This window comes from Camelus dromedarius, chromosome 17, assembly GCF_036321535.1.
Source record: "Camelus dromedarius isolate mCamDro1 chromosome 17, mCamDro1.pat, whole genome shotgun sequence".
NCBI lineage: Eukaryota > Metazoa > Chordata > Mammalia > Artiodactyla > Camelidae > Camelus > Camelus dromedarius.
The window spans coordinates 26,826,211-26,882,783 of record NC_087452.1 but is presented as its reverse complement, the minus strand read 5'-3'; the positions used below and the strand labels follow the sequence as shown (position 1 = coordinate 26,882,783).

Sequence of the window (56,573 nt, the reverse complement as noted above, 5' to 3'; positions counted from 1 at the left end):
CTCAGCATCCGACACAACAGCTTGTACAACTCAACCATGAAAAGGCAAAAACCCCATAAAAAACCGGGCGCAAGACCTAAACAGACATTTTTTCCTCCAAGATGACACACAGGTGGTCAATATCGCTAATCATCAAGGAAATGCAAACCAAAACCACAAATGAGACCACCCCGCACCTGCCAGAACGGACAAATGGCCGTCATCAAAAAGTCAGCAAATAGCAAACGCTGGAGAGGGCGTGGTGAAAAGGGAACCCTCGTGCCCTGTTGTTGGGAACGTAAGTTGGTTCAGCCACTACGGAAAACTGTATGGAGGGTCCTCAAAACTAAAAACAGAACTACTGTATGATTAAGCAACTACACCGCTGGGTGTATCTCTGGCAAAAAAAAAGAAAAGAAAAGAAAAGAAAAGACCAATTTGAAAAGATGCACATTCACGCCCATATTCAAAGGAGCACCATTTACAATAGCCAGTGCCTGGGAGCAACGCAAGTGCTCATCAACAGACAAGTGGATTAAGATGTGACATATATACACGCAATGAACTACTACTCAGCCATAAAAAGAACGAAATTCAGCCCAGAGAACGTCACCCTCAGTGAAATAAGTCAGACAGACACTGGGTGATATCACTTACGTGTGGAATCCAAAAAAAAATAAACGTTATAGCAAAACGGAAACAGACTCACAGATACAGAAAACAAACTAGTGGTTCCCGGCAGGTAGATGGAAGCGGGGAGGGTGTTGGGCCGCACCCGGCAGGCCTGCAAGCCTGCTAGCTGCCCAGCCTCGAGACTGAAGAAAGAGCCCGGAGACAGTGACAGACACACCAAGGGCGTCTTACACATCTCAAGCAAAGGGTCTTGGAGCGACACCCTACCTTGTAAGGCAGGTGGGCAGGTGGGCAAGCAGGCAGGCGGGCAACGGGCAGACAAGCCACGGCAGCCATCTTTGCACTCAGGGCAGGAGGAGGCTGACGGGTATAAGGGTAGCTGACCTCACGTTGGGTCATCGGTTACCAGGGAAACCAGTAGCTGGCGCATGCCCTTCACGGCCCCTCAGGTTACCGAGCATCAGGAGCGCAGAGGCGTCCCTATAATTAACTAGCAGGTGAAACCATTCTGGCCTAAGGACTAGAACAATCACTAGCTGGGGCAGGGGGCAAGCACATTCAGGTGAGTAGGGTGTAGGTGAAGCACGGACTGGCTGAGCAGGAGATGCGCAGAGAGCAAGAGAACAGCTACCCTGAGTGGCCTGACCATTCGCTGCACCCATCCACACCCTGCACCACCCTTGCAATCTTGGTCTGCCTCTCTGCCTCCATACCTGGGGTCAGGTATGTCGAGGTGGGCTGCAACCAAGAACAATAAAATCCAAAACAAATGCAATGCAGAGTACAAGAGGTGGGCAAACCTTGGAGCCAGGCGCTTATCGAGTCAATTTTTCATGGAAGTCCAGATGTGGATGACAACCCCATCTTGCTGTAGACCCAGCAATCAAATGCACTTAGCACTGAGGCCACCACTGTCACCCAGTCACTCAGACTAGAGATGAAATGTAAGGTGTTTAACAGGCACGACCCAGGAAAGATTGAGACCATTAAGCAAATCACACGCAGTAACAGCATTTTGAGATAATACCGCCCCTGCCTGTGGTTTTGTCCTTGCCTAGGGTACCCTCCTGCCTGTCCACCCTCAGTTCCCACAGCTGCTACCGAATACTGGAGAGACCACAGAGTTAATACACTGGTGCCTTTCTCCAGTAGGGGACTTGGATTAATTACCTTAGTAGTCGTAGGTGGGGCCGGGGTAGAATACAAGTGGAATCTGCAAGTCCCTTATTCCCCATGGGGCAGCAAACTCAAATCACAGGGCGTACCTGTCAGTCCCACGGCTGTTTTATGTGTTGCCTGGGGGGGTAGATCCTGTGGCAAGGGCAAAAACAGTTGAACTTGAGTTGTGTTGACTAGTTGCTTCTGGGTTAACATGGAGAGCGAGTTTCTCTCCTCAACTGTTTAAGCAGTCCGTTCATCCTTCTACTTGGCCCTGCAGCAGTGGGGTGCAGGGTGGGTGGGTGGAAATGCCAGTGCATGTCCCTTTTATCGGCCCATCCTGAACTTTGTGGCCGGTAAAGTGGGTTCCTTGATCTTCTTTAAAGGACCAACTTTCGGTTACGACGATCTTCCTTATCATACATTTGTTTTCCACTTCTTTAGTTTCTGCTCTGATTTTTATTTTCTCGTTACGTCTACGTTTCGGGGGGTTGGTTCCGTTGCTCTGTCACCAACTTCTTAACTTGGAGAAGTTAATTAGTTTAGCTAATTAACTCTCAGGCTTCTTTTCTGTCTGCACTCAAGGCTTTAAACTGCTCCTTAAATACTGTTTTAATCTGCCTCCCACAAATTTTGATAGACAGTATTTTCATTATTGTTCAGGTCTAAAGATGTCCTTGAAATCTTCCTTGGTCAATTTAGAAGTGGTTTTTTTTTTATTTTTTAAATATCTTCCAAATATATTTTAGTTTCTTTTTGCTTTGTTTATTATTGTCTTTCAATTATGTTGTAGACATACATTATGATGTGTATGAGTGACCTTTTGGTATCGGACTTGTTTTGTAACTTAGAATGTGGTCAACATTTGTAAATGCTCATGAGTGCTTGAAAACAATGTATAGCTTTCTAAACATATCTTTTAAGTCAAGCTTGCTATTTTTTAAAAAGAACGCAATAATGAGATACCAGTATACATCCACGAGGTTCACAAAAAAAAAAGCCTGAAAAATAGAAAATGTTGGTAAAAATGGGGTGGGGGGGAGCAGTCAGCTGAACACTTCTATACTGCCAGTGGGAGTGTAATTTGCTATAACCAGTTTGGCTTTATTTCATAAACATGGGAGAGGTGGAAGATTATGCCCCTCAAAATATGCTACTTTGGCATAAGGATTATTTTGAATTAAAGACACTTGAAAAACAGCAGATGTGAGAAGGACCCTCTGATCATCTCTTTGCTTCCTGAAAACAGGAGATAAAACTCCCACATGAAAGATGCCCTCCTTACACCAGGAGGAAAGAAACATTCTTGTCATCAGGGACAGGGAACTGAGGCTGAGAGAAATCTGTACAAACAGACCTTGTTAAAGTAACTTTTATTTTCCTTTAGTCCCTCCATATAGTTCAGTTACTTTCCACACTTGCTATTCTTTGGTCAACCTGGAATATAAGCACTTGGACCTATGCACTTTGGGAGTCTTCCTTTTCCTACGGGGTCTCCCGTGCACATGTGGAAATCTGTCAGCTTTTCTCCTGTTTATCTGTTTTAGGCTGATTTATTCCTCAGGCCCAGCAGAGACCCTGAGGGTGGAGGTAGGGGGTCTGCCTCCCCTCCAGGTGAGAGCGCACGTGCCCTCAGGCTCAGTGGTCCTCCTTCCAGACCAGCACCTGAGAGACTCGTGGGCAGTCTGGGATGTGCAAGGAAGTTCACAGGAACGTTCTCGTAGCGGCAAACGTTCTGGGAACAAGCCAAGTGTCCACGAACAGCAGTGTGGACAGATGATCATGGCATATTTATACAACAGCACAGTATTCAACCTGGCAGGTACCTCACAGATGCACACAACGAGGTGTGTGCATGAATCGCAGGAACATAGAGGAAATGAAAAAAGCAGTTTGTAGACAAATACACACACCCATCCCATTTATGCAAAGTTGGATCTCAACAGCCTAGAACTGAGGGATGCGGTGACGATGTCCAGGAGGGAGAGTGGTAACCTCTGAGGGAGGAGGGCGGGGGAACACGGGCAGGGGCCCAGGGCCTCCCCAGGTGACAACGGCCGGGCGCCTTTTTCTGTAGCTAGTAGCTACATACCCTGGTGTTTGTGGGCTGTGCTTTGTTACACATTATATGTGCACATTCTTTTGCATGTATAAGTAGTCCTTTGCAACTACTTAATATTTAATTGAAATGATTTTAAAAATTTAACAATTACAATAAAAAATTTTATCTATCCAAAAATCACCTCTGAGGAAGAATGTGACAGATATTAAGCAAGGACCAGTTTACTCTGTACTGGAAAACCCGAATCCAGTTATGTAAAAGGACCCAAGTGGGCATTTTGGAAGAAAGAAAAGAACTGACTTCAGGTGTGACCTCACCTGGGGCCCCCTTGGGGGAAGAGTGGAGGTTGGGTGTTCTTGGGAAGGTCCTGCCTGAATGAACTCTCAGGTCTGAGGATTTACAGCATAAGAGTGTGTTTCCCCAAAGAGGGGCTTCAAAGATGGGAAGGCTGTGGCTCCCAGATAAGGCACAGCTGGACCACCCTGACGAGATGGGCTGAGATGGTCCAGGTCATGCATCAGACTTGCTCTTCTTAGTGATGCTCCTGTGGGCGGAGCTCCTGGGACACCCTCTCTGCAGGCCCGAGAGTTTCTTCGTGGTCACTTCATGGAGTTTGGGTGCCAGGGCAAATCTTGGACCTGCTAGTTGGCAGAAACTACATCTCCATCTTCGTTTTGAGATCTTGCTCCTTCTCCCTTTGTTCCAGGGCTGCTGGGGGTAGAGGGCTTATGGTGATGGGGGTGGCGGGGGGAGGGGTGCTAAGACATCGGGAAGAGGCAGCGGGTCCTTGGGGACATATCCATGTCGACATCCACGCATTGTCACGGTAGACACTACAATTTGAATTTTCGATTTTCTGGTAGTTGATGGTGAAGGCCTATGTGAAGGGCTCCTTTTTCTAATTCCTGTCAGTCAGCCATTTATTGTGGCCTGTACTCTCTGTCTCCTGGGCTGACTTCGACTGTCCAGCGGCCCTGAGACTGGGCTGGGCTCTCTTCCATACCCTGGGCCTGAGGCAGCATCAGGCTCAGAGTGGATGCTCAGGGAATATTTGTGGAATGAAGGAGTGAGTTCCCTGGATGGTAGCTATGGATTCATTCATTCATTCGCTCCTCCTAGTCTGGGTCACCTAGAATCCAGAGTGAGTGACAGGTAAGGTCCCTGCCCTCATGGAGCCCATGTGCTGCTTGAGAAAGCCAGATGGGACATAGGTAAAGAAATAACCAAAGAAGGTCATCTGGACAGTGGCAAGGTCTGTGAAGCACCTGCAGGACTGGGGACCAGGATGGGAGTCCCTTAGCCGGAGGGTCAGGGATGGTCTCTCTGAGCTGAGAGCTGAAGGAGCCGGGTCACAGGAAGAGCCAGGGAAGAGGGCACCAGGCGGAGGGAACAGCAGAGACAAAGGCTCTGGGGTGGGGAAGAGCTTGGCTTGCTGGAGGAACATGTGGAGTCCAGGGTGGCTGGAGCAGAGAGTGAGAGTGAGTGTCTCCTGAGGCCAGGCCGGAGCGAGGTCACGAGGGCCTGGTGGTTGTGGATTTCCTTGTAACTGCTCTTGCAGGGTTTTACTCAGGGGATAGAGGATCCGATTCAGAATCAAAGCAGCTCGCTCTGGCTCTGCCATGTGGGAAGCCACTGCAGTGAACAGGAGCTGAAATGAACTGCAGGCCCCCGGAGGGCAGCCGGCTCCAGCTAGAGTCACGCAGAACCTCAGGTGGCTGGTCCATCAGGGTGAGGGTCACGGTTATGTGTCCTCTCAAAAGACATGTTGAAATCCTAGCCCCTGTGCCTGTGAACGTCACCTTATTTGGAAACAAGGTCTTTGAAGGTGAAATCAAGTTAAAATGAGGTCGTTAGGGTGGGCCCTAAGCTAATAGGACTGGTGTCCTTTCAAGAAGAGATGAGACACAGACAGACACACAGGGAGAAGGCCATGTGACCGGCGGCAGCATCTACAAGCGACGGAATGACAAGGATTACCGGCAACATCAGAGGCTGAGAAGGCAGAGAACATTCCTCAGAGCCTTCAGAGGGAGCGTGGTTCTGCTGTCGCCTCGATTTCAGGCTTCTAGCCTCCCAAACTGTGAGGGAACACATCTCTGCTGTTTTCAGCTACCCAGTTTGTGACAGTTGGTTCCAGGCAGCCCTGGGGAACCAACACATCACTTCCCAGTGCCCGGTTGTGATCACAGTGTCCCCATGGGGCCTTCACAAAGGCTGACCACTTCAGGGCCCGCAGGTCCCGATGGCAGGACTCCCCAGGAACATTTGCCACCTCGTACACTCCCAGATGACCCCCAGACACCGCTGGTTTTCGGCTGAGTTCCGTAGGTTCTATGTGTGACAGCCCTTGTGGGACGCCCCAGCCTCCATCCTGAGTTGTCTTGGGAGCAAGATGTCACCAAGACCAGCCAGCCTCTCCCAGCTTCCCTGGGGCAGCCTCGCTGGTTGTTTTTGGCTCCTCTTAGATTTTAGATGAAGAAGAAAAGTTCCTGCCCTCACCCCTTCCCTCTGCCCCCGGGGCACTGAGATCTGATCTCTCACTGAAACAATGCCCCTCATTCATGTTGGCTTAGGAGACACAGTGTTCTGAAAGCAGATGCTGGGCCCCAGCGAGGGAACTGCTTTTGGGTTTCTGCCTTCTCAAAAGCCGGCTTTGGATATGGCCCCTCCTGCCCCACCTCCAAACCCTTTCATGATGGAAATGAAATTCTTTTGAACTTTAAGGCCCTTCTTCAGCGCTGCTCCCAGCGGGACTGCAGCCACCACTGGCCAGTAACTCTACCCAGCAGGGTGAAGATTTGTTCTGGCTGGAGATGCACAGTTTCATCCTGATGCTCAAAAAACAAGTCAGTGAGGAGAGGACGGCAGGTAGGGAGCCAGGTGGGTCTGCGTTCAACTCCCGGCTCTGGCACTTGCTGGCGGTGTGACCTTGGGCAGTGAATGCACGCCCCCTGCGTCTGGGGCTTTGCCTTGGCAAAGTGGGGGTGTTGATACCTTCGTGTGGGAGTTCAGTTATTGGAATGCTTTCTTCTTTTTCTTCAGGAAGCGCCCATTTTGCAGATGAGACAGAAGAAGGCCTGAGAGGATCTGTGACTCCTTAAGCTTCTGAACCACTTGGGGTGGTTTCAGTCCTTCTTGCAGGCGTAGGACAAAGTCTGGCCGTGAGGTGCGAGGTCCAAGCAAGCCCTTGGCTTCGGTGCATCGGTGGGGGATCTGAAGGCCACTTTGTGTGAACTCAGGGATCTCACCCAACCCTTTTGTGGCTGCAAAATGGAGGACACAACCCAAGCCTGCAGAAAGGGGCTAATGACATTGCCTGCGTGAGGTTCTGGCACAACATCCTTTGCAGGATGACTGTCTGCACCTCCCTTCTCTCCATCTCATTTTACCCTAAACCGGTGGATAGCACAGCCACCAGCTCTGCTTTGACAGGGGAGGAAACTCAGAGCCCAGAGAGAGAGACGGTCTTGTCCAGGGTCACTTAGGGCCTCTGAGGTCACGACTTTTTCATGTTAGTGAATGGGGAAGCTGGGACCAAGAGGAGGTGGCTGAAGAAAGGAAAAGGAACTGAAATAATGTCCTTCTCACTACTGTCCATGAAAGACTTGCCCCCAGCGGCCGTTTTGGCTCCTTCTCCCCTTTTCCTGTGTAGAGGCACTAGAACACCTGGGAGTGGAAAGGAGGCCAGGTGGGCACCAAAGGGTGGGGGGGCAGAGGGTCGGGTCAAGGGGACAGGCTTGGGGTGGCCTCATTTTGCTCCCAGGGGACTTTCTCTTTTCTTCTGTCTCTTGTGTCTCTGTCTCTGTGTCTCCTTCCCTGCCTTGATCTCTCTCACTTTCTTTTTCTCTCAGCTCTATTTTGCATAACTGAGCAAAAGAAAGAGCAAAAGAGGAGAATGTTCTCCTTGATCAGAGAGTCTGACGCAGTCCTCAGGTGGGATTTTTCGGAGGAGGGGGTGTGACAGGGCAAGGCAGCGCTGGGTGGGTGGGGAGGGGAAGACGAGGCCATTCGCACCTGCCCTCTGACAGTGCCAACCCCAGAACAGGGAGCTGGGAGGCCGTGTCAGGCTCGGGAAGAGTGGCTGGCAAACCCAGAGGGTCTTTCAGTTCCTGGGACGTGCCAGGGCCCCTCTGACCTCTAAGCCTTGGCAGAGGCTGTGCGCCCCCTGGAAACTTCTCCCAGCCCCCTGAGCTGGTTAACCCTCCTCAGTCTTCAGATCACAGCTGGGGCATCCCGGAGCCCTTCTGAGTGCTTCTCTCTTTGTGGCCCCCTCTGTGCCCTGGTTTCCTCTGCTTCCCCGCGTCAGAGCACCCAGCACCTGCTCGGTCATCGCTGGTGACATTTCTCTCCTGCGGGGCTGTGCACCCTGAGGGCAGCGCCGGAGTCCTGTGCACTGGTCTGTCTCTGGTGCCAGGGACCCTGGGACTCAGTAGGTGCCCAGCCAACATTTGTTGTGTGAATGATGAATAATCAGTGAGGAATCTTGTATTTGGCCAGGACATTGTGCAGGTGGAAAGTCTGTGCCTGTGTGCGTGTGTGTGTGCGTGTGTGTGTGTGTGTGTGTGTACATGTGTGTTGCGCAGGTGGAGGCTGGGTGAGGAATGCGCAAATTTGGATCAGAGCCGTAAAGTTATTGGAAAGAGAGGAGGGGACCCAGCCCGTGTCCTTCCCACCAGCCCGAGCTTCTGTGAGGATCCTCCATGAGCTTGGCCTTCAACTCCTCCACCCTCAAGTCACTTTCATGAGGACCCAGCCTCCCTTTCTCCCTCCTTTCCTTCCTCAATTTACTGAGCATCTGCTATGTGCTAGATAATGGCAACCCAGTGGGGAGTCAAACACCAAACCCTTCCCTCGTGGATAAATCACAGAAGTAAATATGAAATTACGACTCCTGTCAGTGTGGTGGAGAGAGCTTGGAGAGAGTAAAGGGGTTTGTCCTAGTCTGCAGGACGGCGGTAGTGCCACCAGGTCCCTGAGGGAGCTTTACTCCCTTCTGACCTCCCTGGCTCCTTCCCAGCTATCCCTGCTAATCCTCCAGCTTCAGTAAAACGTGCGGGCTTAGTTGTGCAAACTCAGCTCTGAGACAATCTTGCCCTGCCCCCTGCTTATCTAAGCTTCTCGTCCTGTGTAGACATTTGAGGTCCACCCAGGGAATGGTTCTTAGAAGTGTCAGCTGAGCTGGCATCTTTCTTTCTTTCTCCTTCAATTTCTTTCCCTCCCAAGCTGGGCTTCCTGTAAAGATGGACAGGAACTTTTAGTCTTAGAAAAGGTGACTGAAGGGCTTTAAGTAATGGCACTGTATAATTATAAAACAACACCCCTGCATCTGGGTGGACCTAATCAGCACCTGGGCACAAGCCTCCACTGGCAGAGGAGGGGGTGGATTTCCACCCCTACTAACCCAAACACTCATTGCTTTTGTGCAGTGCCCAACCTGTACATCTGTTCGAGGCAGCCCTGGGTACTCAAATCCTGAACCCAGCTTGGGGAAATCAAGGGCAGAGGAGAACTAAAGCTCCACTTGGTGGCCTTGGGGAACAGGAAAACTGTGCCCTTTCCCTTCTCCCAAAGTTCACTCTGCCTGCCTTCAAATGCCTCATTCAGCAGCTGCCAGTTCACTCCCCCTCAACTCCTCCGCCCACCCTCTGTCTCTGGGCTTCCCCAGGGAAGAAGATTCAACTCTAGCTTTTTCAAGGGTTTCAGGCGAGGCCATTCTCAGGGTGGGGTGAATGAAGTAGGGAGGACAGTGTGTTTATGAATTTGCTCATGCTAGTGAGGAAAACATTCAGGGGCTTTCAAATCCGGTGGTGAATAGATGGAATAAAAGAGGGGCCTGGGACTGAGTGACAAAGTGCAGTGTTTGGAAAGCCGTGTTTACAATGCCAGCGTGTGTGCTGTGCCTAATCCCAGAATGCCCAAGAATGTGGCCCTCCATGGGTGTCCCCTGGCTGCCGCTAATGAATGGGGCTGGCTTTTTGGGCACGTGACCTCTGCAGTCACACAGGGTCTGTGTGCTTGGCTTAATGCTCTGCTATTGTCTTAGGATTCTTAATAATTTTTGAACAAGGGGCCTGCCATTTTCATTTTGCACTGGGTCCTGCTAAAGACAACGTGACGAGGTCAGTGCCCTGAACTTCATCTCTGGGCTTCAGCTGAAAGATCTGGAAAGGTGCCCACATCCTCCCAAAGATAATTGGAATTTGTATTTTTACCATGGTTGGAGCGGGTATTGAGACACATTTAATCCAACCCCCTCAGTTCCCAGATGGGGAAACAGATTCAAAGAGGAAGGAATGTGCCCAGGGTTCTTCAAGTGTTTCCCGTTTAATCCTTACACCAGTAACACCAAAATGGGTAGTATTTTCACCCCCATTTTACAGATGAGGAAACAGATTTGGATGTCACCCAGTGAGTGCCAGAGCCTCAACTTAACCCTATAAGGCCTCTTGTCCCCTGGTGTCAGGGTCTCAGTGCTTTCTAAAGAACCCTGACCCTGACACATGGGTCTCAGTTTCCCCAGCTGTGTAAAGGGGGTCACAGGGTGGTGGGGTGGATTTGAGATAAGGATACAACCGCTGGCCCAAGTGAGGGATGTCAATGCAACCCCTCAGCCCTGCCACTTCCTCGCTGGTGACCTCTGAGCCTCAGTGTCCTGATCTGTAAAATGGGGATGAGAACACGGGTCACTACTGAGGATTACATGAGAATAAGCAAGGAGCATGCCTAGCTGAGTGTCAGGCAGGGCATGGGGCAGAGCCTGCCCCGAGGCCCAGAGATGCATCTCCAATACTGTGGCTCATCCAAGACTTGGGGCAACAGCCCCCGCCCTTCTGGGCTGGGAGGGTTGGAGGGAGCAGGTGAAAGCACGTCAGCCGCCCGGCGGCTGGCAAGGGTCGGTGCTCAGACACCAATATCCCTCCGCCCCCTCATCCTCCCGCACGCTTTGTGACAGGCTATCTGTCAGGTGTGCGGTCAGAACTTAATAGACACCTGGTCTGAGAACAATTACAGGAGCTGGTGTGCAGGTTCGGAGCCTGGAGCTCAGAGAAGGGCTGCACGTGTAGACAGCAGCCAGGACGGCCTGCCAGGCAGCCGAGGGGTGAGAGTGAAGGCTGAGAGGCTGAGAGGCCGGAGTGATGCTGGGAGACCAGGGCTCAGCAAGGAGCCTGCTGGCAGGACCAGATCTCTGCTTTTGTTGGGGGTGAGGAGGCGTGTCCTCTCCCTCACTCCCCACGGGCTCCTAACAGCCTTCTCCACTTGTCCATAAGCCTTCCCTTCTGGGCCCAGGAGTCCCGGGGGAACCCAGTGGCAGATGCCCCATGGCACTGAGGAGTAGGGTGCTTGGCCTCATTCTCTTCAGAGGACCAGTCTGAGGTGGTGGGCCAAGTGGGGCCGATGTGTTGGCACATGTGGTCCTCATGCCCCTCGGCTGGGGCCCAGGGAGCAGCAACCCTCCCTTGGGCCTGGGCTAGGGGAACCCACCCAACATTGGTGGGAATAATGGTTCAGGGAGCCAGCTGGGCCCAGCCAGATGTGTTCCTTTTGGGTTCTGTCAGAATGAACACTTACTTTCAGAGCTATTTATCAAAATTTGCCATATTTCCTGTATTTTTTCCCTTTTGTTTCAGCCAAGGAAACTTTCCTCTAATGAAGAGGGATGCAAAGCAATGAGCCTCTTGGCAGACATCACCAGAGTCTGTTCAGGGAAGTGAAAAACCCAGGGGTGCCAAGCTTGGAGAAATGTTTTAGAGAGCACTCGGTGCCCAAGCCTTCCAGGGGTTAGGCTGACGATTTGGGGATGCGGCCAGCCCCTCTCTGCTGAAGCCCTGCCTGCAGCTTCTAGAGCAGCAGTAACAATACCACCCACCATCCCCTGAGCACCTACTATGTTCCACACCTCACTGCATCCTAGCGAGGAAGGTGGAACCATTCCCCCACTGGACAGCTGAGGAAACCTGAGGCTCAGAGAGGTGGGATTTAAGCAGCGTTCTGCCCGCCCAGGAGCCTACCTTCTTAAGCAGCGGCAGTGGAGTTCAGTGGCTGAGAGGTCAGGCTCTTTCAACTGCCTGCTTCAAGTCTCGGCGCCACTGCTTACTAGCTGGGTGGCCTGGAGCCTCTTGTTACATTTCTCCATGCCTCTGATTGTTTGGGTAATAAAATACCCGCCTCCAAGAGCTGTTGGAAGAGTCAATGAGAAAATTGGTGCAAAAGCTGTAATGCACGTAAGCTGTTATAGGCAATATTTTCTTTTAAGTATCAGCGTATCGTTTAGTATCTTTTTTGTAGCATCAGCCCCTTGAAGGGTAGAATTAAGATCGTGGCCTGGGGTACTAGGCTTGTGTAGGAACAGCCCACGGAAGCTTGCGGACTTGGAGGAGGGACACTGACTGCTGACCGGGGCTGAGGACTGAGTGCCAGGACCCTATTCGTCTCTGTCAATCTTCAGCTGGTGTCGGAGGCCCGTGGGAGTTGCTTTTCCTGGACCCTTTGCTGCCCAAGGACCTGTGACCTCCCTGTCACAAGGATTTAAAACAAGGCCCCATCCAGGACATGGTGCCTGCACTCATCCTATAGAATCAACGCATGCCCAACTGGCCAATGTCTGTAGCTTCTGGAATGTTACAGACAGTTAGGGACATTGCCTTCATGTATTGAAAATACCTTCATTTGATCCTTGCAAAAATCCTGAGAGTGGCCTGAGTGCCCACTTTGCAGATTAAGAAATGTAGAGTTCAAGGGAAGTTCATAACTTGCTTAGGACAAACAGAAGCAACAATGTCTGTGTTTTGACTCTTGGTCCAGTACTCTTTCTGCTACACCCTTGAACTTTTCAGTTTCCTTCCGTTCTTTCTGTTCACACCATGGTCACAGGCACCAACACCTCTCCTTCAGGGTGGGGCGTTATGATTAAATGCCCAGCATTCATCTTACCCTCTCTCTCGTTGAGTTTTGGGGGGATGACATTGGGGGATTGATCTCCTGCCCCAAGCGTCAATCACACGGTCCCACGTCCATCCTTTGCCAGGAAAAGCTTCAGGATTCCAGGCAAAGCCAATGTCTTTGGCATTTCCCAGGGGACAAGGGTGATTTAGTTTGAGCCATGGAATTCAAGGGAACCTTGGCTGCCAGTTTCTAGGAAAAGTCCTGGAGACATTACTGAGCCACTGGACTTCCATTTAGGGAACCCAATACATTTCCTTATTGTTGAGACCAGCTGGGGTTGGGTTTTCCTTGCAGCAGACAGCATTTTAAGTAAAATCCAAGTTATGGGGATTTCAGCAGCTGTCTCCAACCTGGAGTCCTCATTCACAGTCCCCACGCTGCAGCTGGAGATGGTCCTGACACTCGTCTGATCAGTCAGCGCTTCTCTACTGTCACATGGGCTATTCCCACCTACCATTATTTGCTTGTCTATCTGTCACCCCAACTCACAGAGAAGGCCATGAGGGCAGGGACCATGCCTTTCTGTCCTTGGCCTAGCTCCCAGCACAGGGCAGGGGTACCCAGTTAATATTTTTCTGGGGGAAGCTGGGGCGGGAGTGAATGAAGACACAGTGGACAGAGTTAGGTACCAGGAGACAGTGCACTTAGTGGGCAGGAGCCACCTCCAAGGGGCAGCTCATGGTGGAAATGCCCTGGTCCTGGCTGCATGGCCCTGTGCAACACCTTCCCCTCTCTGGCCTCAGTCTCCCCAGCTGTACAGTGGGAAGGGGACTGGACAACAGCACCAAGGGTTTTCCAGGGCTGTTATTTTATGATGATGATTAATCCATAACTGTGGTATGGGGTCTAGGAAGCCCCTGAGGACGGTAGGGTGAATGTTCTGGGACAAACCAGTGAGAGAATAAATGTGTGGGTGATTGGAATTATGTTCCACACAGCAGGCTTGTTACACACAGAGGTCAGTGGGGCTGTCACCTCCAGGAAGAGAGAGAGGTGGGTATGTGGGGGTTAGGTGGGGTGGTCCACAGATGGAGGACCCTCTAGAGGGGGCCTGGCCTGGGCTTGCTCACGGCCTTTGCTCCAGGCCCACTCGCCATTGACCAGCTGAGGAAAGCACATTTGCTGGGCCTCGGCTCCTTCATCTGCCATTGGGTGTGATGCTGATGTCCTCATTGGCTCAAAGAAAGGGTTGTGAGGCTCAGAAGAGGATGCAGGTACAAGAGCATCCATTTCAGGGGGAGACGGTATTGACGGAGTGCCTCTTTTACTCCAGGCCTGATATCATTTAGATTTTACAACAACAACAACCTGATGAGGATTACTGTTGTTTATTGAGGTAGAATCTGAGACTCAGAGAGGTGTGGTGGCTTGTCCAAGGTCACAGAGAATGTGGAGGAACTGACTCAGGCCTGTTTGGCTCTAAAGCACATGTTCCCAATCACTGTGCCTTGCTGCCTTCTCCCTGGGGCAGGGCTTTTCCCTGAAGGGAGGGGAAGGGGCTGGGCCCAGGGATAGGCAAAGCTTTCAACCTGGGGGCTAGTTCTGACTGGCTAGTTGGGGAGTCCTGGGATGCTGTGTTGAGGAGGATTGCGAGGCTGTCTAGACTTAGTGGGAAAGTGTGCAGGGATTGATTTGTGATGTCTGACATGGGTGAGGGAATAGGGAGAGGCAACACACAAGCTATATTTTGCCATTCCTGGGCTAGACCTTGCTAGGGTCTTTTCTAGGCTTGGGAAGCTGGCCTCCAAGATGAACTCCCACATTCATGTTCAGCAAAGACAGGACCTAGAGGCTGAGCCAATCATCCTCTGAGGGAGGGAAGAGGAAGGAAGAGTGCTCCCCAAAGAGGGGATTGGTTGGGGCCAGGGCTTAAGGCTTGGCTGGGAAGGTGGCTCTAGGACTCCTAGTGGCTGTGTCAGATCATCCAGCTGCAGGGACTGCAGGTGACCCACACTGACCCCTGCAGGCAGGAGGAAGCACTGCAGGAGGAAGTGACAGCGCCAGGAATCCAAGCTTTTAGGGCCATGCTCTTGGGGGTGCTGAAGGGAGACAGGAGCTTCCAGGCCTGACCCTGCCTATGAAACAAAGGGAGATGGGAAGCAGACCCTAGGGGTTATTCAGCCCAACACTCCCATTTTGCAGATGGGGGAACTGAGGTCCAGAGCACTTTCTCCATGGGATCCATGATGTGTTTTTCTTTACATTTGAAAAATATGGGATGGGCTAGGTTGGCAGGAAGTTTGGAGTCAAGCAGAAGGGGGTCAAAATTCTTCCCTTTTCTTCACTAGCTGCATGACCTTGGCTAGGAAATCACATCTTGCCTCTGAGTCTCAGGTCCTTGCCTTTAATGTAATAGGTCAGCACAGGTTGTTTGAGGATTACAGCCTCCGTGTATTGGGGCCCTCTGGGTGTCAGGCAGCGTGCTAAGCACTTTACTGGCATCATCTCACAGAACCTCCCACGAGATGGGTACCAGCCCTACTTTACAGATGAGGAGCTGGGATTCAGAGGGGCCAAGTTCCCCACCACAGTAAGTAGGCGGAGGAGCTGGGACTTGGGCAGCCTGACCACACTGCTGGGATCACAGTCCTGGCCAACGTGGGCTGTAACCACGGATGAGAATCACCCGAGAGCTGGTGAATAGAGTCCCGATCCCTCTCCAGAGACTCTGACCCAGGAGGCCTGGGTGGGCCCTGAGAGGGTGACTGTTCAACAAGCCCCCTCTCACCCTCCATCTCTAATGCTGACACAGGGGGTCTACAGACCTCATTTTCAATGCCACACTGGCTGTGCTGCCTGTAACATCCCCCAAATGAGATCCCAGACTTAGAAGGTGGTGGACAGCAATATGAAGAGAAGTCTATCAACAACAGATCATAGCTTGCATATAGCCCACTATGTGCCGGGCACTCTATCAAACGCTTTACATCTTTAAATTCTTTTCATTCTCACTACAGACTTCTGAGGTAGTGACCACACTATTGTCCCCATTTCACAGGTGAGGAAATGAGTTACAGAAAACATCGGCAACTTGCCCGTCACCCTACATCTGGTAACAACTGGTTAGCCAACTTAATTACAATGATCACCATTCCTTTTCTTGCTGTTGCATCCACCTGTGCCGAGGTTCCCTGGTGCGTGAGGTGGGCGGGGGCAGGGGTGGTGGTCAGGGAGCCTGTATGCAGGGAAGTAAAGAGGCGGGTGTATAAGACCAGGGAGCCTGAGAGATTGGGCAACTCCAGGTCTGTTTCAAAGAGGGAGAGATCAGACACTGTCCAGGCCCTAGACCCAGCCAGGTTTCTAGATCCAAATTTTGCTGTGGGCTCAGGGAGGAAGGCTGGTGGGCAGTGACCGGGGAGAGGGCTCTGAGGAGCTGGCGGTGGGTGAGGGCTTCCCCCTGGTAGATCCAGGCTCCCTCCCTGTGTCCAGGGCCCCAACAGGACCCTTGGGGCACCTACCTTCTTCCCTTGGGCAGCTCCCATGGCATGAAGCAGGCACCAGGCCTGGGTGGGCCTTGGGAGCCAGGCTGGGGGGTCCTCCCTGCGGTGCTGGTCTCAGGAGCTGGGGCCCGAGGGGTTCCCTGGGCCAGGGCCCCCCCGTCCTTTGGTGGCTCATTCTCCGCAGGCACAAAGGCGGCTTTCACAGCTGCTCCTAAGCTGGGCTCTCCTCAAACAGGCTTAGGGTGATTAAGCCTGACAGAGGGGCCCAGTGTCCCCAGGCGGCCACATGCCCTCCTGGGGTCCCTTGTGGCTCCTCACGTCTTGACCCCTGCCTCTCTCAGGAAGGGAAACTGAGGCAGCCGGGGTCGAGGAGAAGCAAAGCAGTCCTCTCACCCCGCGGCCAGCAGCTCCGTGTGGTGGTTGACCTCTGGCTGACCCGGCAGGCAGGCCCAGGCCTTCTCGCCAGCTGACAGGCCCGGACACTGGAGGCTGGTGGGGTGGCCCGGGTTGGGGAATCAGACCGGCTTGCGTGGAGACGGAAACCTCAGGCTGCACAGCCCCATGAATAATAGATCCTAGAAGGCACTCGGGGTTGGCGTTCTCCCGGAGCAGAGACGCTGAGAGCAGAACACTTCATTCCATGGGGCAGCAGTCCAGGCAGGGAGGCTGGAGGGCGGCTGGTCTGGGCTCAGACCAGGAAAATATCTGGGGGCCAGATTCCAGGCAGGGGGCCAAGTTCTCAGCATCCCCCAGCAGTCACCCTCCTCCTCATTTCCATCCCCTTTCTGCTGCTTGTCACCAGCAAGGAGCAAGATTAAGGCTGGAATCACCTTGGGCTGGAGTCGTAGCTCTGTTCCTCACAGCTGTGTGATCTGGGGATGTGATTTGCCCTCTCTGAGCCTCAGGTTCTTCATCTGTATGTGTGGGGTCAGATAAGCATACCACACAGGGCTGCTGTGAGGCCTGAGAGGGAAGGTGTGTGCAGCTGAAGCCATCATCTTGTTAAAGCACAAATCAGATCATGTCATTCCATGTTTTATAATCTTTCTCTTGATCAATGCAGGATGGCAGTGGCCCCACCCCATGGGGCTGGAAGGATGAAATGAGGTGATTCACATAAAGCTCTGAGCAAAGGAACTGGACAACAGCAATTCTCCACCGAGTTTAGATGATGCTGTTATGCTAATAATACTGATGGTTAACCCACTGCCCACTGGCAAGTCCCAGGTAAACACTTTGATTAAGCACAACACCCTTTCCCAAGAGCTGGGTGGGTGGGCAGACCTTGGCACCCTTCCCTTTCCTCCAGCACAGTGATGATTTATAACACAGATGGTTTATGAAATGGCAGTTGGTGGTGAAGAGTGAAGGATTAGGTGTTCTAGATCTGATTCTCCATAGAATTAAAACCCCAAGGTTCACAAGGTCTGATCAGCCAAGTCTTGCTTGTTTCTTGGACCTCATTTCTCACACCCTTCTCTCCCAAACAGCTTCTGGTCCTACCTCTCTCCCCCTCACCTCAGAACATTGGCACTTGCACCTCTCTCTGCCTGAAATCTCTCTCCCTTGACTCCATTTTTTGATCTTTTCATGATTATTTTCTCTTTATCTTTTAGGCTCGATTATCACTTCCTCAGAGAAGCCTTCCCTGACTTCCTATGCAGAGGACCCTCTAGGCTCTCTGTTTATTATGTTTTCCGGGCACTTATCAGAAACTGAAACTATACTGTTTCTGTGTTTATTGTTTGTCTTCTCACCAGGCTCCACAAAGGCTGGGGCCTGGTCTATCTTATTCATCAGTTTCCCCTTGAGTCTAGGATCGTGCTTGGCACGTTGCAGTCACTCAGTAAATATTGGTGGAGTGGCTAGATCAATGATGCAGGGTTAGATGAAACAGTCTAAGTATGCAGAGTGCATAACACGCCCTGAGTCATCGCAAGTGCTCCCTGCGTGGCAGTGATCAATACTGCTGTTATTGTTGTTACTGTATTTTCTCCAACGCCCTTACCCCCTCTAGCCAAGCAAAAGTGTGACTTCTTCCTTCTGTTGTTTCTCCTGGGTCCAGCCCCTGCCTCAGCTGCTCCCTGTTCCAATCATGGCAGGGGTACAGCTTCTGATTTCCTGCAGCAAGGAGAGTGTCCACAAAATTGGAAAGAGCACTGACTAAACTGGCAGTCAGCCAGAGCAGTAAAAATGCCTTAAGTCAACCCTGAAGATCAAACTTCTTTGGCAGCCGTCCCATCATTATCCACTGGTTGGCTTTTGGTGGGATAGGAAGAGAGAAAAGGAATTTTACACATTTGTTAATTTTTCCCCATCTGCTTGGAATCCTGCTGAAATAAGGCTTAAGGCTGCACTGAAAGGCCTTAATTGGCTAAAGGGCTGAACCTGGCTCCCGGCAGGATGTGGGTCTGACATTTCAGACCCCGTACCACGGGCAGAAGGAACGGGGTGGTGGCCCCGGAGCCTAGCACAGGGCCTGGCACAGGGGAGATACCTGGAACACAGACACAGATGATTTACAAAACGATAGTTGGTGGTGAAGGGTCAGGACCAGCTGTTCCAGATGCAGCTTTGCCCAGTCTCACTGTGTGGCCTTGACACAGTGCTTAGCCTCTCTCTCCATCTGCAAAATGGGGATAAACATCTGCATCTTCTTGGCCCACAACCTTGTAGAAAAAAAAGAAAGACTATGAAATATGGGAGGGTTTTGAAAAGAGGAGTTCTAAATCTCTCAAACCCACCCCTCTCCAGCTCTTCGAAATAATGAAGGTAGATGGTGAGAATGTTGACACAGAGGGTCTGAGCAATTTTCAAATGTCTTCAGAGATATTCAGGAAGAGGAGGAAGGGGAGGGAGAGGAGAAGGGGGAGGGTAGAGGGTGCTGGAAAACACCGTTTACCTAGAGTAGTTTTAAGGCAAGTGTTTCTGATGAAGAATCTGTTTCCTATAGTGATGAAGTTAGACTGGGATTCCAGCCCTTATTCTGAGTTTCCTTAACTGTGTGACTTTGGACAAGACACTTGACCTCTCTGAGCCTCATTTTCCTTATGTGTAAAAGGGGTAACAGTGATTCCTCACCTCAAGGGGCTGTGAGGATGAAATGAGGTAATTCGTGTAAAGCTCTGTGCAGAGCATTTTTGGACAACATATTTGGACAACTTCCATAAAAGTTAGGTACTGCTGTTATGATGCTGTTAATAATAGTAGTGGTAAGTCAACTGCCCACTGGCAAGTCCCAGGTAACCAGTCCATTTAGCATAACACTTTTCCCAAGAATAGGGTGGATGGGAAAAACCTTACCACTATTCCCTTTCTAGCTTGGGCTGCCACCTACTGGCGAAGGTCAGAATTACACTACTGGAAAGACCTCGCTGTGGCTGAGGGAACAGATACATCCCTTCCCCTCATCACCGCATCTTGCTCCAGGGAGAGAGGAGTGGCATGTTGATGGGCAGTAGGTAGGGAAATACAGCCCCAAGTTCTGCGGTCACGAGTACCCTGCAGAGATTTCTGAAGGCTTGTCCGCTCCAATGATGTGAAAATCAGTCCCCAATCTTGTCCGTTCTACTTCCTGAATATCTCTGAGACTGGTCTCCTTTATCCACCCCCATGCCATCCCCTGGCCAGGCCACCACCCTCTCTCCCTGGATGACACAGCAGCTTCCTCACTGGCCGCCCTTCCTCCACTCCCTTCTCTACACAGCAGTCAGGAGGAATTTTTTAAAAACTGCAAATCCGATCATGTCAATCCCAGCTTAAATGTCTCAGTTTGCCCCAGGACAAAGTCCAAGCTGCTTTACCCAGCCCACAAGGCCCTTCAGGCTCTCATCCCTGCCCTCTCAGCCCTTGGCACTGACCCTCTACCCCTTCCAGGCCTCATTCATACTGTTGCCTTGCCTGCCACAATCCTCCCTCCCATCTTAGCCTGGTGAACTCCTACACATTCCCAAGGCTTAGTGTGGATGCTGCTTCCTCCAGGAAGCCTTCCCTGATCCTGCAGTCTTTCCCCCAACAAAGTCCTCATCAAGTCTTATTGCCTCTTGATCTGAGTCCCCGCAGACTATGAGCAGGAACTGGTCTGGTTTTCTTCCCTGAGGTACCCCCAGTAAGTAACCAGTTCCTGACACACAGCAGGTGAGGAATGACTGCTGAGTGTAGAAACAGACTCTTAGTGGGTAACAGACTCAATGATATAGACTCAACTCTCTACAGCCATTTTTTTGGACTCTCTGTCCTGCCCCGATCCTGGGCTGACCTGGGGGTCCCTATAGTGGCCACAATTCTCTGAAGATGATGTTGAGAGTCTGGTGGGGTGTTTGCCACTTTGTGATACCCACCCCAGTGAGGCCCAGGGTGGCTGGCTTTCTTTTGACTGTCATCTCTGTGGTGGGTTTTGGTGGTACAAATGATGGTCTATTGGGCTCGTCTTCCCATAACCTTATTTGGAGGATGTGCCCACTGAGCCCTGTCCCTGGTCGAGGAAGGGGAGGCAGGACGGGGCACGACCCACACTCAGCCTGGTGTTCCCCAGCGTGCTGCAGCACACGGCCTCCCCCGCAGGCTCCACGTGGCAGCAGCAAGTGCAGCTCGTGCAGCTCCCTCACTCTGACCTTTAAGGACAATTCCTGCAGACAGGGTGGTCTTGTCTCCCAGCCCAGGCCCACGCTCAGGCCCATCCACCTGGCCACGCCCAATGCCTCTCCTAGGATGGGTCCTCCAGAAGCCGACTTTGGGACGAGGATCTCGTGTAGGTGATTTATTAAGGACTGGCCCCTGGGTGACACAGGTAAGGGAGTCGGGGAGCAGGACTGGGAATGGGGAGCAACCAAGCAAAGGAAAGCTTTCAGGTGAAGTCTCAAAGGGACAGGGAACTCTGGAGTGTAAATCACCTCTCACGGCTGCCCTGCCCCAGGACAGACAGCTGGGCTTTTTCACAGTCCCAGCCAGGCAGCCATCATCTATGGACCATCCTGGGCTGATGTGAACTCTGGCACTTCCTGGCCTCTCTGTACCTGGACACAGAGAAGGTTCGAGTAGCCCAAGGGCAGTTCTCCAGAGAAGCGTGCAGACTGACCAGTCTCAGCACAAGCTGGGAGAGGGGACGCGGCTGGGGCACCAACGGTCTCACTGCGCTGCCTTTGCAAGCTTCCCGTCTCCAGGAGACGCTTCTTCAATTCTCTGATTCAGCCTTTTGACATTTTCCTCAGCCAAGCTGGCTCAAGTCGTCTGTCCTGTCAGGCTTTCAGTGTTGATCTTGACCCGCTGCAACTGCAGCCCCTGCAGCAGCCCCCGCCCCCCCCGGGCCCTGTTGAAGGTTCCCACTCTCTGCGCTTCTCTACCCCAGGTCCTCCTGGCCCAGTGGAAGCCCTGCCTGTCCCCAGGGCTTGGGAATGGACTTCAGCTGCTGCTGTTCCACTGCTCAGGGCATCTGCACCAGCAGCACGGGCGTCTTCTCCACGAGAACTGCAGAAGCCCCAGCACTGGTGCCTTCTGCTCCCAAGCCCCCTTCCAGGATTTGGTCTGCTCCCTGGCCCCAGCCCTTCTCAGAGAGTCTAGGCAGCTTCTTACCACCACATCCCTTGGGCCACACCACTTCAGTGGCCTCCAGTGGCTGGTACTGACATCTCTTGGCTAAGGACCCTTTCCCACTACAGGGCAGATGAAAAGCACCTAGGAATTCACAGCAGTCCCAACCCCAGCAGCCCCTCAACAATGGGAGTTGGTGTATAAGTACCCCAGCTCCCTCACCTCTAAGAGCTCTCTGAGGGGCATGTTCTACACTGATTCCTAGGGGTTCTCCCTGGGATTAAGTTCCACTCACCCACAGCAGTAGCTGAGGTGACAACGCACCACTTACTGGGATGTCTCACTTCCCTGTCTCACTTCCCCACTCGCTAAGGGTGTTTTCTAGAATCACCTCCCAAATAAATGACCTGCATTCAAATCCTTATCTCGGGGGCTGCTCCAGGGAGAACCCACATGGAGACAGCCAGTATGTTCTCCCCGAAGCCCTTCTGTCTGGCTGTTCCTTCTAGCCTTTCTCAGATCTCACTTCCTTCCCTTCTCCAACTCTGGAATTTCTCCAGCTCTCCTTCAAACAGCAGGTGAAGACAGTGTTCTCTGTGTCTGGTCCTCTGGCTCTCTCTGTTTCTGTGAGTCTTACACCTCATGCTGGGAACCAAGGATTTTTCACACCTAAATGAAATCCCTATGAAGTCGACCTCCTTTCCTGCTGCCTAACCAGGTGCTTGAAGCTGTCACCATCCTGTCGGAACTCGCGGCCAGAGCAAACCCAGTCTAGACCATTCCCATCCAGGGGAAACACTGCACATCGAGGGGTGGGAGAGATCGTTCAAAATCAGCAAAAATAACATTTAATTGTGCTCAGGTTGGGGAATTCTGTCCTGTCCTTCCTCGGGAGCAATCCAGCCGTCCCTGAGGGAAAGCACACCTGTTCTCTCCACAGACAGCCGGCTCCGGGAGGACCCTCTGAGGCTGGCCACCTCTAGGGGTGATTTCTTCACCCAGGGAGGGTTTTGTTTCCAAGGGAGGAAGCCCGCATAGTGTTCAAGGACCGTTGGCACCTTTGACATTGCTGCTCCCACTTCTCCTCCACTGTCCTTGCTCCTGCCAGTCCAGCTCGCAGTGACTCCGGGCTCTGACTCCTAAGTCAGGCAGGAGCATCCTTGGGCCCTGGCCCAGGAAGAGCCGCAGCTGCCCTAGTATACCTTCTGGGGCACACAGCCCTCCAGCTCCAGCAGCTCTGGCCAGCCGTCATATTTGTTCGTGTCTGGGCTGTTCTTTAAGAACTAGAGAGAGAAGAGAGACACTGACAATGGGGGAGCCTGTTTGGGACTCACATCTGCATTTGCATTGTGGAGGAGGAGGAGGAGGAGAGGGTTGGTTATTTCTAGCCCATTTCACAGATGGGGAAACTGAGGCTGAGGGGCCCTGCCACTTACCCAACATTTCAGAGGTGGGATCAGAACCTAGTCACTGCCTGCTATGCCCTGGCTGGGCGGGGGTGGGGGGGCACCAAGCATGGGTAGGGAGCTTAGGGAGCTTTAGCCTCTCTCCCAAATTCTCCACCAGCCCCTCTAGGACATCCCAAATGATAATCATAACAATAACAATGACGAACATAAAAAGAAGCATCCTAGCAACTCATGAGTGCTTGCTGTATGTCAGGCATCAAGTGCCTTATGTATTTAACCCTCACAAGAGTCCTAAGAAGTGCATACTATTATCATCCCACCTTACAGATGCGGAAACTGAGGCACCGAGGGCCAAAGTAACTGTTTATGGCCACCCAGTTGGCTAGTGGCAGAACCCCTGTGTAATATTAATTACTATATAAACATATAAAGAGAATAAAAATCAGTTAAGATTGTGTTTCAAATGCTCAGGCTTAGTTTATGGAAGAAAGAATGTAAGTGGCAAAATCTGCTGCTGGAATAATTGTGGCTAACCCTTAGGCAGAAAAAATAAATTCTAGATGCTGCTTCTCTCAAACCCAGTTTCCCACGTGTGGGAACAAAAGACAGGATGGTTTTAATCACGTTGTGGCCTTTGGGTCATTTTCGGGTGATGGGTTGCAGCCAGCAGATCATAGGAATCAGGTAGAAGGTGGTGCTGACTTTCCTCTACTCACGTGCTCCCTCTTTGCCATCTTGGCTCTGTTCATGGGTCTGGAAACTGCACTTTGAGGAAGAACAGTGCCTGTGCTGCCAGTGCGGCCTCAGGCCTCTTCCTGGAGAAAGCTGTCCCCTGGCCCTGTGCCTCCGTCTTCCACCCAGAGAGGGTCCTCTCCTTTCCTCCTCTAGTGCAAACTAGTCCTTATTTTTTAAAAGTAATTTCTAATTACCTGAAGACATTGTCTTGGAAACACCCACCTACAAACTAGGCCAACATTTTCCAGACAAGGCAATAACCCTTGCAGCCCACCGTGGCCCCCGCCCCTGGAGTTCTGCATGAGGCTCCCTCCTGCTGTCCCGCTCTGTCTCCCACAGCCCCTCCTGCCCAGGCTGCGCTGTCTCTGGTCTGATTATTGCAGTGGCCTCCTCCCTGCCTCCTGCCTCCTGCCCCATGCCCTCCCAGTGCTCTCCATGCACAGCCAGGGACTCTGTTCTAAAGTAGGATGACAGGAGATCTTAGGGGAGGCTGCAGACCTGGGTGAGAAATGCATCATATCACTGAGCAAGCTGGTTACAGCTTCTCCAAGACTCTGGGCTCTTGTCTGTGAGCTGGGCCGGATAATCAGCATACCAACTCACTGTGGGTGTTAAATAGGACCCTGCACATAACTCTCCCCACTGTGCCTGCACACAGCAAGCACTTGCTGAATACTAGTCTTTCTTGTTATGAATCTGATCTTGTCACTCTCCCACTTAAGCTGGCCATGGCTCTCCATTGCCTTCAGGACAGAGTCTACTTTCCTAAGTGGTCCTATGTGTCAGAATCATTGACCCTTAGCTCCTCGTCTTGGATCTGGGCAGAGCTGAATATTCTAACCAGCAGAGACTGGCCCACTTCATGCTGGGGAGGCCTGGCCAGTTCTCCCGGGTTTTGGAATTGCTCTGAGCTGGGGATGCAGAGGTGGGGACTGCTCTGCACAGGAGGAGAAGGCGTAGCATTTCCTGGGGGGGGGGTCCCCCAACCCCCCACTGACTCCCGCTTCCTCCTGTGGGCGCCCCTCCAGCCCCGCCTACGGGTGCCTCCCAGATGCCCTCTGCTCAGGCCACCCCTGGGGACCATGGAGCCCCACATCAGGGACCCCTCCTGACTCCTTCCACATACTCAAGGGGGCTCTCCTGTGTCCCCATCTTGGTGCAACTTCACCCTCTCCACAGGGAGCTTAGAGGAGAACCTGGGGCTCCCTGGTCCAAACCTGCCCCTTTATACAGGGGAGGAGGGCTCGCAGCTGGGACCAGAAGCCAGGCACCCCACTCCCTGCCCTGGACTCCCCTCCCCCATCACATGAGCTTCGCCCCTACGTTCCTTTCCCTCCCCTCCATGCTGTAATTTCCTTTCATCCTTCTTTTCTGCTTTTCCTTCTCCTTTGTGGTACTTGTCCATGTATCTGTGTATTTATATATGACCCACCTCCTTGCACAATGGTCAAGGCTGTTTCCTGCTTGGGGAATCAGCCAGTGGGGCCACCCTGACCTCTGGCGTGGGTGACAGCTGAGTGGCCCTCCCCACACTGCCCTATGTGTCCTTCCAAGCCACCCCAGTCCATGTCTGTCCATCCCTGGCATCATTTCCCCCGCATTCCCCACCCCCCACCTCCCTGGGATGGGGAGGCTGCCAGGAACTCACCTCCTCAAAGGGGCTTTTGCTCTTAAGGCCTTTGGCCCCTAAGAAGACCCAGCTGTCCCGGAAGCCCAGTTGCTTTGCGTAGGAACTGCCCAAGTCGGAGAGGAGCTTCCTGATTTCATCATTCATCCTGCAGGGAGGGGACCAGAGAGGATGGCTTGGTGAGGATGGCAGATGGGGGAGCGTTTCCAGCACTTGCCCCCTCCCCACTGTAGGCCCCCGACTGTGGGAACAAAGGAACGAGCCTTGGGCCAGAATGGTAAACAAGTTATAAAAAGCTGCAGACTCAGAGGTGAGAAGGCTGGTTAGCTGAGGATGGGTAAGATCCCCAGAGCGGGGCAACCCAAGACAGGCACAGCCGCCTGAGTCCAGGAAGAATGTTGTAAAGCAGCCGTTTCTCATACATTCCGCCCTGATAAGCTGTAAGGCTCGCTGGTGCCAACACGAACATGATTTATCAAAACATAAAGGGTCTTCTGACCTTGAGCCAGACGCTGCCTGTTAACCACTTCCCTTGTCATTCATCTTTGCTACATAAGACTGTGCAACTTAATAAAGCTTCAGAATAGCCATCAGCTCTCTCAGCATACGGTGTGTATGTGTACATGGTATCGCGACACCAACACCCCCAGCCTCCAGTGTGTGCGGCAGCCTCACCCAGCTCGGGAGGAACAGGGTAGAGTGGCCAGGGCGCCTCTCCCAAGCCACTCGGAGGGCTGGAGAGGTGTTCAAGCGTTCTGCTTCTGTTTACAAATATAATACACGTTCATTGGGAAAATACGGAATTTCACAAAGTAACTAAAAATTACCTATGGTCTCAACCCCCCTCCCCGATTAATCATTGTAAAATTTTAATATACATCCTTCATGTCACTTCCTTCATGTCCCACGTACACTGTGGGATCATTCTGTCTCTTTCATAACTTGCTTTTTTTTTTTAACTAAAGGGTGAACATTCTTCCTTGTCCTTAAATATTTTCTATGTCATCATTTTGATGCCGCATAGCCTCTTTTATGTGTATGTAGTAATACGTGCTATGTCGTAGAGGAGAGAGGGGAGAGAGGGGAGAGAGGGGAGCCATAGGTCATAATTTCTGCAACTAGTTGGCTATTATTGGACAGGGAGAGTGTGTCCAGTTTCTCCCTGTTCTAACCATGGCTGTGATGAACCCCTCAGAACATCTCTGTGCGCGTGTCTGGTTATTTCCTCAGGAGAAGGTGCCAGAAGCTGGAGCCGGCAGGGACAGCAGGGAAAGGGCTCTCAGTTAGGAAGTGTGTTTGATTCGCTTCTCCCCATGGCCTGGCAGGCGGAGGTTCCCACTTACTTGGTCCCCGGGTCGTCGTAGGAGGCCACCAGCACCAGTGTGCCATCTGGGATTTCTTTAAGGAATTTCACCAGGAGGTTAGGATCTGGGGGAGGAAGGAAAAATGGGGAGGCTGGTCATTTAGGGGAAAGACGGCTGGTCGTTCTCATCCTCTCCTGCTGCGCTAGTGGCCCAGGAACGCCCGGGCAACCTGACACTGTGCTCCGTCTGCACGGAGGGAGGGCACCCTCCTTCAGCCAGTGTGGGGTGGGTTCTGGAATCTGGCAGTTCCCCCAGGCAGTTCTGATGTGCAGTCTAAGGACCCTGGGGGCATACCCTTCCAGGGGACCGAGCACAATCCTCTCTCAGGAGCTCTGGGCTCTTTGCGCAGTGCCCACTGCCCGCTTCTACTCTGCTTGAGATGTACCCAGCTCGTCTGAGCTGATTTTAGAGGGTGTACCCCTGGCCAACTCGGGTCACTGAGAGAGAACACTGGGCTCCTGTAACTCTCCAGCTTACAGCAAGGAGCAAGGCATCCTTTGAATCTCTAATGCCTGCCTGCACTCGCGAGATCTCTGCGTTTAACAGAGAGCAGGTGTGGCCGCTACACCTGAGGAGGCAACAGCACGCAGCTCGCTTCAACGACACTGATTTTTTTTTTCCATTGTGCTTGTTTTTATGGTCACCTTCCCTGCATAAAAAATGACAATGGCTTTCGACTTAGGGCAGTGATAAATTTTTCCTTAACATAAATTTATTTAGGTTAAAAAGAAGTGAGTGAGTCACGTAAAGGATCATACTAACAATGCAGATGGTGCTCTGGGTAGGCCGTGACTTGTACAGAGGGCTCTCGCACGGCAGAGGAAGTACTGGGCCAGACTGGCCTCGTGGGCAAAGTAGGGGCTACATCTGTCAAGCAAAGATGATTAACAGCCCTGCTCAGAGCATTTTTGTAAAGATCAAACATAATGATGACTTCTGGGCTTACAGTAAGTGCATTATAGTAGAATTACAATTATTAGAAGGACTGGCTACATAATTTTCAGGGCCCAGTGCAAAATGAAAATGTATGCCTTTTGTTAAGAAACTATTAATAATTTCAAGACGGCGAAGGCAGAGCATCCAACCAGTTTCTTCTAAGCAAGTGGCCCTCTGTGACTACCCTGCCCACTGGCTGCAGGCCCAAGAAGCTGCCGTGGGTCTTATTATTTTGTGGGATCCCCTGCACTTAAGGGAAGAATCAGTCCCCAAGCAAAGCCAGCCGCCAGCCTGTAGGGGTCCAGCCAGTGACCACGGCGGCTGTTAGGGAAATGGCCCTTGAGCTCTTGAGACACAAAGTGGGAGCTCGGAAAGTACCGTTACTTTGTTTGAACTGTCAGCAGATTCTGAGATCTGGCTCTGGTCTGGGAAGCACACTGGATGTTGAGAAAAATGAAGGGTGCCTTCCATTAATTATCACCTCACTTTAAAAAGTCATCATTTTCTTTTGTCTCCCGTGGGAAGAGCAGACTTATTCTCAAAATGCTTCTGTTTCTGGTTCCCTATCAGCTGTGGTTATGTCCGAGTTCATAATAAAGTATTATAAAACTTGGTTTCATCTCTTAATTTTTTTCCTTTTCATTTGGATGATGAGCTCCTTGCTTCTGAATCACACGAATGGAGTGAGGGGAGGAAGGAAGGGAAGGTAGTCGGAGACTAAATGAGCTTCCCTGGGCTCCTTCGCCAGCCAGGCGGGGCTCCTCCCCCGACTCCTGCAGGTTATCACTGAATTCTCAGGTCCATCTTAACCAAGTGGACACATGGTTACCTCCATTTTATAGATGATGAAACTGAGGTTCAAAAGGTGTCACCTGCCTCAGGTCACACAGCCTGGTGTCTCTGACTCCAGAGACTGGACCTTTTTCATAACCTGGCCCCAGGCCACCCCAGACATCTGCAGGGTCCTGGACAGAGAACAAATGATGACCCATGGCCTGCTCCACTCTCTTCTCACCTGTCCCCGGCTTTGTCCTTCCACTGGGGGGCTGCGCCTGCCTGCACGTGGACACCCCAGCTTTCCCGTCCAAGCTCTGTCCATCCCACCCTCCCCTCCAGCTGCGGCCACCCTCTGGCCTTCCCTTGGTCTTATGGGTGTGTCTGCAGCATGGGGGGCACACCTGGAAGAGGTCTGCGTGGGCCCTGATGCAGGCTCCAGATTGGCACACCCTCTGGCCCTGCAGACCCTGTCTGTGAGGTGGGACTCGGCAGGAAGATGACCATCGTGGGAAGCCCTGAGCCCAGGACTGGATCCCAGCTCCTGTCTCTAAGGTGCTGCCACAGATTACCTTCCAAACACCCCCCAGCTGGGACTTCCAGGCAGCAGATTCCCATTTCCCACATTTCAGCCCCCCTCCTTTGTTTGCAAAGCCAAGAGGGCTTCCTCCTTTCTGTTGCCTGGTGATTTCTCCCCTCTTGGGCTCACAGGTTCAGGTGGGTGCAGCAAGGTAGATTTTCCTTGGAGATGGAGGCAAGGATGGGAGATTCAGGACAGAAGAAGCCAGCCGATTGGCAGCAGCAGGGTCCTTCCACTCTCTGGGGAGCTTCCCGGGTGAGTGGTCTTATGCTTGAGACCCTTGATGCCCGAGCCCAGAGCTGGCCCTGTGATTGCAGAGATATGGGAGGGAAACTGAGTCGAGCTGTGCTCTGAGAAGCAGGCTGAGCTCAGTTCATCTCTTCTGATGGAAGCCAGTCCTTACAGGGCCCAGAGCCCTGCTGTCTGCAAAGGGCAGCCCTGCTGCTTTTTCACTCCATGCTGAGGCTCCTGTGTCAAGGGAGGCTGGGTTGCCAGCTTCCACCACCACCTCATCTTCCAGCTGAGTCCCACCTCACAGATAGTGTCTGCAGGGCCAGAGGGTGTGCTGGCAACCCAGCCTCTCTTCACATTTTGGGAAGATGTCTCTCAAGGACAGTGACTTCCTAAGGGGTGTCCATGTGCACAGAGAAACTCAGAAAGCATGTCTGTGCAGATAGAAGACAAGACGACTGCAGAAACATGGAGAGAGCTTGGAGCCTCTGAGTTGTCCTTTCTGGGCCTTGGGAGACCTTGTTCTGTCCTTGGGCCTGATAGGGACACTGTGGCCTTAAAATAATATATCCTTTACCTAGCAGAGCAAACTGGGCCATATTCCCTTGTCCTTAGCATTTCAGTGCACACATGCCTGGTCTTAGACTGCCAGCACCAGCATTTCTTTGCTCGAAGGTCTGCTCTGGGCCTCCAGATGCTCCTTTGCACCCTAGAGCAGGCCAGAGCATGGGAAGAGCCAAGGAATTAGGGGTAGGATCACCCCGGCTCCCTTGCCCCTTGGGGATGCCTCTGAGGCTTGTGCTTGACATTGGCTCTCAAGTTCCAATTGCCCGCAGTGTTTAATGGCTTGAATACGCTCTGCACTGGCCGCCTTCCTTTCCCTCGCACTCCCCGACTCCCTACTGACACTCTCTGAGATCAGCTCCTCCCACATAAAACATCACACTTTAATCCTTGTCTCGGCATCTGCGGCATCTGCGTGGGGGAGAGCCCACTGACAGCAGCAAAGGCAGCAGGCTGACCCTCCAGCCCCATCACGCCAGGAGCTCTCTTGCCAGAGGAAGGAGCTCAGCCCCGCCTCAACTTCGGTGCCAGCAAAGGTGCCTACCTCCAGAGTACATGTCGAAACTTCCGTGTCTCAGCACTGTTCCCTTGGTTCCTATAAGAGACAAGAAAGCAGAGCTATTATTTGCTGTGATGTGTCATTTTGCAAAAAATGGCTACTCTTTAGTCTAAGGTCTAAAAATAGAATAATAGTGGAATAAAAGTAGCTCCTGTAGAAAGCAGGCAGGACTAAATTAACCAATAACCACTGGGCTGACCTGAGGGATACAAATATGTAATGGTTGGGGGTCACTGGAGTCAAATGGAATCCAACCAGTCTGGGTTTGTGTTCGACCTTCCTGCTTCCTAACACATGATTTAGCATTTGACCTCAATTTCTGCATCTGTACAATGGGCTGTGGGAACTAAATGAGATGTATTTAAAGTGGTAAGCATGCAAGATAAATTTTAGCTGCCAAATAGTAACTAAAAAAACTACAATCATCATTATTCTCACCCAAGTAGGAAATATGCAATTTGAGTCCTTCAGCTCTTGAAGGCAAGAGGATCTGCAGTGGGCTGAGGTATATTCAGTGTCCTGTGTCCAGTAATCTGGATTGCGTTTGTGGGTTTTTTGAAGTGTTCAAATCCTACCTGGAGAGAGGTGTTCTGGAAGAAAGTCGCAGTTCTCACTCTTGGCCACTAGATGGGGGTGTTGCAGAGGGGATGACAGCTCAATTTTCGCCGTCACTCCCCCCCTCCCCCCAATTAAGTTCGTGGATTTCTGAAGAGGGTGGCGACAGGCACCTGGGTAGTGGCAGCTCTCTGGCCCTCTGGCTGGGTAGAGGTGGGCTCACACTGCAGCCCCTCTCCCTCTCTGATTTGGAGCTGCTAGTGTCCAAGACCCTCCAGGTACTTCACCTGGAGCTCGCAGAAGAGCGTGAAACTGCTTTCGTGATTGTGTGCATTTGTGGATTTTTCTGGAACTAAGGAGAGGTGTAGTTTGAACATTTCTCGAAGGAATCTGTGCCATCTAAAAGGTTGAGAACCACCACCTTCAGCAGTCTTTCGGTTGCTCTGCTCGGAGGCCCTGAGATGACTTGTTAGACTTCCCATGGTGGGCATGCAGGGGGCACTGCACACATGCTTGGAGGCTCTTCTAGTCTAGAGAGGTCATCTTGCCGGGTGATGAAGACCTGGAGTCGGCCAGATCCTGGTTCACATCTAGATGATTCTATTGGGTATGTATTCTGGGCAAGTTGCTCAGCCTCTCCGAGCCTTCGTTTCTTACGTGGAGAACGAGGACACGGAGCATAGCTCCCCTCTAGCATCGTGATGAGGCTCAGTGAAACCGCACACAGTAAATGCTCCATAAATGTGAGCTCTTAGTGTTATCAGTGGTTGTTTTTTACCTTTGGGCTTTATGAGGGATGGAGAAGGAGGCCCCTGTCTGAGCCCGTCTCATCAGAGAACATTCAGAGGTTTTCTCCTGCGATGGCCCATTTTGGGGAAGGGAAGCCCAGCAGGTTTCAGCCAGGTCAGCTGTGGCTGGAGCCCCTTCCTGCCCTCCTTCCGGCTGTGGGGATGGGTGGACACTGGGTGGGACAATCGATGTAAGTAGAGGCTGCTGAAGTCTTCTGGGTCTGCCATGCCCGGAGGGTGCGGGAGACCGTCTGTGCTGCCTGCATGCCTTCCATACAGGAGGGGGCTGTCAGTGGACTGAGTCTGGCTTCCCTCTCCTTCTCAAGACTTTGGAGGAGGAGCAGCCCCCCTTCAGCTTCCTGCGTTTCCTGGCCCACAACTTTCCTGGGCTCCCCGGAAGTCAGCCAGGGTTGCCCTCTGACCCCTTCAGGCAAGGCTCCCCCTTTGTTCCAGCCTTTGACCTCTCCCCTGACCCAGCAGGATTTCCTGACAGGGATAAAGGGCTCCTCTAGGAGCAAAGGTCAGGGTTCTAATCCTGCCCTGTCACTGCCTAAGTGTGGTCACGTGGTCCTGCGCTGCACAAGCTTGACCTCTTCCCTCCTGAGCAACCACTATGTCCTTTTCCCATCTGCCCTGAACTTTGTCCCAAGAAGTGGTTCCTGGATCCAGGGAAATGGCCCTTGTTCCCCATCTAAGAGCAGAAGGTAGACAGGAGGGGCTTGGCTGGGTGGGGCCAGACCAACTGGTCCTTACTCGGCCCCTGTAACCCACCCCCTCCTGAAACGTGTCTGTTTCAGGCTTGGCCTGCAGTTGGCTTCCTGTTCATCACCTGCTGGAGATGCAGGGTCAGTGAGACTGTGGGCCTCCCCAGGGTGTCCTTGCTTCCAGCCTCCCTACTCCAAACTGGAAGGAGGTTTCTGGAAGGCAGGGCTGGGCCCTCAGGAGCTGTTCAAAGCCTTTCTGAGGGTCCCTATTCCTCTCTTTGCCTCAGGTCCACACTTCCTCTGGCCCTGCTGGCCTTCCCAGCCTCACCTCTCACCACTGCCTGCTTCCCTGCTGCAGCCAGAGAGACCCTGTGCGGACCCCAAACCCCTTTCCTCCCTCCTCCCTGAGCAGTGTTGCCCCTGCCTGGAAGGAGCCTCCCTCATTTCACTCCTGGTCACCCTCTACTAGCCTTTAGGCCTCAGCTGACCATCACCTCCTGGAAGCCTCCCCGAGGACCCAGCTCTGTGTCCCACTCCCAGTGCTGTTTCCTTCTCCTCCACATATGCTCACACACTGTGATTCTTTGTGAACTGCATGAGTGTTGCAGAGCCAGGATCTGTCCTTCTAATTCACAGCTGACACCCAGAGCCCCATACAGGGCCTGACCCACAGTAGCTGCCGTCGGTATTGTTGAATGAATGCATGAAGGGGTGCATTCAGCTTGTAGTCTCACATTGTCCCCTATGGTTTCATGTGTGTTGGTTTAAGCTGGGATGGCCTTGCAGGTGGGGTCATGATTCATAGGAGAAAGTGCCTGTGATTCCTGGGATAGGTGCACAGGCAGGTGACTGGCCAAGGCTGTGGGGAGGACTGGGTCTTTTAGACCTTTTGTCCCCACAGGCCAGCCAGGCTTTAGAGCATGGTGGGGACCAGCTGGGGGTGGGTCAGGAACTCACCGTTCACCAGGGCAATGTTCAGACCTCTGCCCACATTGTTTTTCACGGGACTCATGATCCTGAAGCAGAAGAGGAAAAACAAAATACAACAGTTGGTCCCGAGTGTGGAATGAATACTGTTTGAGACGCTGGAACTCCGAGAGGGCCCACGTGGTGTGATGCAGAAGCATCAGGAAACATACGGAATAATCTGGGCCATCTGTTTTCTCCTGGGAGAGAGCGCTGGGCTGGATTCTCTCATGGCAGGTTTGGACCAGAACAGTCTGCTCAGGGAAGAGGGAGGGTCCCTGTCTAGGGTTCTGAGGTGTTGGAGGTGGGGCCAGCCCACCTCCTCAGGATGTGAGGAGGGCAGAGTCCAGAAAGTTGCTGCCCTGGCAGTGTCTGGTATCCCCACGTGGAGCCCAGCTGTGTTCCTGCTGCTCAGCATCTGTACCCCTGTCCTCTGGTGTCCTTGGCAAAACCGTCCTTCTCTCTCTCAGGCCAGGATAGTCAGAGTATCCTGTGCCCCTGGTCACAGATTGGGCCAGTGTGGTCATGTGACCCAGGCCAGCCAATGAGCTCCCGTCTCGGGATTTCTGCAGGGTTAATTCAGATGGGAAAGCTCTCTTTCCATTGGGTACTAGACTGGGTGATCATGTCAGCTGAGCTGGTGGCCTCCCTCTGTCACCACATGAAGTCCATTTTTAGCAGAGAAAACCAAAACTAATGACAGAGAAAAGCAGAGCTGAAGATGGTCTGAGAGGGAGCCCTGATGATATGCTTTGAACCCCTGGATTCAGCCACTCCTGAAGCCCACTGCCTCTGGCCTTTTGGTATGTGAACCAATAAGTTCCTTGTATTGCCCAAGTGGGTTGGAGCTAGGTTCAGAATCTGGATTAAAACACCTGTCTTTGGCTTCTTTTTTAGGATGAACTTGCTGTTCCAGGGCCTTTACTGCCCAGAAAGACTGGTATGCAGTCTTTCGCCTGTACCTGGGTAGAAGCCCTGGGACCTGCTGCATCTCGGCTATGATGCCTGGATCTTGATCTCGAACACTCCCCAAAGGCACCCCCCCTCATAGGAAGCCCAGCAGCTTGGCTGTCAGACAGACCTGAGTTCAAATTCTGGGTAATGCTGTCTGTGCCTCAGTATCCTCATTTTTACAAAAGGGAAAATAATCGCTCAGCCTCTGGGAGTGCTGGGGGCATGAGGGAGATGAGGCTGTAACGTATCTAGCAAGGTGCTGGCAGACTCCCAAGGTGTTAGCGTTATTGTTTTTTGTGACTCACCCACCCAGAGTAAAAGGAAGCCTGTGGAAGGTGTAGGCTGTTCTCAGGGTCTGCCCTATGGCCCCGAACTTGCTAACGAATGAATGAAAGAAAAGAAAAGACTGGAATCTTACGTTTGGCCTTCAAAGCACATGGAGGGGCCCACGACGTTGGCGGCCCCGCTGCTGATTTTAAATGCAAAGAAGTTGGCTGAGCAGGATTTGCTGAGTCCACACTTGGTCTTCACTACGACCGCTGTGGAGGGAATGAAACAGCTTTGGTGGAAGCAGCTTGGAAAGGGGCCCTGGAGGAGGAGGGGGCAGAGCCAGGGGCAGGCTCAGGGCCCAGCTCAGGGGCCTTCTCCTGGAGACACCTTCCCTGACCACCTTAGTCTGCCGATTTACTCCTTTCTGGGCTCCCGCAGTGCCTCAAACAACCCCATCAAAGACATGGAACACTCGCTGTGTGTCTGCCCACCCAGAATTCATTTTCAGGTTTCCCACCACAGCCGTGGCACCGGCTCCATGCAGGCCCTGGGTAACCGTGTGCGGAAGAGGGAGTGGTGGTGAATGACCAGTTGCTGTGATTAAGGGATTCTCTTGAGAACTTTCTCCTGGGACAGGGCAGCCTTTTGAGCTCACAGAAGCCCCTGTTGACAAGCTCCTGGGGGACTAGCATGGCAGGAGGGAGCAGCTCTCATTGGCTGGGTTCCCTTGGGCAAGTCTTCAGCCTCCTTGCACATCAGTTTGCCTCATCCACGAAATGGGCTAACGATGGGGCCTCCCTCACTGGGTTCTCGTTAGGGATAAATGAGTGCAGGTGAATGCTCAGTACATGCTAGCTATTCTTCTTATCACTCATTTACTGAGCATCTACTCTAGGCTGGACCCTGGGATTCAACCAGGCAGTCGGTTCTGGAATCTCCCACTCAGTTCCTGGAACCCACTGAACACTCAACATGTGGCACCTCTGATTACTGTGGTTGCTGTTAAGATCTGTGTCTTTTCCGTGTGGCCCTCCCCAGGCAAACCTAGGAGCCTGTGAACCACGGGAGAGGCAGATGGGCCCCAAGCACAGCCACTGAGATGTCACTTGTGCTTTCAGGCTGGCAGGTTCTAATTTGTATTAATGTGTGTTTTGTAACACCACCTGACAGTGACGAAGGTGCCATGAGGGAGGACTGGGTAAACAGGGAATTAGAGAACGTTCACCTGCAAAGGGAGAGCGGTGGTGGGGCCGCCTCGCTCTCCTCCAGCCCCCGTGCCAGGTGTCTGGCGGAGCTGTGTCAGCGCGTGCTGCAAGCAAACCCACAGGCTTCCTAATAGAAGCTGGCGCACGCCAGGGGCTTGCTGTGCGCTGGGCACTGTGGCAAGCACTTTATTATCTTGTTAAATCATCCCAATAACTCCTGTGCCTGGCACATAGTAGGCCCTCAATAAATCTTCATTGGATGGACACGTAGTGCGTTTGGGTGGGGCTGAGCCCGAGCTGGGAGGGACAATGTGGTCAGGGTGATTAGCGTCTCCAGGGCTCTCGCCAGGCTAGAGGGAGCTTACGTGTGAATCAGGAAGAAGCACCCCTCTGGGGCGCACAGCCCACTCACGCCAGGCCCGACGAGCCTGCGGCGCCTCTGAGTAGGCGAAGGCGCGCCTTCCTAGGAGTGGCTGTGGCCCACACCCGGGCACTCTGCTGGATTGTGGATCCCTGGGGGAGGGGGCAGTCCCGATGATCTGAACGCCTATCCCAGGCTTTCAGCCCTCACCCCCGAGTTTCAGCAGACCTGCCTGATGGGTGTAACCAGAGCTCCACCCAGGACATGAATCCCCAGGGTGAAGCCAGGCGGAGACACCCCTGAGGGCTCTGGGGAGAGGCCTGGAGCTGCAGACCCGACTCCCCGCAAAGGGGCTAGTTGCGGGTGAGGCTGGGAGGGGTCCACTTCTCCTGAGAGCCTTGGGGCACCACCCCGTCCACCTGCCCCCTCACAGAGAGGCCAGAGGTTCTCGTCTGTGCCAGAGGGCTTGTTCCAGACCTCAGGGACCAGCCTAGAGTTTGCTCAGAGTCCGATCAACTGTAGCTGAATCTGATAAACCTGATGTCAACAGGCTGGCTTAGCAGGCTTTTCCTGAATTGATTTTCTGACCATCCACCCTTCACAGCCAAACTACTGGATGAAGGGGATGATGCCCGGGGTCTCAGTCACTGGGAGGCAGGGAATTTGCTGTGAGTTTGGGCTTCAGAGGCTTCCTCAGCTGTCCAAGCCCCCTGGGAACCCCAGTGCTGTTGCTCAGAGCCTGGAGCTGAGCACAGGAGGTGGGGTGCAGTCAGGGGACTTGGGACTTCAGTCATCTGCTTTGTGACTTGCTGGAAATCTCTCCCTCTAGCTTTGCCAACTATAAAATGAGGGGGTTGGTTTAGATCAGATTTGTCAAATAGGTTTCCTCTTAAATGTCCATGGATCTACCATTAAAGGCTTAATGATAAAGGCTTGAGGCTACCTGTGGGCTTGGAGGGAAAGAGTGCTGGGATTGATTGGTGATGTCTACTGAGGGAGCGGGCAAGGTAGGAGGCAGCAGGTGTGCTTGGATGAGCCATCCCCGGAGCAGGTGATGTCTGAGTATTTGTTCAGCACCAAGATGTTGTTGTGACACTCTGTGTCTACTTCAGATGGGACTCAGGAGGCTTCGGTGAGATGAGGTTGTAGGTATAGGATCAATGGTTTGTGTTGATGTGTACTTTTGTTTTTCTCTGTCTGCAATCCCGCAGTGTGTGGGGACTCCCATGCCCTTCTCAGTCAGGTAAAGTACCATTCCTGGAGCTGCAGCCCCCTTCAGTCACCACCACGTTGGGGTGGGGGGGGTACCTGGAAGTGTTGCCTTTTGTAAGGAGGTGTTGAGAGGGTGGGCTCTGGAATAGACAGGGAGGTTGACTCCCACCCCACCACTTACACCTGCATTGCCTTGGCCAAGAGTTTTTACCTCTCTGAGCCCAGATCCTCATCTATAAAGTAGGGATACTTACAGGACCTTCACAGGGTTGTGTGAGGATTGTGAGATGCCTATAAAATTCTGAATACAGCGTCCGTCACATAGGCACTCAATCACTGTTATTATCATCATCATAGCTGTTCCTCCCTTCCACCTCTGCTGCACCTCCGGAGCTGAGGTCATCGCTGAAGCCCTGTTCAGATGAGTCAGCACTCCTGCCCTCCCAGTGCTCTGTCCACTCCCCACACTCACGTCCCTGATTCTACAGCCAAGGTCTCCACTGGAGCCCCAGCATTCCTGCCCCTAGGCCTCTGCACAGGCCAGTCCCTTCTCCACAGACACAGCTAGAAAGCCACCTCCTCCCTAAGACCTTCCCTGACCCCATTCCATTGGAAGAAGGTGGCCCTCCTGAAGCCCAGAACACTTTGTCCCACCTCTCTTGGCACATATGGCCCTTCTGCCCCAGTAGACAATCAGCACCCCCTTCTCTTTGCCTCTGGGGGCCCCTGTAGGGCCCGCCATGGCCCTGATACTTTGGAGCAGGAGCCACGAGCCTACCCTGGGGTCGCTGCAATGATGACAATAAGTGCAGCCCCCACACTTGGGGGTCCCAGCTGCGTCAGGGAGGCAGTCAGAGAGGGGAGGCTGGGCAGGGAGCAGCCCAGACTACAGGGTGGGAAAGTGGGGAAGGGAGACAGCTGAGCCCTCCATATAAGTCTGAATGACTGAGAAGGGCCACAGGCTTGGGGGCTTCAGGAGGCACCATCAGGCCATGGCAAGAGAAAGCCGGGTAGACCCTGGAAAAGGAAGTTTTCTGGAACCCGCAAGACCGAGAGCACAGACTCTGGGACATCTCAGTCTAAGGGAAACAGGGGGCTGAGTAGACACTCACGGTTCTCCTTGTGGACTGAACCTGTTGGAGAGAAGATAGAATGTGGTTAGTGAGAAGGTGCTTTGGGCCCCCCTGCAGGCTGGAGGCTGGGGCTGGGGAGTGGGAAGAAGGGAACTCAGAGTGGTGTTGGCCTGGCCAAGCGGAGTCCCCGTCCTGCGGCAGGTGCTGAAAGGAGCTGAAGTGCCATCTAGTCTGGGAGTCCTCCCTCACTAGCCACTGCCGCATCTTCTCTCTCACACCCGTGTGCACACATGCACACATACACGTGCACACACACAAGCATGCACATACACTCACGTGCACACTCATGTACACATGCACACGCACACACACACACACACACAGAGGACTCTCTCATGGTTAAAAAGAAGCAGGCCTCTGTTGTGAGACCCACTGGACTTTGAGCCTGACCATGTGTGACCATGTGTGACTGTGTGAGTTTTCTCCTCGGGGGCTCTGTCTCCAGACTGCACAGCAGAGGCTGTCACCACCCCCTTCACGGGCTGTGAAGAAGATCCAAGGGAGATGATCCTGAGGGCTTAGCCCGGCGCCTGGAGCCCTGGCCTGGCCTCAGGGAAGAGCAGGACTGTGGCTGTCACTGTTCAGCTGAGTCAAACGTCCCTTTCCTGACTCCCGTGGCACCGACTATCTGCACTGGGCTTCAGGTACATCCTCATATGGTATTTACACTGTGTGCTGCTTGTTTCTGTGGCTCTACGTCAGACCTCCTGCCATCCTGGCACTACGTCCTAGAGGGCAGGGTCCCCAGTGGACACGGAAATGCCGGTGGTCCCAGGGATGGGGGAACACCCACACCAACACACCTTCCATTTGGCCCTTAGGAGGCTGACCCCTACCCCTGCCTCTAAGGCCCCAGCAGTAGCACATGACCCAGGCTGGGCCAGTCATAATCTTATATTCCTCTTGGGACGGAGCCCTCCTCTGGGGTGACATGTGGTGCCTGGGGGAGAAGCAAGAGTCTTTCAGCTATGCTGGAAGATAAGCATCTGGAGAGCTGGGAGCCACCATGTCTACCTTGGAGAGAAGCTGCCAATAGAATGAGGTTAAGTAGCAATGAACAGAGTCCAGGGACAAAGACTGATTCTGGGGGTGCTGTGGGGGCCCCTCCATCCATATCTAAAGTCTGATGCTTTGGATGTTCTAATTACCTGCCTCAAAAGACATCCCATTTTGTTTAAACCACTTAGCGTTGGGTTTGTCACTCCCATTGAAAGAACCCCACCCAGTTTATCAGGTAAATCAGTTCTTTAATTGGCTCTCTTTCTTTGCCATGGACCCCTTTAGTGGTTTGGAAAAGCCTAAGAACTCCCCTTGGAATAAATTTATTCCCACTTCTCCAGAGACACTCAGCACTTCTATTCTGCCAGATAGCAAGTTATTAAATGCATAAAATAAAATAGATTAAAAAGGAAAATAACTGTGTATCAATAGAATAATAAAAACACTAAACAATGTTGTGTTATAGTAACACATATGGTTCTATATTAATGCACTAAATAATCAGGTGGTGGGGTATGCATCCAGGTCAGGAGCCCCTGAAGTAATGAGGCTACCCCTTTCAGTGCCTGGACGGTAGTGGATTTTGATGGCTGCTTTTCCCACTGGTTGCATTTCCTGCCATTGTAGGCATTTTGCAAGACTCTGGATCATGTTAATGCACCTCCATTTTTCTATATTCTGTAATTAAATCTGTTTGTCTCCCCAACTCAGGCCATGAGCTGGGGCCACATGTTCCTTATTTTGGGGTCTTTGGGAGATAACACAGAGGAATCTCTTGATGATCATTGGTTGGTGGTGTTGATTTGCCAAACCCCAGGTAGTGGAGTTCTGAGAGGGAAACAACCCTCCTTCAAAGACTCCCCTCTCTCACTCCAAGCTGGGTCTCTCTCCTCTAGAGGACGCCCTTGAGCTCTACGCCTGCTCTAAGCCTCCTACATTGACCTGGACCTGTCTCCTTCAAGGCCAGCAGCACAGCCAAGTCCACATCTAGTCAACAAAAGCAGGGCCCTGGGCCCAGGAACATGGTGGCCATCACGTATAAATCATCCTGATCTTGGTGTGAGCCATACTTGACAAGAAGCAGATGAAGTAAGGGCTCTCTGAGATTCCACTGTGGGGAGTTTGCATGAAAGGCAGGGTGACAGGCTTCTCACTGCTGTGAAGCCATGAGCTTCCCTGGGCCACTACAAATTATTATGTTTGACTATGTCAGTGGAGGTGGTTCTTTGTCTTTAAGGAGGACAAATCCAGAGGGATAAATTCCTTCCCTTTCTCTCCTTCCTCTGGAAGGATTTGGATCTGGGAGATCTGGGTTCCCATTCATGTTCTGACATCTAAAAGGGACATTGGGCAACTTTCTTAATCTCCCTGAGCTTCTCTTTTACTCAGACCACACAGAAAACCACAACATGAGGTGATGCATGAGTCCAAGCAACAAACATACCATGAATCACCCCATGGGGCATTTGTGCAGATTAAATGGGACTATGCATGTAAAGCAACTAGCATCCATCAGCCATCCATCACCCATCCACCCAGCCATCATTCTTCCATCCATCATACTTCCATCCGTCCATCTATTCATCATCCTTCCATCCACCATCCATCTGTCATCCTTTAATCAGTCATCCATCCATCATCCTCCCATCCATCATCCTTTAATCCATCATCTATCCATCATCCATCCATCATCCTTCCATCCATCCTTCCTTCCTTCCTTCTATCCATCCATTATCCTTCCATCATTCTTCCATCCATTCATCCATCTATCCATCCATCATCCTTTAATCCATCATCTATCCATCCATCATTCATCCATCATCCATCCATCATCCTTCCATAATCCTTCTATCCATCATCCTTCCATCCATCTTCCATCCATTATCCTTCCATCCATCATCCAACCATCATCTATCCATCCATCCACCCACTCATTCATCATCCATCTATCCATCTACCCATCATCCATTTTTCTTTCACTTTTCAAATGTTACATCTGCTCTGAGGTGCTAGAGAGATGGATGCACACAAGAAAAATCTCTTGCCTTCAGGAAGCCTGCATTCTAGGGGGTGGAGATAGGCAACAACCAAGTAAACAAACATAGACAACATAATGATGGGTGACGATGATGCTCTGAAGGAAACAGGCTGATGCGAGAGTGGCTGTAGTAGGAGGAGCAAGTGCAGGTATAGCTGGGGTGCTCAGGGAAGGCCTCTCTGAGGAAAACATTTGAGCAGACGCCTGAAGGCTGAAAAAGGACCTGGCCACAGAGAGGTTGACATGAAGAGGGTTCCAAGCCAAGGGAACAGCAAGTGCAGGTGGAAGGCACTAAGGCAGTTTTCTCCCTCCCTCCTTCCTTTTTTTCTTCTTCCCTCTGTCCTTCCTTCTGGGTTGCATTTCCAAAATGGCCCTGGATTCAGGCACATGTTCTGGCCAGGGCCTTGGAACACTTCTCTGTTCCCCATGGGCTCCCCACCTTCCCGACAGCCTGAGGGTTTCCTCTCTCCCCTGGGATCCCAAAGGCAGGCCCCACCCCACCATGGTTGGCATCTCCTGGGTCACCCAGGGAAGGAGGAAGGGATAGATCCTTGGCCCCTAGCCCTGGTCCTTAGGCCTTTCCCCAGTAGGGAGCCCCACTCACCTATCCAGCGGGGCAGGCGGACATTTATCATGTTGGAGCTGATATAGCTGCGGACAAAGAACCAGCTGACGACCAGGACAGAGATGAGGGACAGGAGGCGCAGCAGACCTGCCGAGCAAGGAGATGCTGCCATGAGACCACAGCACCAGACCACACTGCAGGGCCATACAGCAAGACTACGTGTGAGTCCTTCCCCAGTCCCCTCAGGGAGACCACGTCCTGAGACCTCACGGTGTAGGTCCAGACCAAGCCCACACTGTGGACCGTGGCCTGCATGGCGAGACCAGTATGAATCCATGTGATGGGCAAATGGTGAGATCCTGCTGCAGGCTTACAGGGCAGCATTCCCCAAGTGGGGCCACTGGGAGGTGAAGTCAGAAATGCACCCTCCTGGGCTCCCACTTAGCCCTCCAGGGAGAATCTCTAGGGGGTGAGGCCTGGGAATCTGCACTCTTATCCAGCAGCCCGAGGGAGGCCTGAGAAGTGCAGCAGGAGAGCAGGGGGCAGGTGAGCCCTGGCACTGGAGGCAGGAAGGTCAGGGCAGCCAGCTGCTGCTGTGTGACTTCAGACAGGGGCTTGGCCCCTCTGAGCTGGAGTCCCTCAGTCACCGAGAGGACACAGTAATGCCCTTGGCACTGGGCCCATGGCTTGTCGGGAAGGTTGTTTTAGTCGTCAACACTAGACAGCCTCCAGGATGGCTTGGGGGTGGGAAAGCCATCACAAATAAGCACAATAAGTGCTCTGCAGGAACACACATGGCCTCGCAGCCAGATTGCTCCCCACTCCCCTCACGCATCACTGGGGGGCGACCCCACCCCGTGACAGACCCCCCTAGAGCCCCCTGTCCCACGCCCTTCCCTCACTCTTCCATGAGGGCTGAAGTGGGCGGCACTACCCCTCCCACCCCGAGGCCCTACTACCTTGGGAATCAAATCCAACCAACAGGCCAAGTTCCCTTGCTCCTTGCCTGCCCTCTTTCTCTCTGCTCACCTTGCTCCTCAGCCCTGAATTCAGCTGTGGGCTTGTGCTGGTCTCTAGCTATCTGGGGTCAGGAAGAAGGCCCCCCGGAGCCTGTGGGGTCCCCCATCTTCCAGGGCACAGCGTGGTTCTTGGGCATCAGCTCACATGACACAGCACTCATTGTGTGTCGGGTACCATGCAGACAGCACTTACATACGTTATCTCAATTCATCCTCGCAGCACCCAGCTCTGTGGTTTGAGGATTCTAGAATAGCCCTCCTGGAGGCAAATATTTTGTCCCGTTTCCAAGCAGGATGAAGTGTTTCTAAGATAGGGTCAATTCCCATGATCCCAGCCAGGTGGGGCCGGGCCATTGTGCCAAAGTTTCTCCAGCCCATCAGGCTTGAGGCAGGTCTTACATTCTTCCAGGCTCTCCCTGGATAGGTTTCCTCCTGGAATTCTGGCCTGACCAGTTGAGAACGGATAAAGCCAAATGACCTCTGAGTCCAGGATGGGCAGACACTACTGGCAGAAAAATGATTCCAAAACCAGTTTCAGACCTCAACCTTGAGCCTTAGAATCATCAGAGCCTGGCCCTACCTGACACTCTCATCTTGTCCAGGCGAAGAACGCTTGGGGTCAGTGTTAGCCTGTGGAGAGAAGAAAACAAAATTGGAAACTGGTGTCTAGTGTCTGAAAGTGAACAAGACTGCAGATGAGGGCCGGGTACCTCTAACTGAGGGGATCACAGTCCTTTCAGTTTGCTTTCTCAGCCCCTTTTGCCCCTGAAATTTTACATTCATACAACATGTCTTTTTTGAACACAGAGATTAGGAAGAAGAGGAAGATGAAGCCTGCCAGCCACTGCCCCTTAGAGGATTGATATATTCATTCATCCACTCATCTATCAAACCATTTGTCCATCCTTCCATCCATCCATCCATCCTCCCCTCCATCCATTTGTCCATCCATCCTTCTACTTGTTTATCCATCCATCCACCCAACCAGGCATCCATCCATCATTCTGTCCCTCCAGCCTGCAGAGAGACAGTGAGCTGGCTAGCCCCAGTGAAACCATTAGGGAGCAGAAACTCAAGTGAGCTTTGCTGATGGACCAAAATTAAGAGTAATAAGGACTTACATAGCACAGGTGAGCTCGCGCTGGGTGCTGTATATACATTATCTCCTTTAATCCTCACAGGCCCCCACTTTAGTGGTGAGTAAGCTAAGGGTGCAGGTCTTGGCTGCCCAAACCCCATACGGCCCCACTGCTAGTGCTTTTTATCTCAGAGAAGTGTTGAAACTGAACTTCTTAAGTTCTGGGCAGAGATAGGGTCATCCTGGTCCCACTTCTCCCCTGTGCCACCCCCAGCTCCTGGGTTACCAGTGATTTGGTGGCGTTGAAAGGAGGTCTCTAGAGACTCGGGGGAGGGGAGGGCAGAGCTGAGGGTAACTTTCCCAGGTCTTGGAATACTCAGAGCCAGCTGGAGGGTCTCTGACTGCAATGACTTGCTCCCACCACTCTTCCTATCCCCTCCCCATCCCAGAATCCTCTTTATCCTAAGAATCCATCTCAACAGACATTGTGTCCAAAGCCCAACTGCCAAGGATCCAAGCAGGAGACAGAAGACCTGGACAACACCTGGGGGCGGTTGGGCTGGGTCAGTGCTCGATGTTTACACAACAGCAACAGCAAATGCAAACCCACATTTCCTTTTGAGAATGTCAAAAACCCTCCCACCCACCCTGGCCCTATCCCTCCAGGACCATCCAGGTGAGACAGCTGAGCTATCACCTGGCCTCACCCACAGAGATTTTGTAGAACTTTAAATTCCTGAAATTCAAATTATCAACTATTTTTTTTTCCCTTCAGATATAAAAATATATTGTGCTTAGAGTGTGACCTACAGTTTAGGAGTCCAGGCCCCTGGATAAGGCTCAGAGGACATTCTCAGGGGTCCCTGTATGTGGAGAATCCAGGAGACCTGGGGGCTGAACAGGATGGAAGGACAGGGACAGGGTCAGACAAACAATGTACAGACATGGATATTTATGGGGATACTCATAACAGGCATACACTCAGCTTCAGAGAGAGAGAGACATTCAGGGAGAGAGAAGAGAGGACAGAGACGGAGGGCAGGGGCGCATACCTGGGCAGGGGGCTAGGCTCTAGGTGTCACACCCATGCCAAATAGGGGTTCTGGCTTTAGGGGTGGGGGTGGGGAGGGGCGGAGGTGGCGAGGGCTCTCCCCCAGTCTGATGGCCCACTCAGTCCTTGCAGAGTTCGCTGGTGTCCTGGGTCCCCAGCCAGCTCACCTTGGCAGCCAGCGGGTGCTCTGGAGCTGGAGTCCAGGGCTGGCCTGTTGAACGTGGGGCAGGAGGGAGAAAGGCACCTGGGCCAGGTACACAGGGAGGGGCAGGAATTCTCTCTGCAGCCACCTAAAGCCCAAACAGCTTCCCTCCTCTTTGCTTCTGGGATTATCTCAACCTGTTATGCAGGTTATGAAATTGTAAGGCAAAGGCACAAGAAGAAACATCTTGCTGCCCTGCTTGCTGGCTTGACTAGCCCTGGCACAGAGATGGTGGCCCCAGGGCAGTGTTCAGCCAAAAGGTAGGTGGAGGTGGTGGGGGAGAGGTAGGAGATGGGGTGGGGGGTAGGAAGTGGGAAGGCTCGAATTGCTGAAAACTGCCCTACTTGGACCTGACCGGAGAACCCACCTCCATGCCTACTGTCCATGAACCTCTCCCTTTGTCCTGCCCTCCCTCCGGACCCCTTCTGATTTCTGGCTTCAGGTCTGGTCCTGTGCATAAGCCCCAGGCATGCTTTGCTTTTCCACAGCAGGCCTTATCTTCCACGGGCCTGGTACAACCTGAGCACTGAGTAAGTGCTTGATGAATATCTGGACACTAAATGAACTGGATTCCTGCATTGTCCTGGAAGGTCAGGAAGATGAAACCACCAGATAGAGAAGGAAGCTGAAGTTCAGAGAGGCCAACTGACTTGTCTGAGGCCACACAGCCAATTGTGGACTTTATTCCTGGAGCATTCTCTGAGCACTCGTGGGAGGGCAGGCTGTGGGTGCACTAGGCACGGGGGATATGGCTGTGCACAAGTTGTGCCCTGGAGCGTCCCTGGGCCTTTGCATTGCTAGTTCCTCTTCCTCTGCCTCTTTGCCTGGAACACTCCTTCTCATCCTTCAGGTCTCAGTGTGGAAGCTACTTCCTCTGGGAAGCATTCCCTGACCCCCTAATCAGGGCTAAACACCTACCTGTGGTCCTGAATGGGAGAACATTCCTCATGGCAGCCCACCCTGCCAAAAGGAGCTGGCCAATCAGAGCACTGTGATTCCTTGTGATTGGTTCAGGAGGGAGCACGTGACTCAAACAGGACCAGTCAGAGCTCTTCTTGGGATGGATCATTGGGAACTGGGGCGGTCCTTCTCTCTTTGATGATGCTAAGCTCCACGTCTGTCATTCTAGGGGTGCTGGAGCCCCTTTCTCAGCCACTGTTAACACATCACCTCGAAAAGATGCAAATGCAAGGGCTGAGCAGCAAGGGGCAGTGCATGTGGTCTGGGTCTTGAAAGAATCAGGCAGTAAAAAGCCTGTGATGTCAGGGGAGAGGATGGACCTGGGATTAGACAGACTTGGGTTTGTCACTTACTGGTTGTGTGTTTTGGGGGCACATGTCTCTGGGCCTCGGCTTCCTCCTTTGTAAGGTGCGGGCAGTGCTGTCTGCCTGTCCTGAAAAAGGTGTTGTGCAGGGAGGCCACCTGCCTAGAAGAGATTTGCTGCTCTGATGGCAGCAGGCCCCATCGGCCCTGCTGCTCCCTGCTAGCGCACTCCCATGGCAGAATTTCTTTACAGATGTTTGCTCTTCCTATGGAATCAGAATGCTGCTATCACAGCACCTCTCTGCCTGCTTGTTTGTGACATTTCTTAATGGCCCTACAGGAGCCTCTTCCTGTTCCCTGCAGCCCTCTGTACACAGGTGCCTCTCAGCTCAATCTTGACTTGTCCCAGAGTCCACCTGGAATGAAGAGAAGGTTACCTTCTCTCCAGGCTGGGAGGGCTCAGGAGAGCACCCTGATACACAAGTAAGTGGGCATTTCCCCTGCTGAAATCCCGTCTGGGGTCCCTGTTGACCACAGAACAAAGGCCAAAGTATTTCACGTGGCTTATACGGCCTTGCATGATCTGAGCCCCGACATGAGGGTGACCTTGCCAACCTCACGTGCTGTCCCTAATTCACACTCTTCTCAAGCCCCCAGAATGGCCCTGAGTGAGGCTCTCTCCCCATCCAGCATCACACACGTTGTTCCTTCTACCTGGACTGCCCTTCCCTGCCTCGTCCCTGTCCTCAGGTCCTGACCCAGCAGCCCTCTGTTGTTGGAAAGACAGAACTCAGAAGCTGTCTCCTAGCCCATCATAGGGATCCAGACTCAGCCAACAGTCACTTCAGAATCAGCCCTAAGTCACAGGGAAAAGGGACACTGAGCTTGGTGAATATATTCTGCATCTTCCCTGTCATGGGGATTGGCCCTCGGTCAAGTTTGCTCTCTGTTTACCAGATCATTTCTAAGGGGGTGTGAACTTGAGGCCACACAGAAAGCTTGGAGTAATCAGGAAGCACTGGCTGTAGCTTTATGTCTGCACCTTCATTAGCTCTAGTCCTTTGGCTTTTCCAGCACTTCCTGACAATCAGGTTTCCTCCTCTCTGCCCAGGGTAACCCCTCAAATTACAGGCATACCTGGGAGATATTGTGGATTCAGTTCCAGGCCACTTCAGTAAAGCGAATATTGCAGCGAAGTGAGTCACCTGAACTTTTTGGTTTCCCAGTGCATATAAAAGTTGTGTTTACACCACATTGTAGTCTATTAAGTATGCGATAGCATTATGTCTGAAAAAACAATGTATATACCTTAGTGAAAAAAATGCTTTATTGCTAAAAAATGCCAATCATCATTTTTTCAGTGAGTCTTCAGTAGTTACATGAAAGATCACTGGTCATAGGTCACCATAATAAATATAACAATAATGCAAAGTTTGAAGTATTATGAGAACTACCAAAATGTGACACAGAGACACAAAGTGAGCAAAGGCTGCTGGAAAAGTGGCGCCAACAGACTTGCTTGACACAGAGTTGCCATAAACCTTCAATCTGTAAAACAAAACAAAACAAAAAACAAAAGAAACAAAAAAAACCCCAGTATCTGCAAAGCTCCCTGAACTTTCCTGTCGCCTCTGCCTGGGGGATGACAACCTGTGTCATCGCACCCCCAGCAGATTGAGCCCTCATCCAGCCACCACCGCATCTTCCCCGGGAGATGCTTTCTGACTTTCCTTCTTCTTAACCCCAGGACATCCCCAGCCCTTCAGGGATCCCCTCGCTGCACCTCTATCAGGAGTGATGGATCAGACTGTTTTCTTGGTGATCTCTTGAGCAAGACTTGCTTTAGCTAATAATAAAAATACTCAATTACTAATAAAATCATAAAAATAGCTACCATGTATTGAGTGCTTACTGTGCACCTGGAATCAGAGTAAGAATTTTATGCATATATCCTGCCAAATCCCCATAGCAACTGTATGAGTTGGATATACTATTATCTCCACTTCTTAGAGGAGGGAGCTGAGGCTTGAAAGAGGGTAAGTAACATGCCTGTGGCCTCCCAGGGGAGGCAGCAGAGCTGGAATTCACACCATTGACAGCAAACAGCAGAGGGTGAAAACCCTGGGCACGCCAAGGCTGACCTGCCCTCCCCGTGTCCGACAAGGAAGGGCAGTGGCTGTGAGGAAGTTCTGTGTGCCAAGGAGTGAGACTTGACTCTGGAAAGAGTTGGTATTTTAATTTGAACTCAAAGGATGATCCTACACCAAGAAAAGGTCCTGGTCTCAGGGACAATGATTAAATGTTGTTACTGAGGGCTTGAGTCTTCCTTTCTTTGAGCCAATGAACTTTTGGGGAAGGGATGGCAAACATGAGCATCTGTGCAGCCTCTGTGTGATGCCCCACCGTGGTGGCCCCTGGGAAGTGGGCACAGCACCTGTTCTGGCTGAGAGCAGAAGAGGGCCCAGACTTTGTCCCGCCACCTCTCAGCGTTGGCGCATGAGATTTGTCTTCCTTGCAGTGGGGCTTTCTCAGTGGGGTAGAGGGCCTGGTGGGCTTCGAGCTGGGAACTCCCCACAGCATATGCCTGCAGGGACCAGGGGAAATACACTGGATGTGGCTGAAGCTTCCCTTTCCTTACAGACAAGCCTGTGATGTCACAGGGTCATGAGCTGAGAAGGGAGTTACTTGGGGATCTCTGTGACATTTAAAAACAATTCAACTCAATTATTTATCCTAAAATATTTCCTGAGACTCTCCTCTGTGCCATCACAATGCTAGTGGGGGGATGCATCATAGAACCTATAAGGTTCTCCCCTTCTAGAAATACAAGTGCAAGGGGGTAGGGACCAGTCCGTGGATGGCCACAGTACAGTGGGATAGGTGCTCTTGTGGGGCTCCCTCAGGGGACCTCCCAGCTCGGGGGGGCTGTCAGTGAAGACCTCCTGGAGGAGGTGACATCTAGGCAGATAAAGTTCTCCTGGAAACTGCTCCAGGCGGAGGGAACAGCATGGGCAGAGGCTCAGAGGTGAGGCAGAACACGATAATCTAATGGTAGAGACCAAAGTGAAGAGGGGAAGAGATAGGACGGAGGAAGACGTGAAGAGAACAGAAAGGCAGCAGCAACACTAAGACTGAAGGTGACAGACATACTGACTCCCATAAGCACTCACAAGGGGTTGCCCGCACACACACACCTGAGTCAGAGCAGAGCTAAGAGGTCTGCCCGGAACCAACGGATGCATTTAACCCTGCCCAGACCCAGCTGCCCCTACCCTGAGTTTCCAATTGCCCCCCACCCCACCAGGCTGTTCTGAACACTGACCATCGCGACGCAGGCCTGTGTGAAGTAATCACAGTAACCGAGGCTGCCTTTCGCTCTAAATGGTCCTTCTTGTAAACTCCCAGTATGTATAGGCAATTATTGATCACATCACCAATACAGAGGGAGATAAACAATGAATATATCCATAGACAGTAAGGCTGGTGGCTAAAACAATTTGTTCCAGTGACATTTATTTCAGAGGGAATAAACCCATTACTTCCATTATGTCCTGTTTTAATTTTATTTATTGATTTTAATGGTTTTCTCTAGCTCTGGCCAATGTAGAATGACTGGGCCACACAGGGCTGTGCTGCCGAAGACGTAAGAAGATATCAGGGGGGCAGGATTCTGAGGGCTTTACTCCCCCAGTTCCTAGGCTGTTTCCCAGAACAAGACAACAAATGTATGTGCTGGGTGCTGCCCTGAGATGCTTCCTGATTTTAACTAATTTAATCCTACAGCAGCTCAGTGAGGAATCTGGGGAAACTGAGGCCCAAAGAGGTCAGATCTCACAGCTGGTCAGAGTCAGAGGGAGAAAAGATCCCAGAGACAAACCCACTTTGTCCCGCTCCTCTGGACCAGGGCTTGGCAGTTTTCTGGAAGGGAGCAGAAAGGAAGTATTTTGCGCTTTGTGGGGCCCTATGTTCTCCGTCACCATACGCAACTCTGCCACCGTAGCGGCAAAGCCTATAGACAGTACGTAAATGAAGGGCCCTGCCTGCTTTGCAGGGCTCAGCTGCCTGTCCTTGGTCCTCGTGTTGGGGGTTAGAATGACCTTCCTCCCTGTTTACCTGACTGGAGTATCACCCGAAGGTGCTTTGCTCAGTGCCTGGCGCCCAGAAGGCCCCAGTCCACGGCATTCTTGTGCCCATTGCAGACGTAACTAATCAGTCATAGCATGTCTTTGCACAGAGCCTGAACCCAACCTCAGAATCCTCACCATGGTGCACTATTAACTGATCAGACTTGGCCCCTCAGATGACATCTATTGCCTTCCTGAGTCTGATCTCAGTAATCTCTTTAATTCTGTGGTTTCCTTCTTCCTCTCCTTTCATGCCTCTCAGGCCCTTTCACTCCTGATTTTCTACCCACCCCACCTCCATTTTTCTTTCTCTCAATAATGTGGACCCAGAGGTATAACCTTTTCCATTCTGGTGGAAACATACCTGAGGGCTACGGCTCCCACGTCCCTGCTTCAGTGGAGAAGGCGAGATGGCCCAGCTGGTGCCTTGCGTCCCTGACCCAGCCAACCACCACCCTGGACCAGCTGCTAAGAGCGTCCGACTTCTGGGTCCTTGATGGGTTGGGGCCTCCCCGGCGGATCCTCCAGATGCAGCAGGCCCAGAGGGAGGAACTAAGTAGCTCACTGGCACCTCAGGTGGGCCAGTTCCTCCCGGCTCTGCCTGGGCTCTGCCCTCCTTCAAAGAGCTTACCGTAAATGCTCCCTACCCTGTTAAACAATCTCACCAGGAAGAAGGAAGTTAATCTAAGGGCTCACCCAGAGGAAATGAGCCTGAAGCCTTCTCTGGCTGAGGAGCCACCTGGAGCCCTGGCTCAGCTGGGCCGTGAGTGTCTCTTCCATGGAGCTCTCCTGGCTTTGGCAGAGGAGGTTTGGGTGGGGATCTGAGCAACTTCATCAGGAATGCAATACCGCAATCACTGCCTGAAAATGTAAAACAAAATACAATGTGACAAACCCCTCCAAGAGCAAGCCACCCCATGCTGACGACCTCCCCAGTGGGGAGGGTCCAGTAAGCGAGGGAAGGTGCTCTCACCTGCTCTGGGGCTCTGGGCCAGGGTGGGGCAGCAGGAGAAACCGGGGAGGAAGTGAGCCTGGGGGAGGGGACGCAGCCAGACTGTGGGTGGGGGCGGGAGATCAAAGAAGGCAGGGCGACAGCCAGCTGCGTGCACTCAGAGATTCATAGCAGCTCAACAGCTTATTTCTCTTATTTAATTATAAAAAGAATATAGCCCCATTATGAAAATTTTGGCAAACATTTAACAGTGTAAAGGGGAAAACAGCAGGCAAATATAACCTTTCCTTGGGAATGAAGTTAATATTTTGACCTATTTCCTCCCCTTGGTTGTGTAATAAAACTCTACCTGTGTGTCCAGTGTGTCACCTTCTTTTCTCACTGAACCTTAGAGACGAGGCATTTCCCATGTCACTGAAAACTTGCAGTTGTGATTTCTTAACAATCGCATGTTGCAAAGCGCTGTCTTCATTTATGCTCTTCAACTGCTGGGTTTTTTGATCATTTCTATGTGTGCGCATGTGTGTGGTTGTAAGTACACTGCAGTGAACTTTTGCAGGCATGTCTTATGGTCTTTGTGCACCTTTATTTCCTCTTTTCTCTTTTTAAATGCGACCAGTAATTCCAGCCTTCTTAACTCACAAGTTCTTATGAGGCAAAAAGGAGAAACTGGTTATCAAAATGCTTTCAAAACCATGGAGGAGCGAGCCATCCAAATGGAAGGCCAGATCTTGAGCACTGCCTCTACTTCTGTGTGTGTGTATGTGTGAGTGAGTGTGTGTGCATGTGCGCGCGCAGATGAGTGTGGGACTAGGAGTAACAGTGACGGCATTGGTATTTGTGGAGCATTTACTATCTACCAGCTGCTCCATTAAATGAGGCACACATGTCATCTGACTTCATCCTAATGACAACCCTCTGAGGGCAGTACTATGATTACCCACAACTTACAAATGAGGAAAATGAGGCACAGAGAGGTTAAGTAATTTGCTCCTGGTGACACAGCTAGCAAGCAGGAGGCTGAGGGATAGACACAGACACAGACACACACGGACACACAGACACACACACACACACACACACACACCCTGAGAGCTGCAAGCAGCAATGAGGGTCTCAGAACACTGCAGCAGCACCTTCCCTGGGGATTTAGAACACCTAGAGGCTCCAAGCATTTCCTGAAATGAGGCGCTTTTTAAAAACTGGGCATGGCCCAGTGTTCCTGGCAGGCAGACAAACTAATCTGAAGATTATTTTCCCAGAGCTGGGGTAGTTTCTGAATTAGAATGCTTTGTTCGAAGGGAACATCCCAGAGGAGCAGCACCCACCCCTAGCCCGTCTGAGACCGAAAGGCAGGAGAGCATCACTGCGTGTGTGCAAGTGTGTGTCTAAGAGTGGGTACCCATAAATGCGAGTGTGTTTCCTGGGTCCTCATCAGATGTGTGCGTGTGTATGCACAGGGGTGCACAATGTGTGTGCTGTACAGGCTGTATGGGGCCTCCTGGGTGTCCAAAGACGGAAGAGTTGGTTTACTAATGAAATAATGTCTACCACCCCGATTTTCCTAGTTCTCTTCTTTGAGAGGAAACTGGACCAGGACCTAGGCAGGGATCTCTATGTGCCCCCTTCAGCATCAGATCAGCAGCATTTTTTGCAGCAACCATGGGCCTTGATAACAAAAGGAAGCCAGGTGTGCGCAGCAGCCCAGGGAGTAAGGCACACAGCATTACCACACCAAGTGGCACCATCAATAAACTACCAACAGTTTATAGTTTTCCTCCCTCTGGTTAACTGGCCCAATCCGATGTGGCCATGTGTGCCTTGTGCCTTGATCTGCTGTGTAATAAAATCAGTGCCGTGGCATGAGAGACATAGCTAACGAGAGAATACAAAGAGAGTTGGAAATTTCTTTTGCAAGCATTAATAATTCATTCCTCCATTCATTTCTTTTAGTGCTACTGCTGTTGCTATGTGCAACAGCAATGACCAACGGCGGGAATGGAGGTCTTTCTCTGGATGCCAGGGCTGGAGCTGGCAGCGGGGGCAGAAGCTCTTGGGCGTGGAGGCGGGGGCACCGGCAGCCCAGCCACACCGTCCACGGTGTGAGTCTGCGGCTCTGGGTGCAGGGAGGGAAAGGGGGGCTGGATCAGCTCAGAAGTCTGACATGGGTCTCACTGAGCAAAAATCAAGGTGTCCAGGGCTGCTCCCCTTTCTGGAGGTTCCAGAGGAAAGTTGGTTTCCCTCCCTTTTCTAGCGTCTAGAGAAACTCACCTTTCTTGGCTTCTGGCTCATCTCCCATCGCCCTGTCTCTTTCTCTGACTCTCTTCTGCCTCCTTCTTCCGATTTTAAGGACCCTTGTGATTACACTGGGATCACCTAGATAATAAGGAGAATTTCTCTATTTTAAGGTTAGCTGATTAGCAACCTGAATTTCACCTGCAGCCTTAATCCCCTCTTACCTCCCAACCTAACGTATTTATAACGTTTAAGGTGGGAAATTTATTTCACATGTTTTAAGAATTATGAGAGCAACGCTTGTTCATGGTAAAATATTCAGATCAGTGCAGAGCCTGCTCAAATAACCATTTAAATACCCACTTTTACCGACCTTTCACAATTTCTAAATAACTTTCTAGAATTTTCTGTGCACTTACAAGCATGTATGTGTGTCTCTCTTTCCTTTCTGTTCCTCTCTCTGCTGTGCTCTCTCCCTTTTGCCTGCTATCCAAGTTGCCATCTGTCAATCCACCCATCCATTCAGCTGGTATGAATTTTACTCCAGGTCATGGGTGTAAGAAATGTCATATTTCTTTATTTTTCTAAATCAAGTTAAATCTCACTCCAAACCTCCACTTGTCAGGGTGGCCAGACTTCAGTATCAAGCATCATTCACCTTCAGTCCAACCATAATTCTGGAGCTCCCCTCATCCTTCTTGGCTGCCAAAAAATGGGAGTAGGGAGGGCTAAGCAATGTTCTGGAGACGGGGTCTGGCTTCTCCTTTATACACGCTCACAGATTTCTAAGCTGTATTCTGTGAAGGATTCCCATTCAAACAATGTAAAGAAACAGACACACATACACAGGAAAAGTCTGCAAGAAATGCAGCAAAGTTCCAGCGCTGCCATCTCTTAGAAGTGGGATTATGGCCATTTTAATTTTCTTCTTGACATAACTCTTCTCTTTCACCCTACATTTTCTACAGGTAACAGGTGTCATTTTGTAATCAACACAGCAAAGGTCATTACCAGTACTCAACGTCACCCTCCACCAGCCTCTCCTTTCAGCTGAGTGCCTGGCACAGCATACTCCTTGGGTGGAGTCCTCCGTCGGGGTGGGCTCAGGTTCAAAGCCGCAGAAACCCCTTGGAATGCAAACTGCAGCTGCCCTGCTTTTCTAGGCTGTAAGGAGGGTTCGAGAGGAGCCGGGAGTCTGATGGCTGGAGAGGAAGGAGCTGGCCTTTGTGGCCACCTCGTGGCTTCTTTTTTAATTGAGGTTCACAGCTACAGTCCCTTCATTCCAGAGGGGAGGGCTCACCCTTCCGAGCTCCCGGGCAGCCACGCTGGCTGGAATCTGCCTTTCGGCAGTGGGGTCTGGCTTCTTCAGGGACTGAAGGGTAAGCAGAGGTCCAGGGAACCATGGTACAGGGTGGGTGACCCAAAGCTTCCCTCCCAGGGCTAGGCTCTGAGCTGGGGGGCCAGTTAGGCTGTGGGCTGGTGGGTCTTTTCCCAGGGGCTGTCTGAGGGTAGGGCAGCCCAGGGAAAGCAGACACCTTTGGAGTGGGGAGGGGAAGCTCGTACTTAAGTATGGCCAACCCTTGTGGCATCCAACCATTCAGCTGTTCATCAGCAAATATTTAATGAATACCTTCTCTGGGCTAGACACCAGGCTGGGACCCCTGGGCCCAATGAAAAGCAAAATTAGACCTGTTCTCTGACACGGTCTGGGATAGATGCCATCAAAGGGGCTGTGCTGTTCATTTCTTCCTTTCTGCCTTGTTTGTTCCTGTTAATTGGCAGAAACAATCTAACAACAAAGAAATCTGAAAGTCAAATGAAATGGAAGAAATTTGTTCTCAGTTCTTACAGATGCTTCTTCATCGTCACCATTGTTGTCATCATCACCGTGATAGATATGGACAGTACCTTACAGCCTTATGTTCTCCATGCTTTTCTGTCAGGCTCACGTTTTGTCTTCACTAAGATTGTTGGGGAAGATTCAGCCTCACCCATCGCTGTGGCGTGCATGTGGTCCATTCATCCGGGATCCAGTCCTGGCTCCAGCACTGACGAACAGTGTGAGCTTGCTTGGGCAAGTCACTTCCTCTCTCTGAGCCCCAGCCTCCTCTATAAAATGAGGTTAAAAAGAGAGGTAGCTTCAATGGGTTGTCATGAGGATTAAACGAGATGATGCAGGTAAGGCTCACAGCATGGACCCTGGCTCAGAGCAGGATGCCTCCTGCCTGTCAGCTGAGGCCTTTCTTTGTGAAACCCTTGGCTCCATCACCCTTCTCCTTTGCAGGAGGTCCTGATGGGTGCTGAGGACTTGCTGCCTCAGGGGGTGAAGACACCCTTGGACGTTGCTCCTTTAGAACCTCAGCCTCAGTAGGTTCC

General features: G+C 52.0%; 1 protein-coding gene across 4 annotated transcripts; it reads right to left on the bottom strand.

Annotated features, from left to right (window-relative positions):
* Nucleotides 1–22,569: 22,569 nt before the first annotated feature.
* Nucleotides 22,570–54,290, bottom strand: FAM3D (FAM3 metabolism regulating signaling molecule D). 4 transcript variants are annotated; one of them, XM_064496367.1, is made up of 11 exons: nucleotides 54,234–54,290; nucleotides 51,707–51,871; nucleotides 43,873–43,922; nucleotides 42,313–42,420; nucleotides 38,651–38,671; nucleotides 34,909–35,029; nucleotides 33,528–33,586; nucleotides 30,509–30,559; nucleotides 26,859–26,943; nucleotides 25,537–25,663; nucleotides 22,570–23,027 (listed from the first exon to the last, which is right to left on the bottom strand). In XM_064496367.1, exons 3-11 carry the CDS (start codon nucleotides 43,883–43,885, stop codon nucleotides 22,938–22,940), a joined length of 675 nt encoding a protein of 224 aa, XP_064352437.1. In that variant the 5' UTR covers nucleotides 43,886–43,922; nucleotides 51,707–51,871; nucleotides 54,234–54,290; the 3' UTR covers nucleotides 22,570–22,937. The 4 variants fall into 4 exon arrangements, with proteins under 4 accessions (XP_064352437.1, XP_064352436.1, XP_031326508.1 ...); XM_064496366.1 differs by lacking the exon at nucleotides 54,234–54,290 and adding an exon at nucleotides 51,984–52,019; XM_031470648.2 differs by lacking the exon at nucleotides 54,234–54,290 and having other exon boundaries at nucleotides 51,707–51,938.
* Nucleotides 54,291–56,573: the final 2,283 nt, after the last annotated feature.

Excerpts from the sequence above, each read along its gene's own strand:
- FAM3D (XM_064496367.1), bottom strand. Across the intron at positions 35,030-38,650 it reads TTCAGTCCACAAGGAGAACC|CGGTCGTAGTGAAGACCAAG; the intron begins GTGAGTGTCTAC and ends TTCCCTCCACAG. Across the intron at positions 30,560-33,527 it reads GAACATTGCCCTGGTGAACG|GAACCAAGGGAACAGTGCTG; the intron begins GTGAGTTCCTGA and ends TGTCTCTTATAG.